This window comes from Notolepis coatsorum (genome assembly GCF_963971535.1).
Source record: "Notolepis coatsorum genome assembly, chromosome: 9".
In the NCBI taxonomy this organism is placed as follows: domain Eukaryota; kingdom Metazoa; phylum Chordata; class Actinopteri; order Aulopiformes; family Paralepididae; genus Notolepis; species Notolepis coatsorum.
In genome coordinates, this window is record NC_140173.1 from 134,328,922 (window position 1) to 134,401,010 (window position 72,089).

Here is a 72,089-nt window from a genome sequence, read left to right on the forward strand (position 1 = left end):
GCTCAAAGTAGCCCCTTTCGTGACTGTGATGCACCGAGTGAATCCACAGTCCCTTGCTCCTTCATTGGAAAATCCCATAATTAACTCTGAAGAACTGGTCCTCCGCGAAACACTCATTGTACAAGTATCGCAGAGAAATTTCAAAGGTACTCACAGTTGCACGAGGGTTTTGGACAGAGAAACGCAATGGTTTGAAAGCTCGGCGTTGCTAATAAACATTTGAAAAAATAATTATAAACTGGTCAACACTGCTCAAAACGGCTTTAGCTGCCTGATGCGCCTCAGGCACCCAATGCAGAAAATAAAGCTGTGTTGACCAGTTTATACAAATTATTTAAAATGTTTATTAGCAACGCCAAGCTTTCAAACCATTGCGTTTCTCTGTCCAAAACCCTCGTGCAACTGCAAGTACCTTTGAAATCTCTCTGCGATACTTGTACAACGAGCGTTTCGCGGAGGACCAGTTCTTCAGAGTTAATTATGGGATTTTCCAATGGAGGAGCAAGGGACTGTGGATTCACTCTGTGCATCACAGTCATGAAAGGGGCTATGCTCAAAGTTGCACAAGTCATTCATTCATCCAGTCAATCCCTCACTTATTTAGTTGTAATGTAATTCCTCCCACAATTAACATTTGATATTGTAATGTGATTACACTAGGGATGTCCGATATTATCGGCCAATATTGGCATTCAAATGTAATATCAGAAATGATCGGTATCGGGTTTTCAAAAAAAAATTATTACATTTTTTTTTTTTTACATTTATTTAACCTTTATTTACCCAGGCAAGCAAGTAAGAACAAATTCTTATTTTATTTATTGTCAAAAGTATGCATAATGTTGTGTTAATTCCACGACAAGAGATATGTAATGTTAATTACCTGAAATTATTCAGTTTTTGGGGGGGGGGGGGGGGGGGGGGACCCTGCATATATCGGTATTGGTTGATATCAGTATCGGAAATTAAGAGTTGGACTATATCGGATATCGGTAAAAAAGCCAATATCGAACATCCCTAGATTACACCCATTCCCATTTAAGTGTATAGCTTCTGGAGCTATTGTTTGATACATATGCCTTTTGTTGAATATTAATTAATGGTTAATGTTTATTGTTGTTTATTCATGATACCAACCTTTGATTATCATCATGTTATGTCAGATTATTATTGAATACTCTACTTCCAATAAGATAACTGTTAATTAATTCATTGTTGATTGGATCATTTAATAATTCTCTGTACTATTAATGTTTTCTCTGTCTTTTTAAAAAGCACACAATGCAACCTACGTCATTCAATACCTGTGTTCAAACCTCTGTAACCCCCTGTCTGCAAATTATCCACTAAACAAAGTGAATTGATCTTCTCTGCCTTGGTCTCTGCTTCTTACCCAAGCCCGACAAAGAATGGGCCTAGACCACCAGCAATAGAGCAACACATTATGACCCATTCATTTCAAATTCTTCTTCTTAAACCCTTTTGCTCTTTGGGGAGCATAGGTCATTCATGAACTCTCTCCAGCTGGTTCGGTGTTGGGCGATTTTCTCTGCTTCCTTCCATGATATTCTTTCTTCCTTGAGATCCGCCTCGACAGACCTTCTCCAGCTGTTTCTGGGTCATTAATTTCAATTTAAAGACATCTAATTTTCTGAGATACTGAATTGTGGGTTTTCATGAGATCTTACATTTCTTTAATAAATAAAGGCTTGAAATATTTAACTTTTCCACAATATTCTAATTTATTGAGCAGTTGGTGAATAAAATGTTTGTGTGAGCTCTTAATTGTGGTGCAGAGTAGACCTTATATATAAACTTAATTTTGGTATAAGTATATATACAAAGCACTAAATGGAACAGGACCAAGCTACATTGCAAATTATCTAGTTAACTATGTGCCTCCTAGAACATTGCGATCATCTACTACTGGTCTATTGAAGGTTCCAAGCCACAGTCTAAGGAAAATTGGGGATGCAGCCTTTGCAAACCATGCACCAAAGTTATGGAAGACATTACAGCTAGATCTCTTAATATTTTCAAAAATAAGCTAAAAACTTACCTCTTCACCATAGCCTTCTAATACACTCCGCTGTTGATTGTACTGTAGCACTATTTTACTCTGTCCATTCTATTGCATAATTTTACTATATTCTATTCTATTTTATTGCACTATATTATTTTACTCTGTCTATTACTTTTTATTACAGGTTCAAAACTGTCAGGTATTAAACTGTGTGGGTATCAAACAAGAGACTGTCAGGCTTTAAAACTGTGTAGGACCCAGGCCTAGAACTGTACCCTGAGAGAAGGAACTGCGCCCTGAGAGGGAGGTTTGCCCTGAGTGGGAGGTTCGAAGGGTCAAAGTGGGTATAAAACAGGAGGGAAGACTGTCAAGTTTTAAACTGTGGATACCAAACAGAGAAGGTAAAGACGACTTTGAACTGTTGAACAGTAATCCAGAATTATGTTATTGCACTGTAAATAACCTGGACCCCCTGCAATTTGCATACCGCCCTAACAGGTCCATGGAGGACGCCATAGCCCATGTGCTGCACACAGCAGCATCACACCTGGACAAGAGGCAGGGGAACTATGTGAGAATGCTGTTCATCGACTACAGCTCAGCATTCAATACCATAGTCCCCTCCAAACTCATAGCCAAGCTCAGGGACCTGGGCTTGAACTATGACCTCTGCCAGTGGGTCTTGGACTTCCTGACGGGCAGACCCCAGGTGGTAAGAGCAGGCAACTGCACCTCCTCATCCATCACGCTCAACATAGGGGCCCCCCAGGGCTGTGTTCTGAGCCCCCTCCTCTACTCCCTGTACACACATGACTGCGTGGCACAGCGGAACAACAACACAATCATCAAATTTGCTGATGACACAGTAGTGGTGGGCCTGATCTCTGCCAACGACAAGAGGGCCTACCTGGAAGAGGTAGAAAATCTGTCACAGTGGTGTCAGGAGAACTGCCTCTCCCTGAACGTCAGCAAAACAAAAGAGATCATTGTGGACTTCAGGAGGTCGGGGGTCAAGGACTACAGCGCCCTCAGCATCGACGGGGCACCGGTTGAGAGAGTAAACAGTTTCAAGTACCTCGGAGCCCACATATCCATTTACATTTACATTTAGTCATTTAGCTGACGCTTTTATCCAAAGCGACTTACAAGTTCTGTACGACAAGCCATCAGGAAGGGCACAACTCTATCAGCTGAGCAACAATGTTCATCAAAGTGTTGAGTGCTACAGTGTAGGTTAGTTTATTAGGACAAGTGCATGACAGTACGGTTAGTTAGGGTTAGATTTTTTTTTTTATTGTTTTTTTTTTCTTTTCTTTTTTTTTAATTCAGATAATGGTTGAAGAAGTGCGTCTTTAGTCGACGGCGAAAGATTGGACGTGATTCGGCTGTCCTAACTGGGGTGGGTAGTTCATTCCACCATTGTGGGGCAAGGACTGAGAATAGGCGACTTCTCTTTGATGACCCTCCCGGAGCTTGGATAGGAGTAGGTCTGAGGCGGCCAGAAGATGCAGAGCGTAGGGGTCTTGAGGGTGTGTAGTTAGAGACCATTGACCGGAGGTAGGCGGGAGCGGTTCCCTTTGCCGCACGGTATGCTAGGTCGAGGGCCTTGAAGCGGATTCGTGCAGCAATGGGGAGCCAGTGCAGGTCCCTAAGAAGTGGGGTGACATGGGCCGACTTCGGTAGGTTTGAGATCAGGCGGGCTGCTGCGTTCTGAATGAGTTGAAGAGGCTTAGTGGCAGTGGCCGGGAGGCCAGCGAGTAGTGCATTGCAGTAGTCGAGGCGGGAGATGACTGTTGATTGGACGAGGAGTTGGGTGGCTTCTTTTGTCAGGAAGGGGCGTATCCTTCTGACGTTGCTCAGGAGGAATCGGCAGGTTCTGGTCGTCGCTGCGATGTGAGCAGAGAAGTTCAACTGGTCGTCGAGGACAACACCAAGGTTCTTGGCGGTCGGGGACGCAGTCACAGCTGCATTCTCGACTGTGATTGAAAGGTCGGTTAGGGGGGAGGATTTGGCCGGCAGGTGGAGCAATTCTGTTTTGCTTAGGTTCAGTTTGAGGTGGTTGGACGACATCCAGGCTGAGATGTCGGACAGACAGGCCGAGATCCGCTCAGAGACGTGGATATCTGAGGGAGGGAAGGAGAGGAAGAGTTGAGTATCGTCGGCATAACAATGGTAGGAGAAGCCATGAGACGTGATAATGTTACCCAGTGATTTAGTGTAGAGGGAGAAGAGAAGGGGTCCTAAAACCGAGCCCTGGGGGACACCCGTCCGCAGGGGGCGGGTGGCCGACAGGGTCCCTCTCCATGACACTTGGTAGGAGCGGTCATTGAGGTATGATGACAGCCATGTCAGCGCAGAGCCAGCCACTCCCATTCCTGCGAGGGCCGCAAGGAGGATCTGGTGGTTGACTGTGTCGAAGGCTGCAGATAGATCTAGGAGAATCAGGACAGAGGAGAGGCCTTTCGCTTTTGCTAAGTGAAGTGCCTCTGTGACCGCAATGAGGGCTGTCTCTGTGGAGTGACCAGTCCTGAAGCCTGACTGATTAGGGTCTAGGAGGTCATATCCGAGGACTTGACATGGACCACACACATTGACAGTGTTGTGAAGAAGGCACGACAACGCCTCTACTTCCTCAGGCGCCTAAGGAAGTTCCAAGTCAGTCAGAAGATCCTTAAGAACTTCTACTCATGTACAATAGAGAGCATCCTGACTGGCAACATCACCTCCTGGTTTGGGAATAGCACTGCACAAGACCGTAGCAGACTACAAAGAGTGACACGTTCAGCCGAACGCACAATTGGAGGGGGGCTTCCCACCCTCCAGAACATTTACAACAAGCGGTGCAGGGGGAAGGCTAAGAGAATCATCAAGGACTCCAGCCACCCGAACAACTGCCTCTTTGAACTGCTGCGGTCAGGCAAGCGATACCGGAGTCTTAAGGCGAGCACAGAAAGACTCAGAAGAAGCTTCTATCCCCAGGCCATCAGGCTGCTCAACGAACAATAAACACTATGCAACAACCATCAAATGCACACAGCACACACACACTCACTTAAACAAACACACTGCAGCACCCACTCTCCACACTTTAGATCACCTAAACACACTTTACACTTTATATTTATTGGTAAAGGATTTGCACTACAACTCGTACACCTTACTGTAAATTGTACCTCATCCCATTTCTGCTCTGCACTATATAGTATTGTATATTAGTACATTGCATAGTATATTGTATATTGTATGGTAACTCAGTTACTTCTATTCTGCATCGAACATTGTACATATGTCTATACTGAACACTGTGACCTCTATTTCTACTTCTATTTTACATGCTATACTATTTTATTTCATACTTATCTTGTCTAGCACAGTCTCTGGAGCGTAACAGTAAGAAGCATTTTGTATAAAAGTATTCTGTACTTCTGTATGACAACTATTAAAGAAACTTGAAACTTGAAAAATAAAAAAAATAAATGTTATCTATTCTACTATTTTATTGCACTGCACTATTGCACTATCTTACTGTTTTTATTATTGTCTATTTAAAACTGAATCAAACCATAAACAAGGTGGCCTGTTAGGATGTTAGATCCTATGTGAAAAACTGTGATTTTATATGTCTGCACTTTATGTGCTCATTTTATGCCTGTCTTTTTTCTGTTGTGAAGCACTTTGAGCTGCAGTTTCTGTATGAAAGGTGCTATACAAATAAAGTTTATTATTATTATTATTATTATTATTATTATTATTATAAGAGCTCACACAAGCTTTTTATGGTTGGTGGATGACAGCATTACCTTGTCTTCAGCCTGAATTTACAGCATTTGGCCAGTGGATGGTGCCAGTTTGTGTCCATGGTCACATTTACAGTATCAGTACTTCTAAGGCTAGTGGAAAACATATTGGCCCCAAGTTTGATTTAATTTAGCTGTCTTTGCTATTGTATGATTTGAATTCACATTGAATAAACAATTTAAATGATACCGTCGGTTGCGGTCTCCTGGTCATATTTTATAAGTCATCAAATACGTGTGATATTTGTTGAGGTGGGTTTACTGCTAACACAGTGACCCCACCATGTATGCATATTTCAGTGGTAACTGGGCTCACTGCTAATACATTGACCTGATCATCTTATATATTTCAGTGGTAACTGGGCTCACATTGCTAATACAGTGACCTTATCTTATATATTTTAGTGGTAACTAGGATGACACTGCTAATACAGTGACCCCACCATCTTATATATTTCAGTGGTAACTAGGCTGATATTGCTAATACAGTGACCTTATCATATTATATATTTCAGTGGTAACTAGGATGACACTGCTAATACAGTGACCGTATCATTATATATTTCAGTGGTAACTGGGCTCACTGCTAAGTGCTAATACAGTGACCATATCATCTTATATATTTCAGTGGTAACTATGATGATATTGCTAATACAGTGACCGTATCATCTTATATATTTCAGTGGTAACTAGGATGATATTGCTAATACAGTGACCGTATCATCTTATATATTTCAGTGGTAACTAGGATGATATTGCCAATAAAGTGACCTTATCATCTTATATAGTTCAGTGGTAACTATAGGCTGATAGTTGGGTCTATTCTTAACACTTTGAGTGCTGCGCTGTTTTCGGGCCCCATCTATTCACTGCCATGCTTTAAAAGATAGGAGTCCGTCACCTTGTTTGTAGAGCTATAACTATATTCTATATTATAGCTATTGATACAATACTATGGTCATTTGACAGTGACTTTCTTCCGGTCAAGATGCAAAAAATAGATAGTTTTTCCATGCATACATTCGCACGTTATACCGTGGTGAATATAAGTCTGTTTTTAGATCGGTCTGGGGGTAATTCCTGAAATGCTGAGGAATAGCCTTATAATTGTATTATACTATAACCATTGCCGTTTCTTGCCTGGACCCGCTATTATTCTCAAATCAAAATCATAGGTATTATGTTTCATCATGAATGCATGAAGGGGGGGGGGGGGGGGGGGGGGGGGTCGTTTTTTGATGCTTTGATCACCACCAACGGCATACGTTGTGGACTAACGTTACACACACACGTTCGGATCGAGATGAAGACATGCTTGGATCAACACAAGATTGATATCATATAGCCCTTACCTTGACTAGGATGTACCCCAAAAAGAATATTCCAATTATTATTAGACACATAGACATAATTTAAGATATAGTTTATGCATTCGCAAATATGAGAGCTCTGTCATTGAAGTGGGTGGTGGCAGCGTAACAGCGTTCACCCTGATGTAAAGTAGCGATTTTTTATTGGTTTGTCATGACAAACCAATTACATAATCCAACATATGTGTAAAGAAACAACATATTCCAGTTAACGGTATATTTTTTTAATGATTCATTACGGTATAAATTAGGTTAACTGGAGCTGCGTATTGCTGGCTCTCATATTTGCGAATACAACAGCGTAAACAAAACAAGTCATTGATAAGCGACGGCCATATTAGACACATAGCCATAATTTAAGATATAGTTTATGCATTCGCAAATATGAGAGCTCTGTCATTGAAGGGGCTTGTCGCGGCTCATGCGCATGCGCGGGCGTAAGTGATAACTGGCGGCGATAAGGGGGGCGTGCTAGCGTAGGGTCACATGGGCTTAGTGGCCAATCAGAGGAACCCGGAAACCGAACAGCGTTGTAGAAGGCATAGATGCTGCCAGGCTGGCTGCACATGCGTCGGAGGAAAGCATGCGACAGTCTCCGGCCTCCCGGACCAACAGTAGGGGGGAGTGCGCAACAACCAGGAAAGGGGTTGGGAATTGGCATAACGACTAACAGTGGGATGGGAGAAAAAGGAGGGGGGGAAAAGATAATAATAAAAAAAAAAAAAAAAAAAAAACTATAGCTAGCTAGACAGCAATGTAAGTTAAAGTTGGTAGCTAACGTTATATCGATAACGGTGTCAGTGTTTCAGATAGTAAGGTGGAGAGTTACAGGATAATGTTAGTTTGATAATGGTGTCAGTGTTTCAGATAGTGAGGTGGAGAGTTACAGGATAGCATTAGTTTGATAACGGTGTCAGTGTTTCAGATAGTAAGGTGGAGAGTTACAGGATAACGTCAGTTTGCTTGCAGTCTTCCCATTTGCTGCTGCTAATGTTAGCTAGAGACAGTAATGTTAACGTAGCAAACGTTAAAAGTTATTACAAAATATTGTGTTGTGGCTTGCGGCTGTTTTTAAAATGTTAGCATATGCAAATAACACACATTAACTAGGATGTCTATTTCATGGCAATTACCTTCCTAGTTTACATTTTGCTTTGCTTGCTGGCTATAAAGTTAATTACTGTCACGTTATGTGCCCATCACCTTCTAGTAACAACTTGCATATTACTAAGTATTTACTAGCCAAGATATTGTGTAAGTTGGCGTGGCGCAACCAAAATAACTAGTTTGAAACTAGCTAGTAACAACTACAGGTTTAGTAAAGACTAAATGTTTGCATAGTAATGCCTTGTGCCAAACTGGTGCAACCCAGTCCAGTAGAACAAGTAGATTGTGTAGTATTTCTTTTAAACGCTTTCCAGACTACACTAATAACATTGGCCAAATATATATATATATATCAAAGCTCTGTAAAAAGATTTAATTGAATTGCTGCCACTCAAACTGAGTAGATATAAAACTGAGATCAGTTTTTGTTTCAATATATATTCAACATTTTCTTTCTTTCTAGAGTAACAGCAACAGGTATCCTAGGTTTGTTACCAGGGTAACAGAGAGGAAGTGACGTCTGTGAAGGTGCAGGGTGTTCCAAATGGAGGAATTGTGTCGAGGGAAGTTCCCTTAACCGACATTCCCTGAACAGAGAGTAGCGAGTACTGGGGCTTTTCAGTAGGCAAAGTAGTTCCAAGAATTGCACACCATTTATCTTTGTATCATAAAAATTATGATTAACCATCCTGGTTTGAAGTTGCAAGAAAGTCGATTGCCACACTTTTGAGATGATGTTAAATTTAACACAGCTAAGCTAGTTTGTACCGAACACTAAATGGGTACTGTGTGCTCAAATGTTAGCATGGACTGTAGCGCATAATGGTGAGTTAAAAGTTGGCATACTCCTTTAACACAAAGACTAACAGTAGACAGCACCATTATCAGTTTGTAGTGTTTTCTGATGGTTAGTCTATATTGGTTTATATAACATTGGAGTCAAATAGTGTATAGCAAGGTTATTATAGTAGAGTCTATAAAAGTCTGAAGAAGAGCATTGTGCTCAGAACTTTGTACTTTGTCAAGTGATAAATGAGATATAAGGGAGCTACAGTGTGCAGACCCTTTTCTATTTTTAATAACTAAAACTAGCAAACCCACTATGGAAATGAACTAAAATTAAACTAAGTTGGGGAGGTACAAATAAAAACAATTGAACAATAAAATACAAATATGTTATATAATAATGCTGGTGTAGTATCTCAAATGTAAATGTTCAAAACCGTTCTACATTGTGCCTAGTCTCCACTTTCCTGGATTATTCATTCTCATGTTAAAGAATATACATAATTATGAACAAATACTTTACATTTACTTTTCATACAGTTTACTCTTTTAATACTAAGGCAACTTTTGTTTTGGTTTAGTTTTTTCCTCCATGTATTCATCTGACGTTTTAATATTAAACTGGAACTTGAAACTAAACTAGGAACATGTGAATGACACTGCAGTTTGAACTTTTGTACCAAGCTGTTCGAAATAATTGCAACTGTATGACTTCTGTTTCGTTCCAACATTCAGATATAAAAACATTCACCTTCTGTTGGTCTCAAACAAACACCTGTGGCTTAGTAAGTGCGACATTGTAATGAATGCTCTCCCACACTCACTGCAGCTATACGGTCTCTCTCCTGTGTGGCCTCTCATGTGTACAGTCAGGTGTTCTTTCTGCCCGAATGTTTTGCTGCAGACTGTACAACTGAAGGGTTTCTCCCCCGTGTGGACCCTTATGTGTTTCTGTAGATTGCCCTTGTGTCCAGATGTTTTGCCACAAATTGGGCAACTGTAAGGTCTTTCCCCTGTATGCGTTCTCATGTGTACCCGCAGCTGTCCATTCCGACCAAAGGTTTTGGCGCAAACTGTACATCTAAAGGGTTTCTCTCCTGTGTGAGTTCTTATGTGGATCTGCAAACATTGCTTTCGGCCATATCCTTTACCGCAGACTGGGCAACTGAAGGGTCTCTCCCCAGTATGAGTTCTCATATGATCCTGTAGATGTTCATTGACACCAAAACTTCTACTACAAATGGTGCAAACAAAGGGCTTCTCCCCAGAATGAATTCTCATATGAACCTTCAGATTGCCCTTGTGACTAAGAATTTTGCCGCAAATTGTGCAACTAAAGGGTTTCTCAGATTCAGAGCAATCTGACGACATGAGCAGGCTATCGCTAGTCAGTTCAACATCAATAGCCAGATCAGAAATACTGCCTTGTTCTGATATTCCACCATCCTCTCCTTCAGCTTCAGACTTAAAATGTTGAGTTGAGGTGCTGGGTAGAGGGTCTTCCACTCCATCTTCCTTCATTTGGTTTTGACTTAGCTGTGAGGGCTGAGGATTATCGTCATCATTTTCACTCTTCACAGGGACAGGAGTGAATGTGAACCTCATGACATCCTCCTCCTCTTGCTCTTGGAGATGTTCTCCCTCCCGACTGGTCCAGAGTTCCTCCTGTTCATCTTTAATCTGTGAGGGCTCTGGGTCCTCCAGGCCCACACTGGGGCTCCTCTGTTGCTCAGGGAGAACCATCTCTTCACAGACACGGAGCTGAAGGGGGTCTGGAGGGAGGAGCATAGAATTGAATTATGAAAATAGATAGCAATTAAATGTGTGCAAGTAAATATATTCCTTTTATCATTAAATATTCAGTCTCATTGTAACACATTGGGTGCCAACGATGAGAAATCTCGTTGTTGGCCGCCATGCGTTGAGTGCCAATGACGAGGAATCTCGTTATTTAATCATTATTTCTTTTATTAGCGATATCCATACTGTAACTGAGGGGTACAATTCCCTGACTGTATTGAATAAGTATGGTATCATTAAACCACTACTGAGTTATGTACATTACTACTGGCCATACAGTACACATGTATATGAGATGAACACCCCCACAATAACACAGCTTCACAAGAAATACTGTTTAGAAGAATATTTATTAGAAGAGCACAAAGATTATCTTACATTACTTATCAAGATTGAGAGTTGCGCTTGTAAGGCGAAGAATGTGCATGAATAGGTCAAGAGCGTAAGTCCATGAGCACACCACGCAGGAGATAACTAATACCACCTGTATCATAAGAATTATATATGGTACACTAGTAGGTCAGCTGGAGATACTAAGGGGGTTCCCTCCGGTTGTAAGCCAGCAGGGGAGAGGATTTGTCGGTAGCAAAAGTCTGGGTCAACGAGGAATAAGGAGACTCCAGGTACAGGAGACAGTGCAATAATCCCTTGATCCGTAGACGAACAACAGCTATTCTCCGGTATGCAGTGCCGCATGGAGGAAAGCTAGCCAGCCTCAGAGTCCTAGAGGCGGGCTCGACGGGGCTCCTCACAGGGTAGATCCCACACAGCAGTGGGTGTAGACGATTCTCCGCTCCAACAGCCACAGGACCAAAGCAAATATAATCCAGCCGAAAAGGGCTCTGTAGTCGTCGGGGTAGGTTATCCAGTGTACATATCCACACGGTTCTCGTCTAGGGCTCCACGGATGACGGCACCAGGTTAGGCCGCCCAGCCTGGATAAGCACACTAGCTCGGTACGATGAAACGTTGGTAATGCTAGTCACTGTAGAACGGTAGCCGCACGATACACTATACATAATAGACTATTACTTAATAATAGAATAGGTCGAACTCGACGATACAGCGTTAAACTCTGACACTTCAGCTATCAATTCGCACGCGGTCTCAAGGCTCTATTTCGGGGCAAAACGGGCCCACTTCACAGCACGTTGTATCGTGGTGTGAGGCTTCAACTTATTGGGGTAACACGTTTCGGGTAACTAACTGCTGTATCCACCTGCGACGTATTTATACGTAAGGTGAACAATCTAGTACCAGCCTTATTTCTGTCTCGTATTCCTGCGCAGAACCGGGCATGTCCAGGCATGTCTTAGCGGTGACTTTGAACTAGACATTGGGGGTATGGCCGTGGCGCCTAGGGGATCGCTGTCCAATAGGAGAACGAATATTATGGTCTGGCCTGTACTAGGTAAAGGGATATTCCGTGTATATGTACAAAGAATATACAAGGGATATCAGACGATATACAAATACTATACAATATATCTCAAGTAATAAATATATATATTCGGTTTAATCTGACCCTTTGTAACACATACAATTTTCATCCATCCAGCCTTACGTTATCATTGGGACTGGCTCTGAGCTCGAAAAGGGCAAATACCGCCCCCTATCGTCTCCCGGATGGTATTGCACCCATTGGAATGGAGTCAATGGAAATGCATGAGAAAAAAAAACTCCGGGCTCCACATTTTACTTCTGAGCCATGTAACCTGAGACTAGTGCATTCATTGAGGACACTGAAAGCAGCGTGGATTATGTGTTTCGAGGTATAACTTTGGATCAATAAATGCGATCGATATTTGGAATGGCGATCAGGAATTGGATTAATCTTTTTGCAGAACATCTGATCTGAGGTAAGGACTTTATTTTACCAGTCTTGGGGTAATCAGAGTTTTTTTTCACAGCGTTCACAACGTGTCTCCTATGTGTGTATGTGTGTGTGCGTAACGTTAGCGCCAGGCAGGGCATAGATAATCGATTTTTCAGCCCGCTTCTCTAGCATGCATAAGTACACATATACTATCGATAATCTAGCGTTTATTTGAAACGGATTCATAAATAGGCAGAAAAATTTCAATGCGTTTTGTGTATTCCACTAAAGGGCTATTTTCGCGGATTTTCTGGAATCACTAGAAATCTTCAAAACTATACTCGTATTCAAAACGGTATAAAACGGAAATGTAATGATGAAAAAACAATCCGTTTCGTACATGTTGACTGCAAGCAAGTAATTGATAAGCGACGGGCGTATTAGACACATAGCCATAATTTAAGATATAGTTTATGCGTTCGCAAATATCCCTGTCCTCTCATTGACTAAAGCGCTGGCACTCAAGCGATAAATCGTGCACCCCCTGCTGGCAACCAATGTGTTAATAGTTAATTGGTGAAAATATGAACAATTGTACGATATTGGTTCTTATCCCTTTTCCAGGTGTATTCCTTGATAAATGGCAGTTCTCAGTATTTAGTAGTTTGAATGTCCCAGGTGTTTTGGCTGACAAGGTAGAAAAGTTGTTGGGACATTTGAGATAAATGGGTTCTTATGTTAATTGGTTTACTTTGTACAGCCCCCACTTGATTCTGCAAAAGGGGTCCAAAGCAAAAAAATAAATACATGTATAATAATTTGTTTAATTTCACCATTATTTAATTTACTATAATTTAGCCCAATGAGAAATTGGATAAGAATGATATAGGTTTCATTCTCTCAACCTACAGTAGACAGTTTGTTATAGAATTCCGGACTAAACTCTTTTCAGGTCGGGTCCCTGGGACAAAATCCCATCAAATGGGGGTCTGTGGCCAGGTGTGGATCTATATGGGGGTTCTTGACATAACAATGTTTGGGAAAGCCGTGGCAGAGTGTAAGGTAAAAATAGATCTACCAAAACATGCTAAACATATACATTATGCACTCAAGATTTGACAGGGAAAATCTCTGGTAATGGCGATACGTCAAGATTAGACTGGTATGGTCCTTCTAGCAGTCTGCAATGTACTGTAGCTCTGCTTTATAAGTGATTAGTAAAATTAACTCAAAAAGTTACTGTAGTGATATTGTCTCTTTGTTTGCCACCGGTTAAAACCCTACTATGTTTTTACCTGGTAGCTCTTTAGACTGAGACAGGAATAGAGAGGTGCAGTAGTCCTGCATTTAGTAGTCCTGCATCTTGCTTCGCCTATTGGACTGCTCCCTTTTACCAATGCACCCATCACAGACCAGGGCTACCCCCCAGCTAGTGTATAAACAGGGGTAGTAGGTACAACCCCCCTTCCGTAGTTCCTTTCAGAAACCTGGGACAACAGGGATGAATGTTTTGCCCATTCATATATTATACTTCATAACTATCGTTATCTATCATGTGGGCTCTGCATCTTGCTTTGCCTATTGGACTAATAGGCGCATCACTGACAAATTGGTGAGCTTCCTGTGAGGATGAAAGCCCAGAATGTCCTCTTGACATTGAGGAGAGAAAGAGGCCATGCAAGTAGGTATTTTTAAGGAAGCAGCGCTTCCTTAGAAGACCGTGTGAGGACCATGTTGTACTGCTCGCCAGAGCAGTGTGCAGACATGATTGAGGACCACTGGCGTAGAATGGCCAGCTCTGTGAAACAAAGCAAGCAGGGGCTGCGCTGTGACTCAGGTTGGTCCTAAGGGTAGCATTAACTGCACTGGGACAGTGAGAAGGATGTGGGCAGAGAACAATCCAACCGTGTCTGCCTTTGTGTGTAACTGTAATGCCGGGTACAGAGGAGGAGATATGTCTTGGTTGTTGATCGGAATATGCTCTTTCCTGGAAGAGGTAACTGCATTCGGCCAAAGGCTTCCTTTTTGTTTATTGACGATGTAAAAATCATGACAAGAAAAAACAGAACATGACCCAGCTCCCTCAGACAGTCACTTGTGCCTCTTGGGGCCCTGGGGGTGGTAGGTGCATGGTGTGTTGCTTTCTGGAACTCTGTCTCTCGGCTGAAGGCTGAGGAGAGGGAGCAGGCTGGTTGTCAGAATCTGTGCAACATTGTTGGCGTCAGCTTCGCTCTGAGCTCCACAAGCAAAGAACTTGTCAGCCAGGTCGGCGAGCTGTTAGTGAAGCCACCGTTTGGGTTTTTCTCTCCAGGTGCCAAATAGCATCCGGACAGAAAAGCGAGGCCAAAGCATGCCCACGGGATGCCCTGTTTGAGCTTACTGTTGAATGGGGCCCTTGACCTAGACCTGTAGAACACAGGTAGGAGTGATACGGTCCAGTAGGAGTCCTGATGACAGAGGGGTCCTTTCCTGGCCTGTTGATGTAAGGTTTTATGAGCAGGAACCTGGGATACAGCAATGGCTTCCAGGTGGAAGGTTTCTGTTGGTAAAACCCGCCAACCATACCATTATGCTTGGGTATGGGTGGAGGGCTAGGTAATGGAATCTGTTTAACCTGCACAATGCTAGGGAAAACCAGAAGAATCTGCCTGGCAGACGGGTGACCAGCAGCAGGAGGGGGAGGGCTGGTAGAATCCAGTGAAGGCTGGGAGCCTTCTTCTTCGTCAAAGTCATGGAGGGCAAAGGCGGAGCAACGAGCCACCAGCTCAGCTGGGACAATCCAAAGATTTGATGGTCCTCAGAGCATGGGCCTCGCTGAGGCACCTGAAGCATAAGACACGCGTGGAGCATCAGTGGCGGGAAGGCAACCCTGAAAAGAGCCATTGGGTTGGAGAGGAATGCTCATCAACATTCATCATCCGGAAGCGAAGACGTTTCTTTGCAGAATCAGAAAGGTGCTTTGAAGCGTAATCCTCAACTGAAAGGAATGAAAGGGACACTACCACCCCTGCATATATACTAGGTGGGGGGTGTGGTCTGTGATAGGTCCATTGGTCAAATTATTTCAGCTAGCATGCTATTGGTGTGCGGAGCAAAATGCGAGCCATACTTGACTCAAAATAAAAACTTAACCCCTTAACACAATGATCGCCAGATGGCCGTTTGTGCCAGCGCTTTGTTCAATGGGATAATGCCGGTGTTTGCAACTGCTAAAACTATATTAAATATTATAGCTAGGATGACAAAATTCAGTACTGCATCTACAAAAAAAAACATGTAAATCATCAATGGGGGAAATAAATATTGAACACATCAGCATTTTGTCCCGTAAATATATTTCCAATGTGGCCATTCAAGTGAAATTTTCACCAGACTTTGGTATTAACTCAGGGAATCCAAAAAAAAATCTAAACATTAAAGTCCATACATAAATAAAGTTATGTGTAATAAAGTGGAATGACATAGGAAAAAAGTATTGAACACACTAACTGAAATTAATTCAATACTTAGTGGAGAAGCCTTTGTTTATAATGACAGCTCCAAGGATGCTTTCTGTATGATGTAACTAATCACCCGCAGTATTCAGGTGTGATTTTGGCCCATTCCTCTACACAGATTGTCTTTAAATCTTTAAGATTGCGGAGGGGCCTCTTGTGAATCTGGATCTTCAGATGCTTCCACAAATGTTCAATTGGGTTTAAGTCAGGTGATTAGTTTCGTTTGATAAGTTTCTTTAATAGTTGTCATACAGAAGTACAGAATACTTTCATACAAAATGCTTCTTACTGTTACGCTCCAGAGACTGTGCTAGACAAGATAGTATCAAATAACATAGTATAGCATGTAATTTAGAAGTAGAAAATGAGGTCACAGTGTTCAGTATAGACATATGTACAATGTTCGATGCAGAATAGACGTAACTGAGTTACCATATAATATACAATACTATGCAGTGTACTAATGTACAGTACTATATAGGGGTGGGAATCACCAGTTTCATCACGATACGATACAATATCAATTCTTTGGACAACAATACGATATTTTCCGATATCACAAAGTCTGCCACGATACGATACGATTCGATTCAGGTCCCTGCGATCGATATGAGACGATATTATATGCCCATTTAACACAATCAGTAACATTTAAATCAACAACAAAAAAAGGCAATGGAAATATCATGACATTTTTATTGTTGATCTCTTCCAGACATTTAAATGAAAAACAATCTATTGTTTTTAATACAAATAGACCTCCTGTTCACTGTTTTTGGTTCGTTTTTTTCTGATATTAATATCCTATCACAGCACTGTATTTTGGCTGGAAAAGGCATATTGGGAGTCAGAAGGTGCAGTACCGGCCAGATCCTGTTAGTGGGGCTATCTCGAGAATGCAGTAACCCCCCCTCCTTCCCAGTCCCTAGTGGACCTCTGCTGCTCTCTCTATCAGCTTAGCTTAGTTAGCTCACGCTAACACAATGTTAATTTCGGTATTTAACGTGACCTGGGCATAAAGGAATGGCGAGGATGGAAAGCATGTTAGATGCATTTGACCCCTTATGGGGTAAAAAAACAACAGGCACTTATTTCGGGCAAAATAGGCGGACTCTGAAGCAATGTTGTCTAACGTCTACACCCGCTGAGCTGCGCTGAGCTACTGTTGTTGCAGCCAGCCGGGCGGATATGCTCACGAGGGGATTTTCAAAATAAGAGTATCGCAATATGAATCGATCTTTTTACGTTGCATCGATCCTATTTGATAATTGATAATAGATCGATATATCGATCTGGATCGATGTATTGTCCCACCCCTAGTACTATATAGTGCAAAGCAGAAATGGGATGAGGTACAATTTAGGTACAATTTACAGTAAGGTGTACGAGTTGTAGTGCAGTCCTTCATCAATAAATATAAAGTGTGGGGAGTGGGTGCTACAGTGTGTTTGTTTAAAGTGGGTGTGTGCTATAAAGTGTGTGGAGTGGGTGCTACAGTGTGTTTGTTTAAAGTGAGTGTGTGCGTGTGGATGTGTGTGCTATGTGCGTTTGATGGTTGTTGTTGTGTAGTGTTCATTGTTCGTTTAGCAGCCTGATGGCCTGGGGATAGAAGCTTCTTCTGAGTCTTTCTGTGCTCGCCTTGAGACTCCGGTATCGCTTGCCTGACCGCAGCAGTTCAAAGAGGCAGTTGTTCGGGTGGCTCGAGTCCTTAATAATTCTCTTAGCCTTCCCCCTGCACCGCTTGTTGTAAATGTTCTGGAGGGTGGGGAGCCCCCCTCCAATTGTGCGTTCGGCTGAACGTGTCACTCTTTGTAGTCTGCTTCGGTCTTGTGCAGTGCTATTCCCAAACCAGGAGGTGATGTTGCCAGTCAGGATGCTCTCTATTGTACATGAGTAGAAGTTCTTAAGGATCTTCTGACTGACTTGGAACTTCCTTAGGCGCCTGAGGAAGTAGAGGCGTTGTCGTGCCTTCTTCACAACACTGTCAATGTGTGTGGTCCATGTCAAGTCCTCGGATATGTAGGCTCCGAGGTACTTAAAGCTGTTGACTCTCTCAACCGGTGCCCCGTCGATGCTGAGGGGGCTGTAGTCCTTGACTGGGCCATTCCATTCCATGATTTTCTTTCTCTGAAATCAACTGCAAGTTTCCTTTGCTGTATGCTTTGGATTGTTGTCATGGTGGAAGGTCCACCCACGTGTCATCCTCAGCATCCTGGTGGATGGCAGCAGGTTCATCTCAAGAATCTCTCTGTACATGGCTCAATGATATGAAGTCTGCCAGTACCAGGAGAGGAGACGCAGCCCCACACCATGATACTTCCACCACTGCCATGGCACTGCCATTTCTCCTCCAAACATAGGTGTTGTGTGACAGCCAGAAAGTAACATTTTGGTCTCATCTGACCAGAGTACATGCTCCCAGTAATTCACTGGCTTGTCCAAATGTTGTTAGGCAAACTTTAAACAAGCTTCAACATGTCTTTTTTTCAGTAGTGGAGTCTTGCGGGCTGAGCGTGCACAGAGGCCATGGCGGTGGAGTGCATTGCCTATGGTCCTTTCTGTCACAGTTGTACCTGCTGCCTCCAAGTCTTTCTGGAGCTCTTTCCTAGTGGTCCATGGCTCTCTGGCTACTCTTCTAAGTATCCTTCTGACTCCCTGATCAGAAATGTTGCGAGGAGCACCTGTGCATGGCCGGTTGATGATGGAGTGATGTTGCTTCCACTTATGGATAATGCCCCCAATGGTGCTTACTGGAAGATTCTGAAGTTGTGAAATACGTCTTTAGCCAATTCTATTTTCATGATTTACAACAATCTGTTTGTGAAAGTCTTGAGAGCCCTTTGCTTTTACCCATCAGTTGATGTTTCTTGTGTGGCACCTTGGTAACAAAAAAAACATTTTAAAGCCCATCAATATATTCTAACCCAGTTGTCATTATTAGCACAGATAGGAGGTAGAGTTGCCTCCCAATTAGTTTTGGTTTTCAGCTAGTTCCTTGCCTTTCCTTGCTGTGGTGTACTGCTTTTTCTTAGTGTGTCCAATACTTTTTTCCTGTTTCATTCCACTTTATTACACATAACTTTATTTACATATGGACTTTAATGTTTAGATTTCTTGTCTGGATTTCTTGAGTTAATACAAACGTCTGGTGCAAATTTTGCTTGAATACGCTCATTGGAAATACATTTACTGAACAAAATGTTGATGTGTTCAATACTTATTTCCCCCATTGTGCCCTTTATTAATTTGCTTGGATTTCTTGTGCACATGATCTCAAGAAGGTGCTGAATGAGCTGAATTATTCACGTCTGGTCAATGTTAGCATGGTGTTATTCACCTTCAAAGATGAAACATTCTTCTTTGGTTCATTACAATTTACTAGCCTAGTAACAGACACAATATTTCTGACACTGTGAATACATTTCCTGAGATCCATAGATGTCCCTAGATACCAAGAACATGTAAATGGAAATCTTCCATTTACTTAGGTATGTATTTATTGGCTAATTTTCAAAAAATATGGCTAGGGCTTAAGAGGTTAAAAGAAAAGTGTTTTATTGAATAACTTCAACCAGGGATTTATTTTGTGTTGAGACTCCATACACAATCTGGTGTAAATACATTTTATTGTAGCCATTTATTTACTATAATAGAATGTATAAATCACTTACGGTATTTGTACATCCTTGAAAAAAACATGAACATCCAATTACTCTTTAACGTCCTTGAATTAACCCTGTGATTATTTCAACTCTGCATGTGACAATATGCAACAAGTTTTATCTTGGATTAACACAGAGTGTGTATTACTGATATTCAGATCATATGACTACATCCTTTAGCCACAAGCTCGTCGATGAGGTTTTTGGGGTGCACTCACCACAGCAGCTTTGAAGGCCAACACCCGCAACTTCACATGCCACTGCTCTCTGTACAACATTTATGGCTTTTTAAGTTCACCATCTGAATGAATGCCTTCCCACAAGCACTACAACTATATGGCCTCTCTCCTGTGTGGATTCTCATGTGTGTCTGGACGTGTCCCTTTTGCCGAAATCCTTTGCCACAAACTGCACAACTGAAGGGTTTTTCCCCTGTGTGAACTCTCATGTGCCATTCCAATGTCACACTGCGACCAAATCTTTTGCCGCAATCTTTACAACTGTACGGCTTCTCGCCCGTGTGGGTTCTCATGTGTACCTTCAGATCTCTGTTTTGACGAAAACCTTTGCCGCAAACTGAGCAACTAAAGGGCTTTTCCCCAGTGTGAGTTTTCATGTGCGTGTTCAGATTTCCTTTCTTATTGAACCGTTTGTCACAAAGTGCACAACCAAAGCGTTTCTCATCGGTATGTGTTTTCATGTGGCGTACAAGATTCTTCATTTTTGTAAATGTTTTACCACAAACATCACATGTCCTGTGATCTTGAAGGTGAGGTGTCAAGCTCTCTGTAGGCTCTAAATGTTTCCCACACAAACCATAATCGTTTGAATGAATTTTTACATGATTCATTAAAGAAATCTTATTAGAACAAGATTTTCCACACACTTTGCAGCGATGTGCAAAAGTAAATAGATTTGCTGATCTCAGTTCATGAGACGATTCCATAGATGTCTTGAACTTGTTACTGGTAGATGAACTTTGTCCTTTCACTCTCTGTGTCTTCCATGATGTCAGTGTGTTTAAACCTGACTGACATTCCCTATTTAGTCTCCATTCATTGACGTCATCAATTCCGTAACAGTTTGAAGAGAGGAGCTGGCCATCGCTTGTCAGTTCAAAATCAATAGCTGGATCCCAGTTAGTGGCGTGTTCTGATAATCCACCATCCTCTCCATCAGGTTCAGTTTTCAAATGTTGAGTTGAGGTGCTGGGTAGAGGGTCTTCTTCTCGGTCTGCATCCATATGGGTTTGACTAAGCTGTGAGAGTCGAAGACTCTCGCCATCATTTTCACTCTTCCCAGGGACAGGAGTGAATGTGAACGTTATGATATCCGCCTCCTTCAGCCCTTGGAGATGTTCTCCCTCCCGACTGGTCCAGAGTTCCTCCTGTTCCTCTTTAATCTTCAGGGGCTCTGGGTCCTCCTGGCCCACACTGGGGCTCCTTTCCTGTTGCACATGGGGAACCATCTCTTCACAGACACGGAGCTGAAGGGGGTCTGGAGAGAGGAGCACATAGTGAAATGATAGAGATAGATGGCCATTTCATAGCTGGAACTACATTTTCATGTAGCCTATTCCGTTCTAATATTATTACAGTGAGTGGCCAATGTGTTTACCAAGTGTGTCACAGACAACATTATAACAAGGAACACTATACATTAATTCACAAAGTCTCCGAAACCGCTAAATAGTGAATACTCTCATCATTGAAAAGGGGAGACCTTCCACAATCTTCATTGGCCATGACAATGTTGAGCATCATGCAATTAACTGAAATGTAATATTTTATTAAGCTGTATTATATAGGATACATTTATTAAATTCGGGCACAATTTGGGACGCAGGTCATAATTACTGATCTTTGACAATCCTTTGAGTATGAAACTGTCATAAGACAGTGAATGTAGCCTAGCAAGCTGGGACCCCTCTTCAAATTCCAATCAAAGCATTGTCTAAAGATTTGACTGGCACTGATGAGCATTTTAGTAAAGAATGGTGACCATGATAATTGAAAGAAAAATTCTAGGACAATATCCTACTGACAGACTATATCCCACTGACAGACTACATCCCACTGACAGACTACATCCCACTGACAGACTATATCCCACTGACAGACTATATCCCACTGACAGCCTACATCCTAGGGCTGGGCGGTATGGTCTAAAATGTAGGGCTGTCTTAAATACTTCGAAGCTTCATTCGATGGGCACCTTAAACAAGTTTTGCCAAATTTCTATCAGCATGTGACTTGTCCCACCAGAGGCGAGAACATAGGCCACTGCTACTCGCAATTTAAGAACGGGTACAAGTCTCAGGCTGTTAGCGCATTTGGCCAATCTGATCACGACGCCATCTTTCTTTGACCAAATTACAGACAAAGTCTCAAGCGCGTCCCTGTAGTAACGCGAGAAGTGAAGCGTTGGTCTGTGGAATCAGAGAACACGTTGCAAGCGGCACTAGAGTGCACAGACTGGGACGTGTTCCGCAAGAACACAGACAATATAAATGACTACACTGAAACAGTGCTGGACTTTGTTGGTACTCTGGTAGAAGAAACAATCCCCTCTACCACAATTAGAGTTTTCCCAAACCAAAAGCCCTGGGTAGACAAATCCGTCCGCGAGGCTCTGAAAGCGCGCACCTCAGCTTATAACGCCGGGCTTGTGATAAGCAACATGTGTTTCCCACAGGATTTTGTGAGACTGGTGGGTGAACCTCGGTAACTTTTGAATTTTCTTTACATTTTAAAGTTAAATGCATCAATCTGGTGCACTTTGAGAGCAAAATAAAGAGGCTAGATCTATGATGAACTTTGTGCTCAAAACACAAAATCGACTAGAGCTTCCCAATCCTCTCCTCGAAGCACCCCAGCCGTTCAATGTATTTGTTAAATTCCACCACCAGCACACCTGATTCAACTTAACTAGCCCTTTATTAGTTGAATCAAGGTGTGCTGGTGGTGGAATTTAACAAATACATGGAACGGCTGGGGTGTCTCGAGGAGAGATTTGGGAACCACTGGACTAGAGCATACATTTGAGCCATCAAAGAAATGAAGCAAAAGTGGTTACCTGTGTTGAACTGGTTTATTTTTCTAGAAAATAAAAAAATATAGTGGATTACTATTACAACTTCTGATACATCCCTATTGGCAAACTTTATATTTAAAAATAGATTTAAAAAATAAAATATTTTGGTTCATTATAAAACTGTGGCGGGCCGCCACAGTCTAGGTAATTAATGGGAAACACTGAGAACGAGCACAAGGCGGCGAGATACAATGTAAGGAGGACAGTCAGTAACAGAGGCAAAACGGTGCTACAGGGATAAGGTTGAACTTGCTGATTACAGAGGTATGTGGCAGGGCCTCAGAACGATGACAGATTACAAAGACACCTCCCTCAAGCTGAACAATGATATCTCCTTGGCGAATGAGCTCAATAACAACACCAGCCTACAGACCACTGCAATAGAGGGGGGAGCCACTGCCGATGGAGACTCAGTGTTCAGGATAACAGAACATGAGGTGAGGAGGACCTTTAAGAAAGTGAATATCAGGAAGGCAGCAGGACCGGACGGTATCCCCGGTAGGGGTGGGACGATACATCGATCCAGATCGATATATTGATCTATTATCAATGATCAAATAGGATCGATGCAACGTAAAAAGATCGATTCATATTGCGATACTCTTATTTTGAAAATCCTGTGGAGAGTCATATCCGCTCAACATCACAGCAGTAGCGTCTGAAACACGGATATTACAACAGAGCAAGGCTACTAGGGGTGGGAATCACCAGAAGCCTCACGATACGATACTATCACGATACTTGAGTCATGATTAGGGATGGGTACCTTTCACATTTGAACCGGTACCGGTACCTGTACTTTTCGGTACTTTAGTCTCAAGAAATGTAATTTACCTACCTCAGTCGTGAAAAAAAATCCAAACTTCAAATAACTACAATTTCGACAGTTTTCGGCTTGCCATTGCTCCGACTGCTTTGTTGTTGAATCAAGTCAAATCCTAGGTAAGCATATATTGTGCGTGTGAAAGTTGACATAAAAATAAAAAAGGTAAAAAAAAAATAAAAAAAAATAAAAAAAACGGTATCTCACTTGAATCGATACTCGGTACGGTAGTACCGACATGTTTCGGTTCGGTACCTCAAAAGTACCGAATTTGGTACCCATCCCTAGGACAGACCCAACGCGACTGAGACAGACACTTGCGGGGCAAGGACCAGAAGAAGAGCAACAGGAGAGACCGCCACAGGTGGATGACATGGGTAGCTAAGAATGGTATATAGAAGGGAGGGGAGAGGGGGAAGGGAAATAAATCTATAAAATCAGGCAAGTTCAATGGTTCAATATATAGGCTGTACAGGTACGGAGACACTATGGATTGTAATTTCTGATTGAATTCTCTAGGAGACATACCCCCATTCTTGAAATGCAAGGGAAAAGGCTTGTATTGTATATATATGGCAGGCCCCCCTTCTTGCCGGATAATTGATATGAATATAAGATATATATAGGGGCTTTATGTAGGAATAAGAGGTTCAAGGACCCAACTTAAAAGTGGGAAGGGGGGGGGGCTGAAAGGGGAGAATGGTATAATCTATGGAAAAGGGTAATTTCTATTTTTCAATATGTGGAATGTGCAGAACTATTGTTAAGTAGTTATAGTTAGTTGAGGGCACTATGGAGAGACCGAGGGCCAAACATAGACAGAAGGAGGAGTGGTTAGCTAGGAATGGGGAAGAAAGGGAAAATGTATATTTCATAAAGGCACTGTAATTTTTGGTTTAGATAGGGGAAACTAATAGAGAGGGAACAATGTATAGGGTATAAGGTATGGCGACCTCTACCGTTCAGTATAGGTACTGGACACACACAGACAGGTAAACGGGATAGTTATATTAGGGACACTACGGAGAGGTCAAGGACCCAACATAGGCGTGAGGAGGAGTGGATAGTTAGGATTTGGGGAGGAAGGGGAAGGGTATAATACATAAAGGTGCAGCAAGTTCTGATTTAACTCTACAAAAGATACCCCCCTTCTTAACGGGTAAAGGGTATAGCTTAGAGGTTTTCGTAGGTCATATCCCCTTTCTTAACAGGTATTGGATATGGTCGATGCCCGGTTGGTGGCGGATTTGGTTTTGTTTCAATGGTTTTGTTTCAATGTTTCAATGTTTTAAGGTGATAGAGATCCAGGAGTTTAGAGGCTGAAATAGAGGGTTCCTCAAGATGGTTACGAGAGGAGGAAGGGGGGGGGGGGGGGGGATACAGGATCAAGTTGAAGATAGTTTAGTCAAGTTAGACTTTAAATAGCATAAATGAGAAAAAGGGAGCATGTGGTTAGAGCATACTAGGAGGGAAGAGCGGTAGGAAAGGGAGAAAGGCAGGTAAGATGCATCCTGTTAAAAGGAAGCAGGAAGGTACCTGTAGGAAGTCGGAAAAGAGGAGGGTCAGAGGTCCGTGCCCAATAGGGGGGGACGTTAGCTTTATATGTGGGGTTTGGGGGTACTTGTGTTTTTTATTAAATTTTTTTATTATTACAGGACAATTCGGCTGGATCACCACATCACAAAACATAGAGGAGAGAGGGGGAGGAGGGCAAGAAGAGAGTGGGCAACATAGGACATAAGGATGAGTAGGAACGAAATAAAATATATGAGCTGGAACGTGAGGGGGATGAGCCACATTATTAAGCTAAAACAGATTCTAGGGAAGATGAAATGATCAGGAGCAAAAATAGTTTATTTACAGGAAATGCACAGCACTGGGGAAGATATCAAGAGGGTCGAGAATAGATGGAAGGGACAGGTATACTCTGCGCCATTCAACTCACAAGCTAGAGGAGTAATGATACTAATAAACAAGTCAATACCATTTACTTTAAGAATTAAAATTGTAGACACGGGAGGGAGATTTATAATATTAATATTAATATATTAATTAATAAACTAAATGAATTCCTGGACAAGTTAGAATTCCCAAAAATAACGGAGGAGGAACAGAAACAGTTTGACCAAGAGCTAACAATAGAAGAATTAAACGAGGCGCTTACGGTTAGAGCTGCCGCGATAACCGCATTACCGCGGTATCGCTGTTGCATCACGCTCACCGCAGAGTTAGGCTGAATACCGCGTCACAGCTGTTTTTTATCATAATAATAAAGTTGGCTTGCGGCTTGCGGCTCTGCAGATATACCCTACTCGGTTCCAAGCGACCCTATTGGTCCAGCCTGGCTCTGCGGCTCTGCAGATACCCCCTACTCGACGCGTCACACTTTGTAGCCTCTGAACGAAAACAGAACGCCGCGCCGCCATCTTTACTGCCTCGCTAAGGATGCATTTCATTCAGGATTTGTTTGCGACAGAACCAAGTGCAATAAACAAAAAAGAATGGATTCACTGTGTATTCTGCCTTATTTATTGATGAAACAAAACCGACATCAACCCAATTTACCACCGAGCGGAGAGTTTAGTGTCACAACAAGATCGCTGATGTGTTAAGTTTGTTGTTGTTATTAGCCTAATGCTACCGTCAGCCGATATGTACACGAGAGGTAACGTTAAACCCGGGTTTGCTTGGTAGAATACACAATGAGAGGTAACGTTAGCTTTGGCAGAATAGACGCAACGAGAGTCTGGTTAATGTTGTTATTGATTGATTGATTGAAACTGTGTTAAACTCTGGCTTGCTGCAAGCCCTCGGACATCTATGCCCACGGAGCTTTCAGTGTACACAAGCGGCGCCGCCTGCGTCCCCACACGGAGACAAACGGAGTAGTATCTGGCTGCAGTGGAAAAGGAACAAAGTACCAGGTGCCTAAAGCGGGTCGAGTCGAGTAGGTACTATGCAGTGGAAAAGCGCCATTAGACTAGAGGCAGGCTATAAGAGTAGACTACTAAAAAAAAAAAAAAATGCATTCAAATTTTTTTTTTTTTGTGCGCACTGTGCGGTAATACCGCGGCGGTAGAAAATATTTAGCAAATTCGTGCGGTAAGGAAAATATCAATACCGCGGCAGCTCTACTTACGGTTATGAATAGCGGGAAGGTGGCGGGCCCAGATGGGATACCAACAGAAATATACAAGAGATTCGCAGGGAAACTGCTACCCCACCTACTGGAAATGTTCAATGAAGCATACGAGGAGGGGACTCTGCCTCCATCCTTAAGATCGGCGATGATTTCGGTACTTAAGAAACCGGGAAAGCCACCCTCAGACACAACTTCATATCGTCCTGTGTCCCTCATGTCCTGTGATACGAAGATTTTATGTAAGGCGCTAGCTAGACGCATAGAGAAGTCGATTCCACATCTGATAAAAAATTACCAGAACGGATTTGTATTGGGAAGACAGGGATTTCATAACATTAGGAGATTACTAAATGTTCTTCACACTAAGAAAAACGAAAAAGACCACGCAGTTCTGTCATTAGACGCCGAAAAGGCATTTGACAGGATTGAGTGGGGATATCTGTTTGAAACACTTAAAAGGTTCAGGTTTGGGGAAGGATATATAAAATGTAGTGATGCACGATATATCGGCCGCCGATATAATATCGGCCGATATGGCCGTTTTTTTACACATCGGTATCGGTCCGATATCAAGATAGGGCCGATATTATAAAAAAAAAAAAAAAAAAAAAAAAAAAATATGTTTTTTTGTTATCTTTTTTTTCTTCTTTTTACATGTTTTGGCCTTAAATAGTTTCAAAATATCAGTCATTTCTGAAAATAAGTTACAAAAGTAAAAAAAAAATTGCGTTTTGGAAAATAGCTCTTTATTTGATTATCATAAAAAAGTGTTTTCTATACAGAGATATCGACATCGGTAAATATCGGTATCGGCCAGAACAGCAATATTAATATCGGTTATCGGTATCGGCCACAATTTTCACATCGGTGCATCACTAATAAAATGGATCAGGATTCTATACACAGACCCAATGGTCGAAATAACTACAAACAACCAAATATCGACACCGTTTAAACTACAGAGATCTACCAGACAGGGATGTCCGATTTCTCCGTTGCTATTTTTATTCGCAATCGAACCATTAGCGATGACGATTAGGCAGGACCCGGGAATCACAGGGATGAGAATAGGGGGAATGGAGCATCGCCTATCACTTTTCGCGGACGATATAATACTATACTTAAAAAAATTGGATACCTCAATTAGAAATGCAAATGAAATACTAGAGAAATTTGGAGTATTTTCAGGATATAAAACGAATCAAAATAAAAGCGCACTTATGTTACTTAATAAAAAAGAAAGGGAAAAAGCGCCGGTGCACACGCAGTTTGCGAGCTCCTCCAAGGGGTTTACATACTTGGGGATAAAGATAACCCCGGAGATTAAAGACTTAGTACAAAGTAATTACGATCCAATAATGACAGATGTAGAAAATAGCCTTGAAAGATGGAGCAAATTACCAATATCAATGATAGGCAGAGTGAATATTATTAAAATGACTATATTGCCTAAATTCCTTTACCTATTCCAGTCAATCCCAATGCCCTTACCGGAAACTTTCTTTCGGAGATTGAAAACGATGTTCACACGTTTCATATGGAACAATAAAAAACCCAGGTTGAGACTGACACTCCTTTACCTCCCGTATGACAGAGGAGGGCTTAGACTTCCAGATATGAGTTTTTATTACTGGGCGGCACAGCTCAGGACAGCAATGTTCTACTTTCAACATGCAGATATACCGGCTTGGATGGAGAGATAGAAAAAGAAGAGACAAAGATAACACTAGACGCATATATATATTCACGACAGAGTAACAGAGCCGAACGCACAATTGGAGGGGGGCTTCCCACCCTCCAGAACATTTACAACAAGCGGTGCAGGGGGAAGGCGAAGAGAATCATCAAGGACTCCAGCCACCCGAACAACTGCCTCTTTGAACTGCTGCGGTCAGGCAAGCGATACCGGAGTCTTAAGGCGAGCACAGAAAGACTCCGAAGAAGCTTCTATCCCCAGGCCATCAGGCTGCTCAACGAACAATAAACACTATGCAACAACCATCAATTGCACATAGCACACACACCCACACGCACACACTCACTTAAACAAACAACACACTGCAGCACCCACTCTCCACACTTTAGATCACACAAACACACTTTATATTTATTGATAAAGGATTTGCACTACAACTCGTACACCTACTGTAAATTGTACCTAAATTGTACCTCATCCCATTTCTGCTTTGCACTATATAGTATTGTATATTAGTACACTGCATAGTATATTGTTATATGGTAACTCAGTTACGTCTATTATGCATCGAACATTGTACATATGTCTATACTGAACACTGTGACCTCATTTTCTACTTCTAATTTACATGCTATACTATGTTATTTTATTTCATACTTATCTTGTCTTGCACAGTCTCTGGAGCATAACAGTAAGAAGCATTTTGTATAAAAGTATTCTGTACTTCTGTATGACAACTAGGCCTGCCACGATAACAAATTTTGCTGGGCGATTAATTGCCCCCGAAAATATCGCGATAAGCGATATTATTGCGACCGGTTAAAAGAAATTGAGAAATTTATTTCCCAAAACTTTTATTTTGAAGCCCACCGCTCCGTCTTTTCCGGTTTAAGACTTTTATTTTGAAGCCCACCGACCGGACCGGAAGTATTGTTGCGATTATCCTAGCCGACAACTTGTCTCGTCTGGTTGTGTTTTTTAGTTTTAACGTTAGCTACTAACGTTAGATGCAGCTACTACAGGCAATCAACGATGAGGAGGACGCGTCAAAGCCGTATATAATAGAATAGCTGTGGTGCGTAGGCACTGCAGCACGACTCGAAAACGACCCGTTATAATAAATTAATTCATGTTTAACTTGTCCCCGTCTCCAGTGCTTTGACTAGCCCCACCCGTTCATTGTAAACAATGATGCATGTAATTGTATTAACGTTATTCTGTGTTATTCTAACGTTACACTACAAATAACGCTACTTGGTTAAAAGGAGCAACACTATTGAGAAATGTAGGTAAGCTAAATATGTGGCGTTGCTACTGCCCCACGGAGCTCCCGTGCTGTGCTCTGTAGTAGTAACGCCAGCGGCCAACCCACACGGAGAGTGACTGACAACAAATTATCGCGGCAATTAATCGATTTATTGCTTATCGCGGCAGGCCTAATGACAACTATTAAAGAAACTTGAACTTGAAACTTGAACTTGTTGATAAAAAATACAAAGAACCTGTTCCTCCAGAATACAGTAAGGATCTGGCACAAGGCGCTCTTACACTTAGGTAGAAGAGATAAGTTATCAGGGTATACACCAATCTGGGGAAATGAGGAATTTAAACCGGGAAGGAATGATGGGGGATTCAAAAATTGGGCAGAAAGAGGTTTGGGTAAGATTAAAAACGTATACTTAGAGGGAGAATTGATGACCTTCGAACAGATAGTAAGCACATTTGAAATCCCAAGATCACATAGATTTAAATACTTTCAAATCAGGAGCTACGTAGTCTCAAAGAACGGGGGCACAGAGGAACCACCCACATCCATAATAGAAAGACTTACGAGGAACAATATGGTGGGAAGAGGACAATTATCCAAGTTTTATGATGTGTTGTTATCAGGATCGGAAGAGAGCTCTTTGAGCAGTTTGCAGGCATGGGAGAGGGACATGGGGGTAGAAATAGCAGAAGAGGACTGGGAACAAGCATGTGAGATGTCACAGACACTTTCAATCAATACCAGATGTAAACTCCTACAATATAAGTGGATAAATAGAGTATATATGACACCAGAGAAATTACACAAGTTTTATCCCATGATCCCGGATGAATGTACTAGGTGTGGGGTAGAGGTGGGGACCCTGTACCACTGTATGTGGGAATGTGAGAAGATACAGGAATATTGGAAGGAGATATTGGAACTCATATCGGAGATGACAGAGATAGAAATCCCGACCGATCCTAAGTTATGTATACTACACTTATACTAGAAAGAGGAAATTGATAATTTTTTGTTTGTTACAGGCCAAGAGAGTGATAGCTTTGAACTGTAAGGAGATACAGAGACCAGGAGCTAAACAGTGGTTAAAGGAAGTGTCAGAAAACAGAGCAGTTTGAAAGGACATGGACATCGTTTATACACTTCCTGGAAAACGTAAGAATCTAAAGGAGAGAGATAGGAAAAATGAAATGTAAGGGAGAGGAAAGGGAAAATGGGAGAAAGGTTTAGAAAAAAAAAAAAAACAGTGGATGGAGGTAGAGAAGCCGAAGGACAGTTGTTTATTTTTATCTTTATTTGTGTTTTTTTAATTCATTTTATGTTATTTTATTAGTGTATCTTGTATTGTATTTTTATATTGGTTTATTTTTATTTTTTATTTTCGTGCTGATATTTCCGTGATTTCTTGTAGGTAATTTAAAGGAGAGCTATTTTGCTGTTTCTTTCATGGTGTGGGAACTTTTACACAGTTCCTGTGAGTCTATGGAACACCTCTGAAAGGTTTGAAAAATAAAAAATAGGAGGATCATTGTTCTATATTTCTAATCAGGTACTGAAAAGCAGCAGTGTTCTACCTCAGGATCTTGGGACCTACTACTGTGTGGAATGGGGCCAAATGCCACACGACTGCCACATTATTAGGTGGTTGAAGAATCTTGGACATTGAGAGTCGGAGACGTGGAGCCTGTAGATATGAATCCACAGAGCTGGGGGACGGTACTGGACACTGAGGAAGGCCATTTATAAAATAGTTCCCCTTTAACGATTAACAATTAAGCATTAACAATAATTGTTTCTGTGGTAATATGTCTGCGGAAAGGTCAATTGTGTTGTAATTAGGGAAGGGAGGGGATTGAAGGGTGTCTTTTTTATTTTCGTCATGTGCTGTTGTTTGTATATATGTATGTTTGTGTAAAAGAAAAAATGTACAATAAAAACATTGTTTAAAAAAAAATTATGAATGGCAATAGCGAATAAAGGAAATAACGATAATAAAAACGAGTTTACTCGTTGTTGGCGCTATTCGATTGGCGGGCAATAACGAGTAAACTCGTTTTTGGCGCAAGATGTGTTAAGCTGTATCGATAAGAGTAGTAGTATCGATAATATCCTAACGATACCCATCCCTACTCATTGCACCTTACGAATATTTAAAAAAAGAAAAAAGAATTATACATTTTTTTATCATTCTTTCCAAAAGACAAGAGGCCTAGGAGCGTGGCTAACGCTAATGGCACGCATACCAGAGGCTAATTGCCTACGAAAACAGGCTCAGAGGCACTGAAAGAGGATTTCACCCATCTAATGAACACACTAGACTAGACAAATATCAAGATGTATCCGTCAGTGGACCAATTGCATGCTTTTGCAGAGGACAAGAAGCCTTCAGTCGACTGCTTCAGACATTAAGCACCCCACAGCCCAAATGGAATGAAAATATATATATATATATATATATAACTTTTTTTTTAAGTCGACCAATGGTCGACTAATGGCAAATTTTGGCCAATCCTAGTCGACCATCCAAATCCTTCGTCGGGGACAGCCCTAATATATATATATCAGGGTTCGAAATTAACGGGGGCTTGGGGCATAATGCCCTTGAAAATGGACAAAATGCCCTCGAAAACCAGTTAAGGGGGGCACTTAATGCCCCCGACAGTTTACTAATTATATATATTTATCCGGTAATGGAGCGTCTGTGTATCGTATGGTTCAGATGACGCACAAATAAAAAAAAATCATTTGGCGGAGCCTGTGTTCTGCACTGGCTGCAGGCAGCAGCAGCAGCAGCAGCAGTCAGTTTGTGTAAAAATGGCACGCACAATATAAATCAATCTTCATTACGACTTTAAAAACATAGCCATTAACATTACATAGGCCTACACACATCTTGCCATAGCGTTAGCAGTTTGTAAACACAACGCACGTTTTAACTATGGTAGCCCGACGCAGCCCGCAAGCTAATACTGTACAGTCAATGAAATGTCACCGTAGCTACTAGCTACTGTAGCAGAGGAGGAAATGGGAGTCTGAGAGGCGGGGTGTTTAAAGACAATGATAGGCGTTTATTCAACATCCAAGAAGGCTAACATACAACTGTGTTTTACTAACTCCAACCGGGACTATTGCCGCTTTCGCGCTGCTTGTTGATGTTATGAACGTGACCGGAACTGAAGGTGCCACACGCTAAAATGTCCGTGGGGACCCGGCGCCAACCCATAGATAGTTCCAACTCACCGAATTACGTAATCCACCACAGTTGCACTCAATATTTAAATAATGTTAGTCTAAATAAATGTAGACAGAAACATAATAATTTCAAGCAGAAAATGAATCTTTCCATTAAGAACTGACAATCAGGGAATTGGGCGGCGTGGCTCAGGGGTAGAGCGGGTTGTCCAATGATCGAAGGGTTGGTGGTTCGAATCCCGCTCAAGCCCATGTCCATCCCACTGCCGTTGTGTCCTTGGGCAAGACACTTAACCTACTTGCCTCGTATGAATGTGTATGCATGTGAATGAATGTTGGTGGTGGTCGCTTCCGTGAGTCTGCCTCAGGGCAGCTCTGGCTGCAATTGTAGCTTACCACCACCGGTATGACTGTGTATGAATGAATAATGGACTCTGTAAAGCGCTCTGGGTCTCATGAAGAGCGCTATATAAATCCAAGTCATTATTATTATTATTATTATTATTATTATTATTATTATTATTATTATTATTATTATTATTATTATTATTATTATTATTATTATTATTGTTTTTGTGTGTTTATATTAATTAAAGAAAGGAAAGTCTAGTGCTGGCTGAGCATATTGTTTGTACATATTGTTTGCATATTGTTTGTTAATACTTTGACAAATGTAGCCTATATTTTTCAGTCAGTTCGGTCTTTGTGTGCCAAACATTATTTAAGGCTGTAAACACTGTAAACCTTTTATTTTATTTTTAATAAATGAGAAGCATGTTTAGATTTGAGTGGTAAATTGTTTTTAATAAAAATTAACGTATATCGAACTGAAAACCGTGACCCCAAAATCGTGATACGAACCAAACCGTCCATTTTGTGAACCGTCCCACCCCTACCGTTTATCATAAAAATTCAGTGCCCCCGAAATACAAAAAAAAGCCCCCGAAAATCAATTAAGGGGGGCAAAAAAAGCCCTTGAAAAAAAATGTTAATTTCTAACCCTGATATATATATATATATATATATATATATATATATATATATATATATATATGAAGAGTGCCTGGAACTTCTTTGTTTTTACCTACAAAATATGTTCTTGTTTTCAGTGCAAAGAGTTGTGAGCTCTACAAGGAGTTTGTGCCAACAATAATTGTTTCTGTGGTAATATGTCTGCGGAAAGGTCAATTGTGTTGTAATTAGGGAAGGGAGGGGATTGAAGGGTGTCTTTTTTATTTTTGTCATGTGCTGTTGTTTGTATATATGTATGTTTGTGTAAAAGAAAAAATGTACAATAAAAACATTGTTTAAAAAAAAATTATGAATGGCAATAGCGAATAAAGGAAATAACGATAATAAAAACGAGTTTACTCGTTGTTGGCGCTATTCGATTGGCGGGCAATAACGAGTAAACTCGTTTTTGGCGCAAGATGTGTTAAGCTGTATCGATAAGAGTAGTAGTATCGATAATATCCTAACGATACCCATCCCTACTCATTGCACCTTACCTAAGTTGTACCTCATCCCATTTCCCCATAGATTGTTTTGCTATAAATGATACAGCGATTAGCTCCATTACAGACTGCTTACTGGCAATAAATAAATGGATGAGTAAGAACTTCCTGAAACTAAACGAGAACAAAACTGAAATTCTAATTATCGGCTCCAAAACTAAAAAAGAAACATTAATAAAGAACCTGGGGGGACTAACCCCTTGGATCAAATCTGAGGTCACTAGAGTCTTGGGGTTATCATAGATTCAGAACTGAACTTCAATTCTCATATTAGCAAAGTGACGAAAACATCGTTCTTCCATCTCAGAAATATAGCAAAAGTACGACCATTTATTATCAGAACGATGCTGAGAAGCTAATTCATGCATTCATATCTAGCCGGTTAGACTACTGTAATGCACTTTTCACAGGTCTCCCTAAGAAAACCACAGAGAGGCTTCAGCTAATCCAAAACTCTGCAGCCCGACTGCTAACTAGAACCAAAAGGAGAGAGCACATTAGTCCAGTCTTAGCTGCTTTACACTGGCTTCCTGTAACATTTAGAATTGACTTTAAGGTCCTTCTCCTTACATACAAAGCTCTAAATGGACAGGGACCTAGCTACATCGCCAACACTCTAATAAATTACACACCAGCAAGAACACTGCGATCATCAGCTGCTGGACTACTAGAGGCTCCCAGAAGCAGTCAAAAGAGGATCGGTAATGCAGCCTTTATCAACTATGCCCCAAAACTATGGAACAAACTACCATACAGGGAAGCCAACTCGCTAGACATCTTTAAAAGACAGCTTAAAATCTCTTTGCTCAGGCATTTCACTGATAGATATCTGCTACCACCTAGTGGCAAGAGGAAACATCAGGGATATCCTGACACAACTTGTATTTACCTGCATTATTCTTACCCTGCCTACTCTTATACACTGCCTATCAAATTCATGTGTCGGTTATTGCACTTTTTACTTCTTACTGATGACTATTTTTAAACTGAATCATTTTAAACTATTTTTATTATTTGCTAGATCCAAATGTGAAACACTGTGATTATTTGTATTACTGAATAGAGAGCCTATTAGGATGCTAGATCCTAATGTGAAACACTGTGATTTGCCATATCTTGCTATGCTCGCTCATGCCTGTATTTTTTATGTCCGTTCTATTTTATAATTTTTTGACTATTTTTAAACTGAATCATTTTAAACTATTTTTACTATTTGTGTTACTGAAAACTGTAAGCGGAGAGCCTATTGGGATGCTAGATCCTAATGTGAAACACTGTGATTCTACCTGTCTATCTTTTTATGCTCGCTTATGCCTGTATTTTTTACTGTTGTGAAGCACTTTGAACTGCAACCTCTGTATGAAAAGTGCTATACAAATAAAGTTATTATTATTATTATATTATTATAAAGGACAATCAAATCTAATCACTGGACTATTTTGCTCAACAGGTGCCTAGCTGTGGAGTTTGATGACGAAGTTACAAGCATAATGTAAAGCTCAGCCTTTTTCATTGTTGTGCAACGAATCAAACAGAAAAAACGACAAAGAATTCGTCATTCTTGCAAGAATTTAAGATGAGTCCAATCTGGAGGTGACAACGAAGTTCCTAGAAATGCCCATATGCAATGTGGGTAATGCTGAGAACTTATGAGAAGTTATCCCAAGCATTCGTTGCAACAATTCGTTGCAACACTACTATCACCGACATCTAAGAAGGGAGATCCCCCCTTGAATGGCCCTTCTAAGGTTTCTCTCCTCCACATTGCCTGTGGTGCATTTTTTCCTATTGCTAGGTTTTAGTGAGTTTTTCCTTACCTTCGCGTGGGGTATGTCTGGGAGTGTTGCATTTATTTATTTTGCATTTATTTAAAAAATGTTGGACTTTATGGTGTTCTTGTTTTGTTCTTGACTTATTGTGATGTTTCTTCTTGACTTGTTTAAAGAAGACGTGTCCGGCCCATGGGGACATTAACGTGTGTTAACTTGTCGGGCCTTACAGAACAAGAAGGAGGGCTGCAGCGTTCTTGTAGTGTGAATCCAGTGTTTATTGAACAGTATATATATATATATTAGGGCTGACCCCTATCAGTCGATTAGTCGACTAATCGGTCGAAAGGAGCCGTAGTCGACTGGCCTACCTCTTAGTCGAATATTTAAAAAAAGAAAAAAGAATTATACATTTTTTTATCATTCTTTCCAAAAGACAAGAGGCCTAGGAGCGTGGCTAACGCTAATGGCACGCATACCAGAGGCTAACTGCCTACGAAAACAGGCTCAGAGGCACTGAAAGAGGATTTCACCCATCTAATGAACACACTAGACTAGACAAATATCAAGATGTATCCGTCAGTGGACCAATTGCATGCTTTTGCAGAGGACAAGAAGCCTTCAGTCGACTGCTTCAGACATTAAGCACCCCACAGCCCAAATGGAATGAAAATATATATATATATATATATATATATTACTTTTTTTTTAAGTCGACCAATGGTCGACTAATGGCAAATTTTGGCCAATCCTAGTTGTAACTGAGGGGTACAATTCCCTGACTGTATTACTAGATATGATACTTACTACCACTACCTTTGTACTTAATATTCGGCCACCCAGTACACGGCATAAATATATTATCATGAACACTCTCACGTAGATGAAACGGATCCAACACAAATGTACGAATTAGAAGCAGGTCTTTATTTCCTACACAGCGATGGTGTGTAGAATAAACACTTAATCACTTAATTACATTTATGAATTGAAATAGTATGCACTTTTATGGCAAGGAGTATTCGTCGGTATATCAATAGATAATGTCCAATCTCTGAAGGCGCAGGCGGTAAATATACGACCTGGAATAGTTAAGGAATAACAGCAATGATACTTTAATGATTATAGGCTGGATACACTAGAGGGGGTTAATCCGGTCGCTTGTAAGCCGACAGGAGTAGGAGGGGGGGGGGGTAGAATCCAGCTGCCTCGTCCGGCCAAGGGTATCCCAGGTGAACCCACTGTAGTGCCGTTCAATGCGCCGGCGATCCTTGGACCACAGATGAAAGCAGGTGGACTCTTTGTGGGCCGGCTCTCTCCGGTCCACGGGGGAGAGATGTGGAGAGACCTCGTCTTGCAGAGCGTCTCCTCACCTTGCGTCCTCTCCAGGGGGGGGGGTTCCAACACACGGTAGTGTCGGGGGTCTTTATCCATAGAATAATCAAAGTATCCAAAGCATAATCCGTGCCTGGGAAGGCGGGCTGTCGTCGGTAGAATAATCCGGTATACAGGTCCACTCGCTCGTCGGCTCTGGGGCTCCTCGGGTGCAGCTTCACATAGGGTCAACCACCCTGGGTAAGCAGCCAGTTCTCTGCCCGAAACGATGGGGTACTGACTACGGTAGTATTCTCACCGCACGAAGCACTATATATTAACAGACTATTATTAGCTTAATAGACTACGTCCAACTCGACGATATAGTGCCAAATATGACTATTCAAATATTAATATACACGATGTCTCAATACCGATGGTAGGCCGAACTTGGCCTTACTCCCACACGTGGCATCGCGGGGAGGCTTTACGTCTGTGACTCTATTGGAGGGTAAGAAACTGGACTGAAAAGAAAGTCCTACTTTAGTAGCGCAGTATATATACGCACTATGAACAAATAGTCCCATTAGTGGTGCGGTAGCCAAATTCCTACGCGGAACTAGGACTTGTTCGTACATGTCGAGCGGTACGTTTGAACTGGGTCTGAGGGGTATGGCAGCCTGGCACCAAGGTCTCGACCAATAGTAGAATGGAGACTATTATGGGATGTTCAGTAGGCTAGAATGGATATTCAATGCATATTGTACAAGGAATATACAAGGGATATCAGGGAATATTAGAGAATATACAAATACAATTAAATATATATATATAAATAAATATATATATTCGGTTTAATCTGGCCCTTCACAACACTAGTCGACCATCCAAATCCTTCGTCGGGGACAGCCCTAATATATATATATATATATATATATATATATATATATGAAGAGTGCCTGGAACTTCTTTGTTTTTACCTACAAAATATGTTCTTGTTTTCAGTGCAAAGAGTTGTGAGCTCTACAAGGAGTTTGTGGAGTTTACAGACTCAGACAACCTGAAGCTGCTGAGGTACTGCAGTACCAGATGGCTCAGCCTGAAGCTGCTGAGGTACTGCAGGACCAGATGGCTCAGCCTGAAGCTGCTGAGGTGCTGCAGGACCAGATGGCTCAGCCTGAAGCTGCTGAGGTACTGCAGGACCAGATGGCATTTGTGAACGCATTTACTAATAATAATAATAATTAAATTAATTTATATAGCGCTTCTCAGTAACCCGAAGTCGCTGACAGTAGTCGGGAGCAAGAGTACAAACAAAGAAACGAAAGCAAAGAAACAAAAACAAAGAAACAACAAAGAAACAAAAACAAACGGAACATGAGACCATGGGGGGAACAGGGGAGACAGCATGAAAGCACAAAAAAGACTGGAGACAGACATCAATCAGGTTGGAGGGGAGGGGGGGGTTTAAGGGTGGGGGGGTTGAAGGCAAGGGAGAACAGGTGGGTTTTGAGGCGAGCTTTGAAGGTGGAGAGTGTAGGGGAGTCTCTGATGGACTGGGGGAGGGAGTTCCAGAGTCGGGGTGCAGTACGAGAGAAGGCCAGAGTTTTTAAGCTTGGATGTCGGGACAGTGAGGGAGGCAGTGGAGGAGGACCGGAGGGAACGGGTGGGGCGGTAGGGAAGAAGGAGATCAGTCAGGTAGGGGGGGGGCAGGCTGTGGAGGGCTTTGAAGGTGAGGAGTAGTGTTTTAAAGTTTATGCAGTGTTTGATCGGGAGCCAGTGGAGGGAGTGGAGGACAGGAGTGATGTGTTCGCGGGACCGGGTGTTAGTGAGGAGGCGGGCGGCTGAATTTTGGACCATTTGCAGTTTATGGAGGGAGCGGGAGGTGATACCAGTGAGGAGGGAGTTGCAGTAGTCCAGGCGGGAGGAGATGAAGGCGTGAATGAGGGATTCAGCAGCGAGGGGGGAGAGGCAGTGACGGATTTTTGCGATGTTTCAGAGGTGAAAGTAGGATATTTTTACGATGGAGCGGACGTGGGGGTCAAAAGAGAGGGTGGGGTCAAGGAGGACACCAAGGTTTCGGACTAGGGGGGAGGGGGTGATGGTGGAGTCGTTGATGGTGAGTGTGATGGGTCCGGATCTGGTGAGGGTGGTTTTGGTGCCAATGATGAGAAGTTCAGTCTTGTCACTGTTCAGTTTGAGGAAGTTGTGGGTCATCCAAGTTTGGAGTTCGGTGATGCAGGATTCGATGTGACTGAGGGGTGGGCTGTGGGGGGATTGTGTACTGATGTAGATTTGGGTGTCGTCAGCGTAGCAGTGGAAGTTGAGGTGGTATTTACGGATGATGTGACCAAGGGGGAGAATGTAGCAGATGAAGAGCAGGGGGCCAAGGACTGAGCCTTGGGGGACCCCCTGTGTGACTGGGGAGGGGGATGAGGTGTGGCCGGAGAGGGAGATGAATTGGTGTCTGTCTGTGAGGTAGGAGGAGAACCAGCCAAGTGCTGTGCCCTCAACACCCAGTTGGTGCAGCCTTTGGAGGAGGATGGAGTGACACACTGTGTCAAAGGCTGCACTGAGATCGAGTAGCATCAGGATGTTGAGGGCACCGGAGTCAGCGGAGATGAGGAGGTCTTTGATGACCTTAACCAGTGCAGTTTCGGTGCTGTGAGCGGGACGGAAGCCAGACTGAAGGGGTTCATAGAGGGTGTTGGACTGGAGATGGGAGTGGAGTTGGGAGGCAGCAATGCGTTCCAGTGTTTTAGAGAAAAAAGGAAGATTGGATATGGGGCGGTAGTTGGAGAGGCTGGATGGGTCAAGAGTGGGTTTTTTGAGGACAGGGGTGACAGCGGCGAGTTTATAGGGGGAGGGGACGTGGCCTAGGGATAGTGACTGGTTGAAAAGGGCGGTGAAGTGGGGGATGAGAGCAGGGAGGCAGGCTTTGGTGAGAGTAGTGGGTAGGGGGTCAAGGGAGCAATATCAATATCTTAAATTATGGCTGTGTCTAATCTGGCCGTCGCTTATCAATGACTTATTTGCAGTCAACATTGTCGAAACTAGGGATGCCCCGATCGATCGGCCAGCGATCGGCCGATATTCAGTATAAATATGAGATCGGTGAATGCCGATAATGCTTTATTTTCGCCGATCGTGAAAACCGATCTAAAAACATGCTCCAATTCTCAGCGGAGTTTTCACTGGCTGACTTCTCTCTCAGCAGCTGCTGCTGCAGCGCACTACCCCTCCTCCTCCTCCTCCCCCTGCCCCTCCCAGACTCATGTCAACAGAGGCTCCCTCCGTGAGACCTATGAGCTAACGTTAGCTACCTAGCTAACGTTACTGTTTAAACAAAACTACACAGTCAACTATTCACTTTAGTTTAATACATGATGCATTGTCTAACTGGCTAGCTACTGATAGCTCCTGATATCAACAAATGCGCATTTCAGTTTAAGAATGATAGGGATGCGCCAGCATGAGACCTCCGTTAGCTAGGTAGCTAACGTTAGCTCACGTTAGATCACTGTTTAAACTAAATGACCCAGTAAACTAAATAGTTCACTTTATTTTAATACATGATGCATTGTCTAACGTCATCTAGCCGGCTAGCAATAGCTACAGATAGCTCCTGATATCAATGTCTTATAACATAATTGACATTATTCGTTTTTGCAGCTGAACATTGGCTAATTAGCCATCATGCTTCATAACAACACTGCGAAGATGGCAATGCTGAATGTGATTTGACCAAAGCAGAGTATACACACACAGTCACAGACAGTGGAGCTGTTTGCAGATAGCGAGCATTTTGACTTGTTGCGTGGTGGCGATGTCTCGCAGATAATACAACTACAAGTATAATTATATAATATATATATAAAAAAATTATATATATTTTTTTTATAAAAACCAAAAACGATCGGTATCGGCCGATATGGCTCATAGACGATCGGTGATCGGTATCAAAAAACTTGATCGGGGCATCCCTAGTCAAAACGGATTTTTTTTTTTTTTTTTTTTTTTTTTTTTAAATCGGTTCATTTCCGTTTTATACCATTTTGAAAAACGCTTGTTTCTTGAAACTTCCAGAAGATTTCAGAAGATTCTGTGATAAACGCCCTTTACTGTAATACACAAAACAAACATGTTGTCATTTTTCGGCCTATTTATGAATCGTTTTCAAATAAACGCTAGATTATCGATAGTATATGTGTACTTATGCGCGTTATAGAAGCGGGCTGAACAATCTAATCTCTTATTTCCTGATCCACGCACGCACACACACACACACACACACACACACACACACGTTTATATCTCTGTGAAAAAATATCTGATTATCCTAAGACTGGTAAAATAGATTGGGCTGACCTTCAAAGCTTTTTTTGGCAATCGAAGCTTCGGGGCCAAGCTTCGATTTTAATTCGAAGCTTCAAAAAATAAAAAATAAAAATATATATATATATATTTTTTATCTTATGTTGTGGACTTGTACAGCACTTTGGTAAACTTTGTTGTTTTTAAATGTGCTCTATAAATAAAGTGGATTGGATTAATTAATTAAGTAGCCCCTTTCGTGACTGTGACACAGCCAACAAGGTTTCACTCGGCTGCGCTGCCTGGGTGCAGTGGGGCTGCTCTCACAGCCAACGACATGACATTACATAATTATGTTGCAACCTTCGTCTATCAAGCAAACAATTATATAAATATTTATATGTAGTTGATAGAGACAAAGGCAGAATTCGACTTAATTAAGCAGGTTTTATTAAGACATATTTTTATATGGGTCGGGACACTTTAAAAAAGCAGCACAATGAACAGAAATCTTAAATAACAAACGGCATTGCTTCGCTTCTTCGTTGACATGTCTGCTGCACATGTCCTTGTTGTTTTCAACACAGATAATCTCCACGTGCTTGTTGTAGAGAGGTGGAGTCGAGGCGCCGCTTACTTTCGTTTCATTGGAATGGAGGCGGGAAGGCGCCGCTTACTTTCGTTTCATTGGAATGGAGGCGCAAGATTTGAGGCAAAACATTTTTACAAAAAAAGTATACAAAAAAATTTACAAAAAAAGAAACCTTTCTTTTTATGTTCGAAGCTTGTGCCATCGAACGAAGCTTCGAAGTATTTAAGACAGCCCATTAGATTCCTTACCTCAGATCAGATGTTCTCCAAAAAGATTATTCCAATTCCTGATCGCCATTCCAAATATCGATCGCGTTTATTGATCCAACGCTGGGTGGTCGAAACACCGATTCCACGCTGTTCTGATGGTCCAGAAGAATCCGATCTTCTCGGGTGACTTGTCTGAGAAGTAAAATGAGGAAGCGGGATTTTTCCCCCCCATGCTTTTCATTCAGTCTAATCCAATGGGGTGCAGTACCACAGGGAGAGACGATAGGGGCCGGTATTTTCCCAATGGAGCTCAGAGAGAGTTCCAGTGGTAACGGGAGGCTAGATTGATGAAATATGAATGGAAATCGCGGGGCCTACTAATCACCCCAAAGTACCAGAAAATACCCCAAAGTAGGGCTGGGCGATATGGAAAAAAATCATATCGCGATAACGATATGATAATTTTATTTTATTTCTCGATATCGATAATTATCGAATTGTTAAGTATAAAAAGAATTAAAAAAAAAAAACAAAAAAAGTTTTTTTTTTTTTTTTTTTAACAACAGATGTATGTTTATTTTGCAGCAATTCTTTGTCATTGCCGCCATTTTTAGTGTTACATCCCCTCACACTCCAGTTCTCAGGCTGCAGCTGGTTTAAAAGCTAAAGTAAACCGGCTTCTCTGCTGGCTCTGCTAGTTTATTTTCGATCTTTTGGCGCTTTTTTGGTGGACAAACCACCGCACATGTGCACTGTGACTCGTGACTGGAGTCTAGTTCTGCTAGCACACATAGCCTACTGTGTACAGACGGTTTCAAAATGTATTTTAAATTAGAAAGCAAACAAAATAAATGGACAAGAGAAAAAGAAATCTGAATTTGGTCAGTATTGTCATTTGGACAAGCAAAGCCATTACTTTAAGTTGCAGGCAAGAAAGACAAGTCTGTCCACTGTCTCTGGTTTTAAAACTGAAAAAAAAAAAAAAAAAAAAAAAAAAAAAATTATTTCGATATTCGATATCGATTATTAAAATATATCGTGATATTTATCGTTAGCGTTATATCGCCCAGCCCTACCCCAAAGTACCCCAAAGTACCCTAAAATACCCCAATCTATCTAGGTCGTCCTCGGACGGGCCCTCCATCGGTGCTTCCAGTCATCCCGATCCTCCATGCATCTGACTAGCTCGTTGGTGCTTTCTGTTCCCGCATCTCTCCTGAGTACGTCCACGTAGGTTAACGTGGGACGTCCTCGTGATCAATGCCCGTGTGTTGGTTCCCACAGCACAAGTTTGCTGGTTGGCATCTCATGGTGTCTCTGGCAGTGACCTGCCAGACTCATTCTCCTGACTGCCACTTTATCGCTCACCTTTAGCACCCCCCCATACAAGTTTGCATTAGTGACATGCTCATCCCTGTTGATGTTGAGCACCACACGCATCATTCTGGTGTAGCACCCATCCAAGGACTTCTGCAGGGTGGGCTTCAAGGTCCAGCATTCACTGCCATACAAAAGGACAGACTCAACTGTTGCATGAAAGAAGTTGAGCTTGATTTGACGGGGGAGGTTGGATTTCCACACACTGATCATGCCGTTCGGAGCCCTCCACGCAAGTGCCTTCCTCACTTTAAGGTCTTGCTCGGACGAGTTGACCCACGAGCCCAGGTACTTGAAATCACTGACTTCCTTTAGAGCAGAGCCTCCTGGGCCCCGTTCCCCGTACCTGGTTCAACTAAGTCGATCAAGATGTCATTATCCAGATTCAGTTAACCCGATGTTTGAAGCCGGGATTTTCCTGTTCCTCGAAGGTGGATTCAGTCTCGTTAACTCGATTCAGACTTGAGACCCAGGCTAAATGCGCGCGGCCGCTTCAGTTGAAAAGCCAGCACGTATCGATGGCAGAGATCCTGATTCTCTAACGGCATTGATTGATTAATTGATTTAAAACTTTATTGACAGATTGCAATACGGCTCAATCGCCTCGCCGACAAGTTAAATGCGTTATCTATAGGCTAATTTTAAGTCCCTCATTACCTCAATCAATCAGATTATATTTCTTTAAACTTGCCTGCTGGATTGAATAATCAAATGAGATCTTGCTAGCGAAAATAATTAGTTAAACTGTTATACAGAATTACGATACGGCTCTCTTACCCATTGATTGATGTGTGGTCGATCTTTTACTTATCTCCACTGTGGTCTAACGGGTTGTTCTTTTGACTTTCACGCAGACGACCGGGGTTCGAAACCCTAGTCTTTTCCTTCTTTTTGCAATATAGGAATAATTCAATTTGGTGCACGTTGAGAGCTATATAAAGAATGACATCCTCAATGCATGTAGATTTATAATATTTTAACTTAAAACCAGGCTACTTTGGCGTATAATCATTAATATTATATTCAAAAAAATTATATTGGAAACACGGGGTTTCGAACACCGGTCGCTGGGTTGGCAGGCTTGAGCACTACCGCTGAGCCACTGTGCCAGATGGGATAAATTCATTGTTTATACATTAATGAACGAGAGACCCGTGTTTAGAATATTCTTTATTTTGAATGAAGTTTTATTTCTTTATCCTCATTCATTAATGTGACGTCAACGGCTCATTCAATTTCTCAAATCCGTCAAACAGCGCATCTCATCAGACATCTTAATCCCAGTTACAATTAAAATAACCACATAAATGTGTACATCGCACCGAGCGAGCGCCACGGTATATATAACGTGCATTATTTAGGACAAAGTGAATTTAGTATCAGCATTTTGGGTCTATTTTACATTTCAAAAGCCCCCTCTGGAAGAATGGAGCACAAAAACGTAATTCAGAATGGTATAATGCAGATCGTAGACTGTGGGAATAATTTCAGGAAACGGGCTGTCACTTCTTTGCGGGGGCGTGGCGATGGTTGATCCGGCTAACTTGAACTTAAACCCTGCTTTCGACCAGGCTCAAACTTTTGGATCTGTTGTCATGGTGATCTGGACAATCCAGGTACGGGGAGCCGGAAAGTCCGGCTTAAGTCAGACTTCACCGAAAGTTATCCGGCTAACTCAGTTATCCAGGTACGGGGAACGGGGCCCTGTTGTCCTTAGAGGTGGATGATCCGGGAGGATGTTATACATTATGACCTCGGTTTTCTTGGCATTTAGTCTAAGGCCAACCTTGGCGCACTCCGTCTCCACTCTGCACAGGAGTTCCTGTGCCTGCTCCACCTGGTCAGAGAGCAGGCTGATGTCGTCCGCGTAGTCAAGGTCTGTTAGGACTATGGCGGGGTGTCGTCTCGATCTCCTTGGGGTTATTGTGAGACCAAGTTCCTGCTCCCGGCCATTGATGGCCTTCCTGAGCGCATAGTCGAGGACTATGACGAAAAGGAAGGGGGCAAGGGTGTCCCCTTGCATCACTCCAGCCAGGATGTCAAATTCTTCACTGTTGCCGTCTGGGGTTACCACCTTGGCCCTTGTACCCAAAGTATACCCCAAAATACCCCAAAGTACCCTAAAATACCCCAAAGTACCCCAAAATACCCCAAAGTATACCCAAAAGTACCAGATAATACCCCAAAGTACCCTAAAATACCCGAAAATACCCCAACGTACCCGAAAATACCCCAAAGTATTCCCCAAAATACCCCAAAGTACCCTAAAATACCCCAAAGTACCCTAAAATACCCCCCAAAGTACCCCCAAAGTATACCCCAAAATACCAGAAAATACCCCAAAGTATACCCCAAAATATCCCCAAAGTACCAGAAAATACCCCAAAGTACCCCAAAATACCCCAAAGTATACCCCAAAATACCCCAAAGTATACCCTAAAATACCAAAAGTATCACGAAATTCCCCAAAGAACCTCAAAGTTCCCCAAAGTATACCTCAATGTACCACAAAATACTGGCTCAGAGGTAGAGCAGGGCAAATGATCATATGGTCAATGGTTTGGTCATTGGTTTGAATCCCAGCTCCTTCTGTTCACATGCCGAAGTGTCCTTGGACAAGACACTAAACCTCAAATTGCTCCCAATGAGTCTGGCTGCCATTGCTCTTGATTGATTGATTGAAAACTTTATTAACAGATTGCAGAATGGGTACAATACAGTACAGCTCTGTGAGTGCATGTGTGAATTCGTGAAGGACAGGCAATTATAAAGCTCTTTGTGCAGGTAGGAAAGCGCTATAGTCCATTTCCCATTCCCAAAGTACCACATATTTTCAAAACAAATGTTTATTTTAATATATTATAATCTCCAAATGTAATAACATCTGTATTGAACACTGAACAGTATAAAAAAAAAATTCAAATCTTTTTTTATTTAAAATGTTCAACAATCATTTCTGTTTGGAAGCCTGGGAAAGTCTCCAGAGAATAGTAAATCATAGTTGTTGTTGTCATCATCTTGTCTGAAATTGTTTAAGTTAACCATGTTGTCTTGGAGGGTCACACTTCCTTTTGTCATTGACTTTAATTGTTGTCTTAGTTGTGTCATGGTTGTCTTCAGTGTTTGCACGTTTTCTGGTTGGAAGCCTTGGAAAGTCTTCTTCACTGAATAGTGAAGGTATGTTCATGTATGCTCAAAAGAGATTTGATTTCGTTTTTTCAATTTTTTTCTTTTTTTAAGATGACAGAATGTCCTGTTATGTTGTCATGTACAACATGTTGTCTCTTTTCTTCCGTCATTACTGGAATTTGTTCAACATTTTTATACTGTTCTGTTATTATTGTTGTTGATGTTGTGTTGTTATTGTTGAAAATTTAAAATAAAAAGATTTGATCAACATTTATTTTATACTGTTTGTTCAGTGTTCAATACAGATGTTATTACATTTGGAGATTATAATATATTAAAATAAACATTTGTTTTGAAAATATGTGGTACTTTGGGAATGGGAAATGGACTGCACATATATAGCTCTTTCCTACCTGCACAAAGAGCTTTATAATTGCCTCTCCTTCACCAATTCACACATGCACTCACAGAGCAATGGCAGCCAGACTCATTGGGAGCAATTTGGGGTTCAGTGTCTTGCCCAAGGACACTTCGGCATGTGAACAGAATTGATTGATTGAAAACTGTAATGTATGGAGTTAATACAGGGACTACTTAACGTTAGTCTACATACGCCCCTCTGGTCATGCGTGCTTACGTTACGCACAGGTCGTATAAGTGTACTGCCGGGTTGGGGTACGTCATTAAAGCCATGGGTTCAACGCTATCAACATCTCCGTGATTATTGGATTATGTAGTTGTGTAAATAGACAACATACACGACAAATTGGCGACGAGATTAAAAGTACCTACGTTTTTTCATTCATGGAACCACCGGAGGATGCCACCAGTCACGGAGAAAGAATAACTTGAGGTTCACGTGAGTCGGGTGGAAAAGTTTGACAGGCGTAATCTTGGACTGAATGGATAAAAAGATGTCGTTGATTGGCACTTTGGCTGCATTTGATAGCAGTATTGAAGACTGGACATGTTATGTTGAAAGAGTGGAGCTTTATTGCCAGGCGAATCTTATCGGCGATGAACAAAAAGCTGTTGTTCTGTTGAGTGTGATGGGCGCAAAGACTTACGGACTGCTGCACAATTTGCTAGCACCTGTGAAGCCCGCGGAGATGACATTCAAAGAAATTCAGGATACTCTTCAAAACCACTTGAGCCCCAAACCATTGGTAATAGCTGAGAGATTCAAATTTCACAAGCGAAATCAGGACAAAGGGGAAAGCATATCTGAATATGTTGCCGAGCTACGCAGATTGTCAGAACACTGTGATTTCAGACTAGGCCTAAATGATGCGTTGAGGGACAGACTAGTTTGTGGTATGCATAATGAAGCCACACAAAAGAAACTACTGTCAGAGGAAGACCTTGATTATAAAAAGGCGCTCAACATAGCAATATCTATGGAAACTGCAGCAAGGGGAGCATCAGAAATACAACAAAAGGGGTTAGAGTATGAAACCAATAAAATGTCACTGAAACCAGGAAAGCAATGTTATCGTTGTGGCAAGACATCACACGATCCAGATGAATGTTGGTTCAAAGACAAAGAGTGTAGAAGATGTCAGAAGCAAGGTCACATTGAGAGAATGTGCAAATCAGGGAAAAAACAGTACTCTAACAAAACACAAGGTGGCAGGAAAGCAGCACCCAAAGGGAAATACAAAAAGCTGCATAGAGTGACTGAAGAGAGTTCAGATGAACATGAAAGTGATGCAGAGAGCAGTGACTTAGGATGTCTAGAGCTGCATCGCATGAAAGAGACAAATGCACGGAAAATAATATGGATCACTCCAGAAGTGGCAGGAGCGAGACTCAAAATGGAGTTGGACACAGGCTCCGCCTTATCAGTAATTTCTGAGAATGACTACAAAAGACTGTATCCACAGATAGCTCTGAAAATTACAAAGGTGTTGCTGAAGACTTACACCGGAGAAAGTGTGGCTCCAAAAGGGAAAATACGGGTCACAGTGAAATACAAAGACAAAACTAAGGAGCTGGACAAGTATGTTATACCAAATGGGGGTCCTCCGCTGTTTGGCCGTGAGTGGCTCAGAAAAATTAAACTGGACTGGTATGCTGTTAAATCTTTGTGTGTGTCAGCAGGAGATGAGAAGAACGCCACGTCTGGGAGACTGTCAAGGATACTCGCAGAGGCACATGAAGTGTTCGGGAAGGAACTGGGAACACTAAAAGGTATAAAGGCAAAGATTGAGATAGAGGAAAATGCAAGCCCGAAATTTCATAAAGCCCGGCCCGTGCCTTATGAAATCCGCCCCGCAGTAGAAGCGGAGTTGAAAAGCTTGGAACAGACAGGAGTGCTGTCCAAGGTGGAGTGGAGTGAATGGGCAACGCCGATAGTCCCAGTAATGAAGAAAAACATAGACACAAAGCCAGGAAGTCAAACTAAAGTGCGCATTTGTGGGGACTTTAAATTAACTGTAAATGCAGTGCTCCACACCGTACAGTATCCTCTGCCCCGTATAGAGGACATCTTTGCCTCCCTGTCAGGAGGGGAACATTTCACTAAAATTGACCTGGCTCAAGCATACCTGCAGATGGAGGTTGAGGATTCATCAAAGCCGTATCTGACTATCAACACACACAAAGGCCTTTACCAATACAACCGCCTTGTGTTTGGTATAGCTTCAGCCCCAGCTATCTGGCAGAGGACAATGGACCAGGTACTACAAGGAGTCCCAGGTACACAGTGTTACCTTGACGACATTCTTGTTACCGGCAAGGATGATCAGGAGCATCTATCAAACCTGGAACAGGTGCTCACAAGACTGCGGGAATATGGACTGCGAGCTAACCAACCAAAATGTGAGTTTTTCAAAAAGGAAATATCCTACTGCGGACATGTGATCAACAAGAACGGCCTACACAAATCTCAGGACAAGATTGAAGCTGTGCTTAAAGCACCACCACCAGAGAATGTGTCTCAGCTCCGTTCTTACCTTGGACTTGTAAACTACTACCACAAGTTTTTACCCAATCTATCAACTGTGCTGCACCCTCTGAACACGCTGCTGCAGGCAGGAACACACTGGAAGTGGACTGACAGCTGCAAGAAGGCTTTTCAGGAGTCTAAGAGTCTCATCACGTCAGAACAGGTGCTCGCTCACTTCAATCCATCTTTACCCATTAAATTAGCATGTGATGCCTCACCTTATGGCATTGGAGCGGTGTTGTCACATACATTTCCAGATGGCTCAGAGAAGCCAATAGCCTTCGCCTCAAGATCATTAACTAAAGCTGAGCGCAACTACGCTCAAATTGACAGAGAGGCCCTCAGTCTCGTATGGGGGGTCAAGAAGTTTAACCACTACCTGTATGGTCAAAAGTTCACGCTTCTGACCGACCATCAGCCTCTCATATCTATCTTCAATCCCCGGAAAGGCGTTCCGATAATGACGGCGCAGCGGCTACAGCGGTGGTCACTCTTCCTGGGGGCACATCAATATGACATCGAGTTCAAGGGGACGAAACAGCATGGGAATGCTGACGGACTGTCACGTCTACCCCTGCAAACCGCAGAGACAGCCGCAGCTGTCGACCCAGCAGAGGTGTTTCACACCACAATCGTCAACCAGCTGCCAGTGACCAACGCTCTCATCCAAAGAGAGACACGCAACGACCCCACACTGTCACAGATCTATGACATCACTGTGAAGGGGTGGCCACGACACGGTAACTCAATATATCCAGCATTCTCAGCGAGGAGAGAGCAACTGTCAGTGTGCCAGGGAACGCTGATGTGTGGTTCACGAGTAGTGATTCCGTCCAAGCTGCGCTCCAGAGTGTTAGAAGCATTACATGAAGGACACCTGGGAACCGTAAAGATGAAGAGCCTGGGCCGCAGTTATATGTGGTGGCCAGGAATCGATAAGCAAATTGAGGACATGGCAAAGAGCTGCCCCGGATGTCAGAAGATGCAGAATGCACCACCACAGGCTGCTCTACATCCATGGGAATGGCCATCATCACCGTGGCAGCGAGTACACATTGATTTTGCAGGACCATTCAAAGACTCGATGTTCTTGATCGCTGTAGATGCGCATTCAAAATGGCCGGAAGTGATAAAAATGAAGTCAACTACATCTGAGAAGACCATTTCTGTGCTGAGGACTGTGTTCGCCAGGAATGGTTTAGCACAACAGATATGCACAGATAATGGACGCCAGTTCGTTTCGGATGAATTCCAGATGTTTGTAAAGAGAAATGGAATCAAGCACTTCACATCGGCACCATACCATCCAGCCACGAATGGCTTAGCAGAAAGGTTTGTGCAGACATTCAAGAAAGCAATCAAAGCGATGGATAATGAAGATCTACCGATCCAGCACAAAATCGACAAATTCCTCTTTGCATATCGTAATGCCACACACGCCACTACCAACCAGACGCCAGCTATGCTGTTTCTCAAAAGAAACCTAAGGTCTCACATGGACCTTCTCAAACCAGATGTGCGACGTGATGTGGAGGACAAACAGTTCAAACATCTTAATGACAAACCAACAAGGAGCTTCAAAGTAGGACAGGCGGTTCTCGCTCGTGATTATCGGAAGGACAAGTGGAACACCGGAACAATCACTTCACGTGATGGACCACTGATGTATACTGTGGACATGGGAGATGATTTATGGAGACGTCATGTTGACCAAATCCTGGACACTCAGGTACAGAGCAGTGTGTCACCTGGCCTGGGCGCGTGTTGCTTAATGACAAGCATAGAGTGCAAGAATGTGACAATTTGACCATGTGACCGCGGCAACGCGGGAGAGCGGCAGTGCGGAAATAGGCTGTCTCTAAGACAAACTCTAACCTTAACCAGCTCCTTAACAGCGCCTAAACTCAACCGTTCTAACCTTAACCAACTCCGAAACAATGCCTAACCTTAACCTTAACCTTAACCATGCCTAACCTTAACCATAGAAAGAATATTGCCATTCTCTTTGACAAACTCTAACCTTAACCAGCTCCTTAACAGCGCCTAAACTTAACCGTTCTAACCTTAACCAACTCCGAAACAATGCCTAACCTTAACCTTAACCATGCCTAACCTTAACCGGCGAAAGAATACACGTTAAAAAAAAATATCACGTTAAAAAAAAAAAATCATGGGATTCGAACTCGTCAACAACGAACCGCAGGACCGCTGCTCTGCCAGGTGAGCTGAAGCGCCGAATGAAAATCTTGGCTGATTACTGCGGCGGTTACCTAATTCCGCTCGCGCTCTGCCGCTCCGCTCGCTCTGCCGCTCCGCTCGCTCTGCCGCTCTGCTCTGCGGTTGCCGCGCCTGCCGCGGGGCATGGCGCAGCCAATCAGGGAAAACGCGGAAGCAAAAGCAGCACTCTATGCTTGTCATTAAGCAATAGGCGGCCTGGGCTCACCTGAGCAGGAAATAGACAATCCAGTTTGCTCAGACAATCCAGTTTACTCAGCACCACCCACCGTAGCTCCGTCCGAAACTGAGAGCTCTAGTGCTGATACCTCACCACCTGCGATGTCTCCACAGCCTGGTTCCCCGCTCTCAAACGAGCCAGTGAGGCGCTACCCAGAGAGGCAGCGTAAACCGCCTCAGAGACTTAATCTGTAGCCCAAAGGCCATGTTGTTGTGTATTCAGACATGTTTGAAAACATAATATCATAATTATTTTGTTTATTTTTTGTTATTATATATAGGCCTACCGTTAAGCTAAAGGGGGAGGATGTGTAATGTATGGAGTTAATACAGGGACTACTTAACGTTAGTCTACATACGCCCCTCTGGTCATGCGTGCTTACGTTACGCACAGGTCGTATAAGTGTACTGCCGGGTTGGGGTACGTCATTAAAGCCATGGGTTCAACGCTATCAACATCTCCGTGATTATTTGATTATGTAGTTGTGTAAATAGACAACATACACGACAAAAACGTTATTAACAGATTGCAGAATGGGTACAATACAGTATGGCTCAATACACACAATTGTTAAGGGGATGCAGACCAGAGAAGGACTTCTTGTTTACATCACGGTCCCCCATTTTCAATTCATCGTAACATTTATGTATGAATTGTAAAATATTTCAATAAATATGAACATGTTAATGCTATACTACTACATAAAGTGAATTTATACTGAATTTGTCTTACGCTTCCATTATTTTAATGCAGGGATGTTCACAGCATTTCACTTTCAACCAGGTATCTGATTAATTTAATGTACTAGCAACTAGTAGTTCACCCAGTCCTTGTTGGACTGATAAGTGGTTGCCTAGTGGAGATTTAGGATTCACTGTGTACCCTTGCCTATTATTGATTGATTCACGTTAAACAACCTCCGTGGCCGTGTGTGCAAAATACATGTGCATTTAGGTCCCAAACGGATATATCCCGAATAGCCCCCATATTAGCTGCATGCTGCATTGTCCTAATATTACACGAATTAACACATATTGATTTGAATGACGAATAAAGTACTTTTGCGACAGAGGATCTCACCAACCTGTTCTGCGTTTCGGGCCGAAGTCCAACAGCTTGCGCTGGCGGTCAATCTCCTCTTCATACTGTATTATGGTTCTTTCAAATGCCCCAAATATCTCCTCTGCAGCCGCAGTTAATCGCTCATTGACCAATATTTTCAGTATTTGTATTCTAGCCATATTTAGAGAGGAACGAGAGGTAACAGATGAAAACAACAACAGCTGTAACTAAGCGACTTGGCTTCCCCTAGCTGGCACCAGCAAACGGTCGCGCAGGACTGACGTCATCGGGATAAAGTCGTGGTAAACTATAGAACTAACTTCCATGATACCTTTCACATGTTATGGTGCAAAGTGAACCACTAATATAGTCTAGGGGTACACTGAGTGTACTGCCCGCAACATTTAGGAAATTATAGTGTGTACCCTCTGCAAATATTTTAAATATTCTTGACTGCAGGGGAGACATCAAATCTTGAATCTTGAAACCTGTTTGTGTCTTCTTGATTGATTGATTGATTGAAAAGTTTATTAACAGATTGCAGAATGGGTACAGTACAGTACAGCTCAATACATACAATTGTTAAGGGGATGCAGACCAGAGAAAGACTTTCGTCTTGTTTACATCAGGGTCCCCCATTTTCAATTCATCATAACATATATGACATACATGAATGAATGAATGAATGAAAACTTTATTAACAGATTGCAGAATGGGTACAGTGCAGTACAGCTCAATACATACAATTGTTAAGGGGATGCAGACCAGAGAAAGACTTTCGTCTTGTTTCCACCAGGGTCCCCCATTTCCAATTCATCGTAACATATATGACATACATGACATACAGATAGACAGTACTGCTACATCTATACATTTATGACATACCAGATTTGCAATTACAGTACTGTATTTGTGATACAAAAAGAGTCCAGAAAGAACAGAGTATATACATTAGGCGTAGAAACTGTACATTGGATTGGGTAGGTGGGGGTGGGACTGTACATTGGAGGTGGTTGGGGGGGGGGGGGGGGGGGGGGGTAGGAGTGGGGGGGGGGGGGGGGGGGGGGGGTTGGGTAGGAGTGGGGGGGGGGGGGGGGGGGGGGTTGGGTAGGAGGGGTGGGTGGGGGACACTGTACAACTGTACAAACAACACTGTACATTGGATTATTGACAAGACCATACTTGGTAATTTACTGTACATTGGCGGGGGTTGTGCTCGGACATTTACAGGGGCCAGTTTCGAGTTGCAGTCTCCCTTAGGTGTTTTTTGAGAGAGTTTTTGAAAGTGGGTAGTGATTCACATTCCTTTACAGCTTTGGGTAGGGCGTTCCACATTGATGTGGCATAATTGCGAAACGTGTTTAGACCCTTGTTTGAGCCGAATCTGGGTTTAACATGATTTGTGGAGCTCCCTCTGGTGTTGTGATCGTGGTATTCACTGACCTTTGGGAAGTATTTAGTCATGTACATGGGTACCTTGGTCGTGTAGTGTATCTTGTAGACCAGGCCCATTGCAAGTTGCTGTACTCTGTCGTCTACTCTAAGCCATCCTAGGTTGTCAAAGTGGGCAGGGGTGAGGTGGGTTCTAGGGGTAAGGTCAAGCAGTAGTCTGACCAGTTTGTTTTGAGATGTTTGTAATTTTGTTTTTAGCGCCTTTGAGGTGCTTTGGTACCATGAGGTGCAAGCATAGTCGTAGTACCCTTGAATGAGTGCTCCTGCTAGAGTCTTCAGGGTATTCTTGTTTACCAGTGAGGAGATCCGGTACAAGAAACGAGTTCGTTGGTTGACTTTTTTTATTACATTGGATGCCATTTTGTCACAGGAAAGATTTGCCTCTAGGATGGAACCCAGGTAGGTAATATCTTCTTTCCTTGTGACAATATTGTCACCCACTGTAACTGAGAAGCCGTCGGTCTTGCTGAGTTTGTTATTTGAACCGAAGAGAATGGACTCTGTTTTGCCCATGTGTAATGATAGTTTGTTATCAGCGAGCCATATGCAGATTTTGCTTAGTTCTGAGCTGAGGGTTTTTTCAACCTGTAATTTGTTCTTGTCAGAGACCAGCAGGGCTGAGTCGTCCGCAAACAGGAACAAGTTGCAGTCACAAGCTGACGACATGTCATTTGCATAAATTAGGAACAGTAGCGGACCTAGTATGCTTCCTTGTGGAACACCACAGTTTACTGTGAGGGGGGGGGATAGGGTACCGTTTACCTCCACCATCTGCTCTCTCCCCTCCAGGTAGGATTGCATCCAGCTCACTGATAGACTATCAAAACCAATTGCTTTTAGCTTGTCAATCAGAATGGTGTGATTGACAGTGTCGAAGGCCTTTTGTAGGTCCAGCATGACCATGCCGCAGTATTTGCCCGCGTCCACCTCTTGTTTGATGTGGTCGTTTAAATAGAGAAGGCATGTGTCAGTGGAGTGGGATGTTCTGAAGCCAGATTGGAATTCGTAGATTAGATTTTTTTCCGCAAGGTATTTTTCGACCTGTTCGTATACAATTTTTTCCATGACTTTCGAGATGGAGGTAAGGATAGAAACAGGGCGGTAGTTGCCTGGGTCTAATTTACTGCCTTTTTTGTGCAGAGGGGTCACTCTCGCAATTTTGAAGTCCTTGGGGACGTGTCCCTGTTTTATAGAGAGGTTTATTATGTGTGTGATGACTGGGGTGATGGCGGCTGCTGAGTCTCTGAGGAATTTGGACATACAGATAGACAGTACTGCTACATCTATACATTTATGACATATCAGATTTGCAAATACAGTACTGTTTGTGATACAAAAGTGTCCAGAAAAGGAGTGTATATACATTTGGCATAGAAACTGTACATTGGAGGAGGTTGGTTGGGTGGGGTGGGGTTGGGTGGGTTGGGTGAGGGCTGTACATTGGAGGTGGGGGGGGTTGGGAAGGGGACACACACACATTTTACACTGTACATTGGAATATTGACAAAGCCTTACTTGGTCATTTACTGTACAACTAGGTTAGGACATTTGTAGGGGCCAGTTTCGAATTGCAGTCTCACGTAGGTGTTTTTTGAGTGTTTTTGAAGGTGGGTAGTGATTCACATTCCTTTACAGCTTTAGGCAGGGCGTTCCACATTGATGTGGCATAATTGCGAAACGTGTTTAGTCCCTTGTTTGAGCTGAATCTGGGTTTTACATGATTTGTGGAGCTCCCTCTGGTGTTGTGATCGTGGTATTCACTGACCTTTGGGAAGTATTTTGACATGTACATGGGTACCTTGGTCGCGTAGTGTATCTTGTAGACCAGGCCCATTGCAAGTTGCTGTACTCTGTCGTCTACTCTAAGCCATCCTAGGTTGTCAAAGTGGGCAGGGGTGAGGTGGGTTCTAGGAGTCAGGTCAAGTAGTAGTCTGACTAGCTTGTTTTGAGATGTTTGTAATTTGTTTTTTAGTGCCTTTGAGGTGCTTTGGTACCATGAGGTGCAAGCATAGTCGTAGTACCCTTGAATGAGTGCTCCTGCTAGAGTCTTCAGGGTATTCTTGTTTACCAGAGAGGAGATCCGGTACAAGAATCGCGTTCGTTGGTTGACTTTTTTTATTACATTGGATGCCATTTTGTCACAGGAAAGATTAGCCTCTAGGATGGAACCCAGGTAGGTAATTTCATCTTTCCTTGTGATAATATTGTCACCCACTGTAACCGAGAAGCCGTCGGTCTTGCTGAGTTTGTTATTTGAACCTAAGAGAATGGACTCTGTTTTGCCCATGTGTAATGATAGTTTGTTGTCGGCGAGCCATATGCAGATTTTGCCTAGTTCCGAGCTGAGGGCTTTTTCAACCTGTAACTTGTTCTTGTCAGAGACCAGCAGGGCTGAGTCGTCCGCAAACAGGAACAAGTTGCAGTCACAAGCTGACGACATGTCATTTGCATAAATTAGGAATAGTAGCGGTCCTAGTATGCTTCCTTGTGGAACACCACAGCTCACTGTGAGGGGGGGGGTAGTGTACCGTTTACTTCCACCATCTGTTCCCTCCCCTCCAGGTAGGATTGTATCCAGCTCACTGATAAACTATCAAAACCAATTGCTTTTAGCTTGTCAATCAGAATGGTGTGATTGACAGTGTCGAAGGCCTTTTGTAGGTCCAGCATGACCATGCCGCAGTATTTGCCCGCGTCCACCTCTTGTTTGATGTGGTCGTTCAAGTAGAGAAGGCATGTGTCAGTGGAGTGGGATGTTCTGAAGCCAGATTGGAATTCGTAGATTAGATTTTTTTCCGCAAGGTACTTTTCGATCTGTTCGTATACTATTTTTTCCATGACTTTCGAGATGGATGTAAGGATAGAAACAGGGCGGTAGTTACCCGGGTCTAATTTGCTGCCCTTTTTGTGCAGGGGTGTTACTCTCGCAATTTTGAAGTCCTTGGGGACGTGTCCCTGTTTTATGGAGAGGTTTATTATGTGTGTGATGACTGGGGTGATGGCTGCTGCTGAGTCTCTGAGGAATTCTGCCAAGTTCATACTATTCTGTAATAGATGAGTGCTTGAATTGTGACAGAACTGCAGGAATGTTCACTGTTAATACTGATATTATAATAACCGATAAGCATAATCAGAAGTTTGGCACAGTGACTACAGTAGCTTCCCGCCAAGTGCAAATTTGCCTAAAACATAATATTATCATTGGCTTCCTATTGTGATTCTGGGTGAGGTAGAATATAATGCATCATGTCTTCTTCAGAATTAGCTGTTCTATTCAGAGCAGGCGGGGGGGGGGGTTGTTAATACAAAATAAGGGCCCCATATTTGAACATGAAAACGGACCCCCTGAACCTTCCCTCCCCTATGAATGCAGACGAGCTGAAGGCCACTATCAAAGCAACCTGGGCTTCCGTAACACCTCAGCAGTGCCACAGGCTGATGGCCTCCATGCCACGCCACATTGATGCAGTAATTCATGCAAAAGGAGCCCAGAGCAAGTATTGAGTGCATATACATGAACATACTTTTCAGAAGGCCGACATTTCTGTATTAAAATAATTTTTTTGGATTATGTAATTCCTTTAAACCTCGTACGAGGCTCCCCTATAAATATGTGAATGACAGGACTCCCCGTGCTGCTACCTGGAGGTATGACAGTGGAGAGAACAGTCACACATACCTGGTCGCATCTCTCTACCCTTCCCTAAGGAAACTGTAAAAGAAGGAAGGGTCATTATTACATCACTGTGTAGTGCATGAACACACATTGGTGCCATGTGTGGGAACTTTCAGTTCGGCCGACATTGAATTAAATGGTACCGCCATCTCCTCGTTTATGACCATTGTCATAAATCATTTAAACAGGTTATTACCTCGGATGTCAGAATCATCAGCAATTTGTTGCCTTGTTAATTAGCTAACGTTTGATATTTTGGTTGATGTATTATTTCCGCAGATAGCTTGTAGGGGGCACGGTGGTGTAGTGGTTAACACTGTCGCCTCACAGCAAGAAGGTCCAGGGTTCGATTCCCGCTTGGGGACCAGGTTTCCGCGATGCCAGCTACCCAGGTGGGGTATCTCCCGGGCCTTTCTGTGTGGAGTTTGCATGTTCTCCCCGTGCTCGCAAGGGTAATCTAATCTAAGGGTTAGGTAATCTAACCAACAAATGAAGGTAGAAAGCATTTCAATGTGAACAATCTTATTTGGAAACATGACACACAATAATAGTATTTAGCTTTTTATTTTAAACAATATTTAATCGTATGATTTTAAATATTTGTGCGCCGGGAGCCAAGGGTGTTGACTGACGCTATCCTACAGAACCAGCACATTGACAGAAATAAATGACAAGCTGACACGACATTTGCACTGTAATGACTGAAATGAACGAGTCACTGAAGCAAATTGCTGCCCGTGCAATCCAATGGAGAATAAAAACTCGTAACCACTATTTTGCGCTTGCGTTTGAGTCATTGTGATAATCATACTGGAAAATAAACACCGTTTTTGTTTAGGTTTTTTTTTTTAAAGTTAGATTAAGACCTTGCCAGGGGAGACTTACTTAAAACTGCTGTAATGATCCTCTTGACTGAATTGCTGCAGCATTTGGATGTGGATGTTCTGCGTCTGACCCCCGTGCCAAAAGTGTGCCTGTTATAATTGTGATCCTGTTGGGTTGGTCAGTCATTAACTATGGCTTCAGTGGATAACCCTGATCACCTGCATTTAAGTGATATTTTAATTACAGATACCCCAGTAATAACATTACAATTTAATTAAATACAATTAGGCCTGAACGAGTTGTGCGTTCCTCCCGGCCACAACGACATGTATCAGCCAAATACGCATCGCAGATTATTATGTACATTGACTGAGTGGAATCCCGGAATCCCTTTCTATTCACATAACTGATTTTGTTTATTGATGGAGCTTTGACAGCTACATGGTTACAGTCTATTGCTCGATCCATCTCCAATATCACACTGGACCGTGCCGGTGGCCAAAGATCCCAGGGTGGAGAGGACTTGAATGTGCACGGGATGGAATTTGTGCATTTTGTTGCACACTCCAATTTGGGTCCCAAATTGCGGTAAAGAATTTGTGAGAATGTGTCTCGGGTAGCGGACTCTACTTAATATTATGTTCGCTCTGCAAATACAGTAGACTGCCCTATCTCTGAAAACACGCTCCCCGCAGAGCACACCTCATGAGAAGTATTCTGATAATAACGCAAGATAAACCATGCTGCATTCATTCAGAAAGACCTATTCCAAATGCTATTTATCGGGTTTGACAAGGACTCTAGCCACCCAAACAACTGCCTCTTTGCACTGCTGCAGTCAGGCAAGCGCTACCGGAGTCTCATGGCCAGCACAGAGAGAATCAAAGGAGCTTCTATCCCCAGGTCATCAATGTAACATAATTCATCCATTCTACATTCATTGCACACAACATCCACATGCACACACTTACACATAGGCTCACAACACACTAAGTGGCTGGCTTGAGAGATGGACTGAGTAACATTAGCTAGACAGCGATGTAAGTTAAAGTTGGTAGCTAACGTTATATCGATAACGGTGTCAGTGTTTCAGATAGTAAGGTGGAGAGTTACAGGATAATGTTAGTTTGATAATGGTGTCAGTGTTTCAGATAGTGAAACTTGCATATTACTAAGTATTTACTAGCCAAGATATTGTGTAAGTTGGCGTGGCGCAACCAAAATAACTAGTTTGAAACTAGCTAGTAACAACTAAAGGTTTAGTAAAGACTAAATGTTTGCATAGTAATGCCTTATGCCAAACTGGTGCAACCCAGTCCAGTATAACAAGTAGATTGTGTAGTATTTATTTTTAAACGCTTTCCAGACTACACTAATAACATTGGCCAAATATATATATAATATCAAAGCTCTGTAAAAAGATTTAATTGAATTGCTGCCACTCAAACTGAGTAGATATAAAACTGATATCAGTTTTTGTTTCAATATATATTCAATATTTTCTTTCTTTCTAGAGTAACAGCAACAGGTATCCTAGGTTTGTTACCAGGGTAACAGAGAGGAAGTGACGTCTGTGAAGGTGCAGGGTGTTCCAAATGGAGGAATTGTGTCGAGGGAAGTTCCCTTAACCGACATTCCCTGAACAGAGAGTAGAGAGTACTAGTTCCAAGAATTGCACACCATTTATCTTTGTATCACAAAATTATGATTAACCATCCTGGTTTGAAGTTGCAAGAAAGTCGATTGCCACACTTTTGAGATGTTAAATTAACACAGCTAAGCTAGTTTGTACCGAACACTAAATGGGTACTGTGTGCTCAAATGTTAGCATGGACTGTAGCGCATAATGGTGAGTTAAAAGTTGACATACTCCTTTAACACAAAGACTAACAGTAGACAGCACCATTATCAGTTTGTAGTGTTTTCTGATGCTGTAAAGGGTTAGTCTATATTGGTTTATATAACATTGGAGTCAAATAGCAAGGTTATTATAGTAGAGTCTATAAAAGTCTGAAGAAGAGCATTGTGCTCAGAACTTTGTACTTTGTCAAGGGATAAATGAGATATAAGGGAGCTACAGTGTGCAGACCCTTTTCTATTTTTAATAACTAAAACTAGCAAACCCACTATGGAAATGAACTAAAATTAAACTAAGTTGGGGAGGTACAAATAAAAACAATTGAACAATAAAATACAAATATGTTATATAATAATGCTGGTGTAGTATCTCAAATGTAAATGTTCAAAACCGTTCTACATTGTGCCTAGTCTCCACTTTCCTGGATTATTCATTCTCATGTTAAAGAATATACATAATTATGAACAAATACTTTACATTTATTTTCATACAGTTTTCTCTTTTAATACTAAGGCAACTTTTGTTTTGGTTTAGTTTTTTCCTCCATGTATTCATCTGACGTTTTAATATTAAACTGGAACTTGAAACTAAACTAGGAACATGTGAATGACACTGCAGTTTGAACTTTTGTACCAAGCTGTTCGAAATAATTGCAACTGTATGACTTCCGTTTCGTTCCAACATTCAGATATAAAAACATTCACCTTCTGTTGGTCTCACACAAACACCTGTGGCTTAGTAAGTGCGACATTGTAATGAATGCTCTCCCACACTCACTGCAGCTATATATGGTCGCTCTCTTGTGTGGCCTCTCATGTGTACAGTCAGGTATTCTTTCTGCCCGAATGTTTTGCTGCAGACTGTACAACTGAAGGGTTTCTCCCCTGTGTGGACCTTTATGTGTTTCTGTAGATTGCCCTTGTGTCCAGATGTTTTGCCACAAATTGGGCAACTGTAAGGTCTTTCCCCTGTATGCGTTCTCATGTGTACCTGCAGCTGTCCATTCCGACCAAAGGTTTTGGCGCAAACTGTACAACTAAAGGGTTTCTCTCCTGTGTGAGTTCTTATGTGGATCTGCAAACATTGCTTTCGGCCATATCCTTTACCGCAGACTGGGCAACTGAAGGGTCTCTCCCCAGCATGAGTTGTCATATGAACCTGTAGATGTTTATTGACACCAAAACCTCTACTACAAATGGTGCAAACAAAGGGCTTCACCCGAGAATGAATTCTCATATGAACCTTCAGATTGCCCTTGTGACTAAGAATTTTGCCGCAAATTGTGCAACTAAAGGGTTTCTCAGATTCAGAGCAATCTGACGACATGAGCAGGCTATCGCTAGTCAGTTCAACATCAATAGCCAGATCAGAATTACTGCCTTGTTCTGATATTCCACCATCTTCTCCTTCAGGTTCAGACTTAAAATGTTGAGTTGAGGTGCTGGGTAGAGGGTCTTCCACTCCATCTTCCTTCATTTGGTTTTGACTTAGCTGTGAGGGCTGAGGATTCTCGTCATCATTTTCACTCTTCACAGGGACAGGAGTGAATGTGGACCTCATGACATCCTCCTCCTCTTGCTCTTGGAGATGTTCTCCCTCCCGACTGGTCCAGAGTTCCTCCTGTTCGTCTTTAATCTGTGAGGGCTCTGGGTCCTCCAGGCCCACACTGGGGCTCCTCTGTTGCTCAGGGAGAACCATCTCTTCACAGACACGGAGCTGAAGGGGGTCTGGAGGGAGGAGCATAGAATTGAATTATGAAAATAGATAGCAATTAAATGTGTGCAAGTAAATATATTCCCTTTATCATTAAATATTCAGTCTCATTGTAACACATTGGGTGCCAACGATGAGAAATCTCGTTGTTGGCCGCCATGCGTTGAGTGCCAATGACGAGGAATCTCGTTATTTAATCATTATTTCTTTTATTAGCGATATCCATACTGTAACTGAGGGGTACAATTCCCTGACTGTATTGAATAAGTATGGTATCATTAAACCACTACTGAGTTATGTACATTACTACTGGCCATACAGTACACATGTATATGAGATGAACACCCCCACAATAACACAGCTTCACAAGAAATACTGTTTAGAAGAATATTTATTAGAAGAGCACGAAGATTATCAGCACAAAGATTATCTTACATTACTTATCAAGATTGAGAGTTGCGCTTGTAAGGCGAAGAATGTGCATGAATAGGTCAAGAGCGTAAGTCCATGAGCACACCACGCAGGAGATAACTAATACCACCTGTATCATAAGAATTATATATGGTACACTAGTAGGTCAGCTGGAGATACTAAGGGGGTTCCCTCCGGTTGTAAGCCAGCAGGGGAGAGGATTTGTCGGTAGCAAAAGTCTGGGTCAACGAGGAATAAGGAGACTCCAGGTACAGGAGACAGTGCAATAATCCCTTGATCCGTAGACGAACAACAGCTATTCTCCGGTATGCAGTGCCGCATGGAGGAAAGCTAGCCAGCCTCAGAGTCCTAGAGGCGGGCTCGACGGGGCTCCTCACAGGGTAGATCCCACACAGCAGTGGGTGTAGACGATTCTCCGCTCCAACAGCCACAGGACCAAAGCAAATATAATCCAGCCGAAAAGGGCTCTGTAGTCGTCGGGGTAGGTTATCCAGTGTACATATCCACACGGTTCTCGTCTAGGGCTCCACGGATGACGGCACCAGGTTAGGCCGCCCAGCCTGGATAAGCACACTAGCTCGGTACGATGAAACGTTGGTAATGCTAGTCACTGTAGAACGGTAGCCGCACGATACACTATACATAATAGACTATTACTTAATAATAGAATAGGTCGAACTCGACGATACAGCGTTAAACTCTGACACTTCAGCTATCAATTCGCACGCGGTCTCAAGGCTCTATTTCGGGGCAAAACGGGCCCACTTCACAGCACGTTGTATCGTGGTGTGAGGCTTCAACTTATTGGGGTAACACGTTTCGGGTAACTAACTGCTGTATCCACCTGCGACGTATTTATACGTAAGGTGAACAATCTAGTACCAGCCTTATTTCTGTCTCGTATTCCTGCGCAGAACCGGGCATGTCCAGGCATGTCTTAGCGGTGACTTTGAACTAGACATTGGGGGTATGGCCGTGGCGCCTAGGGGATCGCTGTCCAATAGGAGAACGAATATTATGGTCTGGCCTGTACTAGGTAAAGGGATATTCCGTGTATATGTACAAAGAATATACAAGGGATATCAGACGATATACAAATACTATACAATATATCTCAAGTAATAAATATATATATTCGGTTTAATCTGACCCTTTGTAACACATACAATTTTCATCCATCCAGCCTTACGTTATCATTGGGACTGGCTCTGAGCTCGAAAAGGGAAAATACCGCCCCCTATCATCTCCCGGATGGTATTGCACCCATTGGAATGGAGTCAATGGAAATGCATGAGAAAAAAAAACTCCGGGCTCCACATTTTACTTCTGAGCCATGTAACCTGAGACTAGTGCATTCATTGAGGACACTGAAAGCAGCGTGGATTATGTGTTTCGAGGTATAACGTTGGATCAATAAATGCGATCGATATTTGGAATGGCGATCAGGAATTGGATTAATCTTTTTGCAGAACATCTGATCTGAGGTAAGGACTTTATTTTACCAGTCTTGGGGTAATCAGAGTTTTTTTTCACAGCGTTCACAATGTGTCTCATATGTGTGTGTGCGTAACGTTAGCGCCAGGCAGGGCATAGATAATCGATTTTTCAGCCCGCTTCTCTAGCATGCATAAGTACACATATACTATCGATAATCTAGCGTTTATTTGAAATGGATTCATAAATAGGCAGAAAAATTACAATGTGTTTTGTGTATTCCACTAAAGGGCTATTTTCGCGGATTTTCTGGAATCACTAGAAATCTTCAAAACTATACTCGTATTCAAAACGGTATAAAACGGAAATGTAATGATGAAAAAACAATCCGTTTCGTACATGTTGACTGCAAGCAAGTAATTGATAAGCGACGGGCGTATTAGACACATAGCCATAATTTAAGATATAGTTTATGAGTTCGCAAATATCCCTGTCTTCTCATTGACTAAAGCGCTGGCACTCAAGCGATAAATCGTGCACCCCCTGCTGGCAACCAATGTGTTAATAGTTAATTGGTGAAAATATGAACAATTGTACGATATTGGTTCTTATCCCTTTTCCAGGTGTATTCCTTGATAAATGGCAGTTCTCAGTATTTAGTAGTTTGAATGTCCCAGGTGTTTTGGCTGACAGGTAGAAAAGTTGTTGGGACATTTGAGAGAAATGGGTTCTTATGTTAATTGGTTTACTTTGTACAGCCCCCACTTGATTCTGCAAAAGGGGTCCAAAGCAAAAAAATAAATACATGTATAATAATTTGTTTAATTTCACCATTATTTAATTTACTATAATTTAGCCCAATGAGAAATTGGATAAGAATGATATAGGTTTCATTCTCTCAACCTACAGTAGACAGTTTGTTATAGAATTCCGGACTAAACTCTTTTCAGGTCGGGTCCCTGGGACAAAATCCCATCAAATGGGGGTCTGTGGCCAGGTGTGGATCTATATGGGGGTTCTTGACATAACAATGTTTGGGAAAGCCGTGGCAGAGTGTAAGGTAAAAATAGATCTACCAAAACATGTTAAACATATACATTATGCACTCAAGATTTGACAGGGAAAATCTCTGGTAATGGCGATACGTCAAGATTAGACTGGTATGGTCCTTCTAGCAGTCTGCAATGTACTGTAGCTCTGCTTTATAAGTGATTAGTAAAATTAACTCAAAAAGTTAATTAGTAGTGTAGTGATATTGTCTCTTTGTTTGCCACTGGTTAAAACCCTACTATGTTTTTACCTGGTAGCTCTTTAGACTGAGACAGGAATAGAGAGGTGCAGTAGTCCTGTATCTTGCTTCGCCTATTGGACTGCTCCCTTTTACCAATGCACCCATCACAGACCAGGGCTACCCCACAGCTAGTGTATAAACAGGGGTAGTAGGTACAACCCCCCTTCCGTAGTTCCTTTCAGAAACCTGGGACAACAGGGATGAATGTTTTGCCCATTCATATATTATACTTCATAACTATCGTTATCTATCATGTGGGCTCTGCATCTTGCTTTGCCTATTGCACTAATAGGCGCATCACTGACAAATTGGTGAGCTTCCTGTGAGGATGAAAGCCCAGAATGTCCTCTTGACATTGAGGAGAGAAAGAGGCCATGCAAGTAGGTATTTTTAAGGAAGCAGCGCTTCCTTAGAAGACCGTGTGAGGACCATGTTGTACTGCTCGCCAGAGCAGTGTGCAGACATGATTGAGGACCACTGGCGTAGAATGGCCAGCTCTGTGAAACAAAGCAAGCAGGGGCTGCGCTGTGACTCAGGTTGGTCCTAAGGGTAGCATTAACTGCACTGGGACAGTAAGAAGGATGTGGGCAGAGAACAATCCAACCGTGTCTGCCTTTGTGTGTGACTGTAATGCCGGGTACAGAGGAGGAGATATGTCTTGGTTGTTGATCGGAATATGCTCTTTCCTGGAAGAGGTAACTGCATTCGGCCAAAGGCTTCCTTTTTGTTTATTGACGATGTAAAAATCATGACAAGAAAAAACAGAACATGACCCAGCTCCCTCAGACAGTCACTTGTGCCTCTTGGGGCCCTGGGGGTGGTAGGTGCATGGTGTGTTGCTTTCTGGAACTCTGTCTCTCGGCTGAAGGCTGAGGAGAGGGAGCAGGCTGGTTGTCAGAATCTGTGCAACATTGTTGGCGTCAGCTTCGCTCTGAGCTCCACAAGCAAAGAACTTGTCAGCCAGGTCGGCGAGCTGTTAGTGAAGCCACCGTTTGGGTTTTTCTCTCCAGGTGCCAAATAGCATCCGGACAGAAAAGCGAGGCCAAAGCATGCCCACGGGATGCCCTGTTTGAGCTTACTGTTGAATGGGGCCCTTGACCTAGACCTGTAGAACACAGGTAGGAGTGATACGGTCCAGTAGGAGTCCTGATGACAGAGGGGTCCTTTCCTGGCCTGTTGATGTAAGGTTTTATGAGCAGGAACCTGGGATACAGCAATGGCTTCCAGGTGGAAGGTTTCTGTTGGTAAAACCCGCCAACCATACCATTATGCTTGGGTATGGGTGGAGGGCTAGGTAATGGAATCTGTTTAACCTGCACAATGCTAGGGAAAACCAGAAGAATCTGCCTGGCAGACGGGTGACCAGCAGCAGGAGGGGGAGGGCTGGTAGAATCCAGTGAAGGCTGGGAGCCTTCTTCTTCGTCAAAGTCATGGAGGGCAAAGGCGGAGCAACGAGCCACCAGCTCAGCTGGGACAATCCAAAGATTTGATGGTCCTCAGAGCATGGGCCTCGCTGAGGCACCTGAAGCATAAGACACGCGTGGAGCATCAGTGGCGGGAAGGCAACCCTGAAAAGAGCCATTGGGTTGGAGAGGAATGCTCATCAACATTCATCATCCGGAAGCGAAGACGTTTCTTTGCAGAATCAGAAAGGTGCTTTGAAGCGTAATCCTCAACTGAAAGGAATGAAAGGGACACTACCACCCCTGCATATATACTAGGTGGGGGGTGTAGTCTGTGATAGGTCCATTGGTCAAATTATTTCAGCTAGCATGCTATTGGTGTGCGGAGCAAAATGCGAGCCATACTTGACTCAAAATAAAAACTTAACCCCTTAACACAATGATCGCCAGATGGCCGTTTGTGCCAGCGCTTTGTTCAATGGGATAATGCCGGTGTTTGCAACTGCTAAAACTATATTAAATATTATAGCTAGGATGACAAAATTCAGTACTGCATCTACAAAAAAAAACATGTAAATCATCAATGGGGGAAATAAATATTGAACACATCAGCATTTTGTCCCGTAAATATATTTCCAATGTGGCCATTCAAGTGAAATTTTCACCAGACTTTGGTATTAACTCAGGGAATACAAAAAAAAAACCTAAACATTAAAGTCCATACATAAATAAAGTTGTGTAATAAAGTGGAATGACATAGGAAAAAAGTATTGAACACACTAACTGAAATTAATTCAATACTTAGTGGAGAAGCCTTTGTTTATAATGACAGCTCCAAGGATGCTTTCTGTATGATGTAACTAATCACCCGCAGTATTCAGGTGTGATTTTGGCCCATTCCTCTACACAGATTGTCTTTAAATCTTTAAGATTGCGGAGGGGCCTCTTGTGAATCTGGATCTTCAGATGCTTCCACAAATGTTCAATTGGGTTTAAGTCAGGTGATTAGTTTCGTTTGATAAGTTTCTTTAATAGTTGTCATACAGAAGTACAGAATACTTTCATACAAAATGATTCTTACTGTTACGCTCCAGAGACTGTGCTAGACAAGATAGTATCAAATAACATAGTATAGCATGTAATTTAGAAGTAGAAAATGAGGTCACAGTGTTCAGTATAGACATATGTACAATGTTCGATGCAGAATAGACGTAACTGAGTTACCATATAATATACAATACTATGCAGTGTACTAATGTACAGTACTATATAGTGCAAAGCAGAAATGGGATGAGGTACAATTTAGGTACAATTTACAGTAAGGTGTACGAGTTGTAGTGCAGTCCTTCATCAATAAATATAAAGTGTGGGGAGTGGGTGCTACAGTGTGTTTGTTTAAAGTGGGTGTGTGCTATAAAGTGTGTGGAGTGGGTGCTACAGTGTGTTTGTTTAAAGTGAGTGTGTGCATGTGGATGTGTGTGCTATGTGCGTTTGATGGTTGTTGTTGTTGTGTAGTGTTCATTGTTCGTTTAGCAGCCTGATGGCCTGGGGATAGAAGCTTCTTCTGAGTCTTTCTGTGCTCGCCTTGAGACTCCGGTATCGCTTGCCTGACCGCAGCAGTTCAAAGAGGCAGTTGTTCGGGTGGCTCGAGTCCTTAATAATTCTCTTAGCCTTCCCCCTGCACCGCTTGTTGTAAATGTTCTGGAGGGTGGGGAGCCCCCCTCCAATTGTGCGTTCGGCTGAACGTGTCACTCTTTGTAGTCTGCTTCGGTCTTGTGCAGTGCTATTCCCAAACCAGGAGGTGATGTTGCCAGTCAGGATGCTCTCTATTGTACATGAGTAGAAGTTCTTAAGGATCTTCTGACTGACTTGGAACTTCCTTAGGCGCCTGAGGAAGTAGAGGCGTTGTCGTGCCTTCTTCACAACACTGTCAATGTGTGTGGTCCATGTCAAGTCCTCAGATATGTAGGCTCCGAGGTACTTAAAGCTGTTGACTCTCTCAACCGGTGCCCCGTCGATGCTGAGGGGGCTGTAGTCCTTGACTGGGCCATTCCAACAAGTTGATTTTCTTTCTCTGAAATCAACTGCAAGTTTCCTTTGCTGTATGCTTTGGATTGTTGTTATGGTGGAAGGTCCACCCACGTGTCATCCTCAGCATCCTGGTGGATGGCAGCAGGTTCATCTCAAGAATCTCTCTGTACATGGCTCAATGATATGAAGTCTGCCAGTACCAGGAGAGGAGACGCAGCCCCACACCATGATACTTCCACCACTGCCATGGCACTGCCATTTCTCCTCCAAACATAGGTGTTGTGTGACAGCCAGAAAGTAACATTTTGGTCTCATCTGACCAGAGTACATGCTCCCAGTAATTCACTGGCTTGTCCAAATGTTGTTAGGCAAACTTTAAACAAGCTTCAACATGTCTTTTTTTCAGTAGTGGAGTCTTGCGGGCTGAGCTTGCACGGAGGCCATGGCGGTGGAGTGCATTGCCTATGGTCCTTTCTGTCACAGTTGTACCTGCTGCCTCCAAGTCTTTCTGGAGCTCTTTCCTAGTGGTCCATGGCTCTCTGGCTACTCTTCTAAGTATCCTTCTGACTCCCTGATCAGAAATGTTGCGAGGAGCACCTGTGCATGGCCGGTTGATGATGGAGTGATGTTGCTTCCACTTATGGATAATGCCCCCAATGGTGCTTACTGGAAGATTCTGAAGTTGTGAAATACGTCTTTAGCCAATTCTATTTTCATGATTTACAACAATCTGTTTGTGAAGGTCTTGAGAGCCCTTTGCTTTTACCCATCAGTTGATGTTTCTTGTGTGGCACCTTGGTAACAAAAAAAACATTTTAAAGCCCATCAATATATTCTAACCCAGTTGACATTATTAGCACAGATAGGAGGTAGAGTTGCCTCCCAATTAGTTTTGGTTTTCAGCTAGTTCCTTGCCTTTCCTTGCTGTGGTGTACTGCTTTTTCTTAGTGTGTCCAATACTTTTTTCCTGTTTCATTCCACTTTATTACACATAATTTTATTTACATATGGACTTTAATGTTTAGATTTCTTGTCTGGATTTCTTGAGTTAATACAAACGTCTGGTGCAAATTTTGCTTGAATACGCTCATTGGAAATACATTTACTGAACAAAATGTTGATGTGTTCAATACTTATTTCCCCCATTGTGCCCTTTATTAATTTGCTTGGATTTCTTGTGCACATGATCTCAAGAAGGTGCTGAATGAGCTGAATTATTCACGTCTGGTCAATGTTAGCATGGTGTTATTCACCTTCAAAGATGAAACATTCTTCTTTGGTTCATTACAATTTACTAGCCTAGTAACAGACACAATATTTCTGACACTGAATACATTTCCTGAGATCCATAGATGTCCCTAGATACCAAGAACATGTAAATGGAAATCTTCCATTTACTTAGGTATGTATTTTTTGGCTAATTTTCAAAAAATATGGCTAGGGCTTAAGAGGTTAAAAGAAAAGTGTTTTATTGAATAACTTCAACCAGGGATTTATTTTGTGTTGAGACTCCATACACAATCTGGTGTAAATACATTTTATTGTAGCCATTTATTTACTATAATAGAATGTATAAATCACTTACGGTATTTGTACATCCTTGAAAAAAACATGAACATCCAATTAATCTTTAACGTCCTTGAATTAACCCTGTGATTATTTCAACTCTGCATGTGACAATATGCAACAAGTTTTATCTTGGATTAACACAGAGTGTGTATTACTGATATTCAGATCATATGACTACATCCTTTAGCCACAAGCTCGTCTATGAGGTTTTTGGGGTGCACTCACCACAGCAGCTTTGAAGGCCAACACCCGCAACTTCACATGCCACTGCTCTCTGTACAACATTTATGGCTTTTTAAGTTCACCATCTGAATGAATGCCTTCCCACAAGCACTACAACTATATGGCCTCTCTCCTGTGTGGATTCTCATGTGTGTCTGGACGTTGTGAAGGGTAATTTCACATCCCCTCCTTCTCCTCCTTCCCTCCTCCCACAGGGTTGATCGTGAAGTCATGTTATCCTTCTCTCAAAAACTGTTAAAACACTATATCCATTCTATTATTCAGAGCAGGCCAGATAACGCTTGCATCCAAGGCCGCAGCAAGCCCGCCTCAAAAGCCCATTCCATTTGACTCCCTAAATGACCATATAAAGCCAACCCAATCAGAGACGAGCAAGGCGTCTCTATTCCACTGTGTTAAAACACATGAC

The 72,089-nt window shown here is 42.4% G+C and overlaps 2 protein-coding genes across 2 annotated transcripts in view; both read right to left on the reverse strand.

Moving 5' to 3' along the window:
• Positions 1-9,508: 9,508 nt before the first annotated feature.
• On the reverse strand, positions 9,509-53,932 carry LOC311234766 (uncharacterized protein; the record flags this gene model as incomplete). The annotated part of the gene is made up of 2 exons (XM_084322010.1): positions 9,509-10,855; positions 53,776-53,932. The coding sequence occupies 2 exons, from the start codon at positions 53,930-53,932 to the stop codon at positions 9,831-9,833; spliced, it is 1,182 nt and encodes a 393-aa protein (XP_084178136.1). The 3' UTR covers positions 9,509-9,830.
• An 8,090-nt stretch (positions 53,933-62,022) lies between these two features.
• LOC311234006 (uncharacterized protein) overlaps positions 62,023-72,089 on the reverse strand; it is a 40,012-nt gene continuing 29,945 nt past the window's right edge. Inside the window, exon 2 of the mRNA XM_084321084.1 lies at positions 62,023-63,291. Coding sequence (XP_084177210.1) covers positions 62,300-63,262 — 963 coding nt within the window. The 5' untranslated portion in view covers positions 63,263-63,291 and the 3' untranslated portion in view covers positions 62,023-62,299. The remainder of the gene's footprint in view (positions 63,292-72,089) is intronic.